We start from the raw sequence: 72,089 nt of genomic DNA on the forward strand, positions 1-72,089 counted from the left end.
CATCCACACGTGCAGGAAAAACATGCCTTGAATGGTTCAAGAAACTAATTTTAAGCGTAAGCCATGCACGGCGTTTAATTTGCGTCAGGTAGAGAAAGCAGTAACGCTTTCAGGTATTGCCCTTCTGGCTGTTAGATTAGCTCTGTTTCTCTGCTCGGCTGGCCAGCTCTCGCCACGAAGTCTGCAACTCTGTAGCGGTTATTGCAGCAAAAACGCAAGGAAGTAGTAGCTTGGCGGAGTGCCGTCAACAGCTTGGCTAACAAATTCGTAGTGATAAGATTTGATATTAGACGTTGTTTTCGTCTACGACTTCCTGCAAAACGAAAAGTGATCGACCGCAGCTGGAAATTTTCCGAAACAATTTCCCGTCGAAGTAAAACTATAGTACAATCGCAGTTTATGCCATTGCGCGAATAAATAATGGCTACACAGATAAGCAGCATTCCCCGTTCTAGAGCCGGGTGACTCAGTCCCTTAGGCTAGGACAAAAAGGAAATAATTAAACGTTCGCGCCGGCTCATGCTCAGGTACTGCGTCGCACGTATGCCGAAGTCCCTTCAAGTCCACCTCCTGTGCCCTATGCTTCGTCCCGTATGCGTTCGGCACCAACAGCTTTAGCTCCCCCCTTGTTTCAGCCACCGTCTCCTTGGCGCTTTTCAGACAACAGGCCTAATTGCTACCACTGTGGCATCCCTGGGCACACTACACGTTACTGCCGGCGCTGTTTAAATATGGCCGTTGCTGCGCGGCCTGCGCCACCTTATTTAGCCCCCCAGTTCCCAGTCCTATCGGGTCCACCAACAGCACCCCCTGATCCTCCGAACTTCCTCGCTCGTCGTTCACCATCACCACCTCCCCGCTCCATTTCGGCAATGCGCCGGCGATACGCTTCCCAGCCGGAAAGCTAACCGCGCAGTTAGCGAGGCACGAACTGCGCATTCGACAGAATTTCACAGTCCTCGTCTTAATCCCGCGAACGTTATTGCTGTCATCGTTGAAGGTGTTCATACTCTTACGCCCGTCGACACCGGTGCCGCTGTATCAGTTATCAGTCAACAACTCTGCCGCTCCCTCCGAAAGGTGACTACGCATCTCGAGGGACTATCGCTTCGTACCACATCCGCTTACAGTATACAGTCGACAGCTGTCTGCACTGTTCGCGTCGTCATTGCTGCAGCCTTGTACATAATCGAATTCGTCGTTCTCCCCAAATGTTCTCATGACGTCATTCACGGCTGGGATTGTCTGTCCCACTATTATGCTATCATTGACTGCGCCAGTCGTCAAGTAGAGCTCATTGAACCAAGGGATGCACCGTCTGATGCCCTGCTCCACGAACCGTGTCCTTGTTTTGCGGCCAAACTCCTATTAGCTTATGACACAACCATCCCACCTGTTAGCGCTGTTCTGGTTCCCCTCACTTCCACTTCTATTACCACCGCGACAGTCCACTTTGTGCCCTCTAACGTTGTCTGCCGCCGGCGCTGCCACTTACCGCTCCCGTTTGCCGTCCTTGACATAAACAACGGCGCTTGAACACTTCTGGTAGCCAATCCTCTTGCGTCTCCCACTATGTTGATCGAATGGGAGTGCCTCGGCCGCATCGAGCCCATGGACCTTCAGTTCGCCTTTGATGATGTGTCGTTCCCGGTTTGCCAAGTTGACGCCTTGACTCCAACTCGTGTGGCTTCAGATCCGCTACAGCGGGACCTTTTTACCATTCTGTGGACAGCGTTCTAGAGCCGCGCCACCGCGAGCAACTTCTTCACCTTCCACACCAATTCCGCTCCTCCTTCAACCTCCCGCAATCTTCCTTGGGCAGCACGACGACCGTTTCCCACCTCATCGACACTGGCGCTCACCCACCCCTCCATCAGCGGCCGTATCGTGTGTCCCCGACTGAGCGCCGTGTTATTGCCCAACAAGTCGACGACATGCTGCAACGCGGAGTAGTTAGAAAGTCCTGTTGTCCATATTGTCATCTTCTGTTGTCCTAGTTGAGAAGAAGGATGGATCAATACAGTTTTGTGTTGATTATCGTCGCCTCAGTAAAATTACTAGTCGTGATGTGTACCCCCTCCACGAAACGATGGTGGCCTAGACTGCTTGCAAGGAGCAGAATTCTTTTCCTCACTCGTTTTGCGCTCCAGGTATTGGCAGGTGCCTATGGCAGCGGCGGATATGCTATGACCGCCTTCATTTCCCCAGGCGGACTATACGAATTTAATGTTAGGCCATTCGGACTCTGTAACGCCCCAGCCACATTCGAAAGAATGATGGCAACCACACTGCGCGGCCTGAAATGAAATATCTGTTTATGCTACCTCGATGATATCATCGTCTTTTCAACAGACTTCCCGACCCACCTGACTCGACTTCGCCAGGTCTTGCCTGACAACCCGCGCCGGTCTTCGACTGAACCTAAAAAACTGCCGCTTCGAGGCCCGCCAGCTCACAACACTCGGACATGAGGTGTGCAAAGATGCAGTTCTGTCTGATCCTGAGAAGCTGCGTGCCGTTTATGACTTTCCGAAACCGACCATTTTGAAACAACTGCGAAGCATCGTGGGCCTCTGCTCGTACTTTCATTGTTTTGTTCGGATTTTCGCATCCATCATAGCTTCCCTTACAGAGCTCTTGAAATGTACACCTAACCCCTCCTCTTGGTCGCTAGCCAGCGATGATGCATTTGCAACGCTGCCCAATGTTCTGAAGTCGCCGCCAATTCTTCGCCATTACGACCCTACTGCATCTACAAAACTTCACATCAATGCGTGGTGTCGGCCTCGGCACCGTCCTCGCCCAGCGTAAGCCTGGCTTCTCCGAAAACGTTATCGCCTACGCAAGCCGTGCTCTTACCAAAGCAGAGTCCAATTACTCCGTTACCGAAAAGGAGTGGTTAGCAATCGTGGGGGTTATACCGAAGTTCCGCTCCTACTCATACGGCCACTCCTTCGAGGTAGTTACAGATCATCACACTCTCTGCTGGCTCGCGTCTCTCAAGGATCCGTCTGGCCGTGTCGGGGGCTAGGAGCTCAGTCTTCAGGAATGCGACATTCATGTAGCGTACCGCGCTGGCCTCAAATACTTTGACGCCGACGCTCTTTCAAGGTTACAGGTGCGCTCGCCTGACTCATCGTCTCCTCCTCAAGCATCCTTGACAGCACTCACCGTTGAGGATATGCCTTTCGAGCAACGACAAGATCCTTGGATTTCTAACCTGCTAGATATCCTTGGCACTACTTCCGCAGCTATACAGCCTCTGCACTACGCCGACAGGCCTCCCATTTCACCATTCTGGACGGCCTCCTCAACCAAAGGAACTGCAAATCAGATGGCAGAAAATGGCTTCTTGTCATTCCGCACCTCCCCCGCTACGAGGTTTGTGCCCACCATCATACTAACCCGCAAAGCGCTCATGCCGGCGTCCTGAAAACCTACAATCGAATTCGTCAGAGGAACTAATGGCGGGGATTGTACAATTTCGTACGTCGCTACGCTCGCTCTTGTACTGCCAGTCAACAACGGAAGATTTCTCACCACCCCGTTGGCCCTCTCTAACCTTTACCGTGTCACGCTCGGCCGTTTGATCACGTGGGAATCCACCTTTATGGTGCGCTACCATGTAGTGCCGCTGATAACCGATGGGTCATCGTCGCCGTCGACCGCCTGACTCGTTACGCGGAGAATGCTGCACTTCCCGCGGTGACAGCCCGATAGTTAGCCCATTTTCTTCCGCACTACTTCATTCTTCGACACGGCGCCCCTCGCGAGTTGCAGAGTGATATAGGTCGTCTCTTTCTTTCCGAAGTAGTCCAATGGTTCCTGTCGTCTTGTAAAGCGATACATCGGACTACAACCGCGCACCAGCCACAAACAAATGGCCTCACGCAGCGCTTCAGCGTACGCTTGGGGACATGCTCGCAGTGTATGTTACATCTGAATCTGGGAGCTCCAACTGGGAGCAGGTACTGCCATTCGTAACGTTTGCGTACAACACCGCCATCCAAGCAACAAATGGTTTTTCACCTTTCTTTATCTTATACGGCCGTGAATCATCTTGTTATTTGGACACAATTTTGCCATGCCAAGCCGATGCCTCTGAGGGCAATGTTTTGTCAGATATTGTACAGAAGGCCGAGGAATGTCGTCAGCTAGCTCGCACGTTTCCCTATAAAACTCAACGCTATCGCAAAGATAAGCAAGATAGCGATACCCCTGCTCAGACGTTCCTGGCTGACAGCCTCGTTTGGCTACGCGTTCCTGCCACCAGCAAAGTAGAAACCAAATACCACGGACCATATTGCATCTTGGAACGGACATCCCCTTTAAACTACGTCATCGAGTCAGTCACCCCTTCTTCCGACCACCGCCATCGCGGCCGCGAGGTTGTCCATGTTAGCCGCCTCAAACCGTATTACAACCCTCTGGCCGTCTCTTCCAAGTGAGTCGCCAGGATGGCAACTTCTTCATGCGGGGAAATGTAAAGAAGACAAAGAATAGACAACGCTGCGGCATCGCCACCACCATTGGTCGTCTCTGGCGTCCATCTCTCGTGCTGAAGCTGTGCCCTGTAGCTGGCAATTCGATCCTGCTGTGCCCAAAATACTGGCAGCGCTAGACGTTCGACCAAGCTATTAAATCCACATTTCAATATATATATATATATATATATATATATATATATATATATATATATATATATATATATATATATATATATATATATATATATATATATATATATATATATGTGTGTGTGTGTGTGGTGTGTGTGTGTGTGTGTGTGTGTGTGTGTGTGTGTGTGTGTGTGTGTGTGTGTGTGTGTGTGTGTGTGTGTGTGTGTGTGTGTGTGTGTGTGTGTGTGTGTGTGTGTGTGTGTGTGTGTGTGTGTGTGTGTGTGTGTGTGTGTGTGTGTGTGTGTGTGTGTGTGTGTGTGTGTGTGTGTGTGTGTGTGTGTGTGTGTGTGTGTGTGTGTGTGTGTGTGTGTGTGTGTGTGTGTGTGTGTGTGTGTGAGCGGCAAAGTCTTTGCGAAACAATAAAGGACAGAACTACGCTGCATTACACATGCGAGCAAAATTTCTCGTACACGAACTTAGCATATCTGTAAAATATTTCATCCTCATTTGCGCTTCGTTTGGCTTTTGCCGAAGGGAACGTTTTCCAAACGGATATGCCTTGTCCGCCTAGTAGGTACTTTGGTATGAGTATACTGTGTTTAGTCAGTTTACAGCATCTGATATGCTGTATAAAATGTAGTACCTAAGTATTTGTACGGCATTCTTTTTCCGTGAATTTGGTGAATTGTGAATACAAACCCCGAAACTCGTGTTCTATGGCGATCAGCATCAGTAACTTGACTACTACGCGCAACTAAAAATAGGCGATCGCTAATATCATTGACACCACAGGAAAACCTAGTGTTGGTCATATTATATCGAAGATGACAAGCAGAAAGCACAATTTAAGACACCCATTATATTAAAGGTTTGTCGCTGATAATCAACACAACATTGTGTTTTTACTTAGATTTTTAAATGACAGGCGAAAAAATATTTTTCGAAGATTTCGTACATAACATCCTCATATGTGCTGCAGTATTGTCAATAAAAGTATTGGAAAGGGTTTATTTTTATTTGTTTAATTTGCTTGTTTGCTCACAACATGCTCAGGAGCTGTAAATTGGTATTTGCTGTTTGAATGGAAGTGCTACTTCTGGGGCTCAATTGTATTCTTCCGAGTGTATAAATGCTTTGGGTGTTGTAGCCTTTGCAAGGAAAAACATAACCTTTTTGCCACAAGAGTCCTGTACGTCTTAAAGAAGTAATAAACAAAATTATATTTTGCTTGATGAATAGGTCGGCTAATGCGTGAGAATGTGAAGGCTTCACTTCTTGTGTGCCCGTAATTTTTCTGAAAATGTGCCGGAAGAAATATTGTTCGTTTTTATAATGTGCTTGCTATTCTGTTGCACACAATGCCTGTTATGTGTTGCGCACAAGGCGATAGAGACGAAAGTTTTCCTGTTTACAAATCCAGGTAGCATGACTTTGTTGAAGTGCATTCGAGGTTTTATCTGTGTTGGCGTTTAGTAAGAAATCAATGGCTGAAGGCCGGTGATCATCAATCACTGCTTTGGCTAGGCTGTCACGATCTTCATTAATACCGTTTTTTGGGCTAGTTGGTTCATATTTGTACTGTGAAAATCTGCGCCGAAATAAACACACCACAACAAAGAAGACCGGACAAAGGCGCTACTCACAACTGAATTTATTGAAACCCACGAGTGATCTTATATAGGCGAAGTTTCCAAAGGGAAAGAAGGATGGTGAGAAAGATAGGGAAAATCATCAAACTACCATCGAGAACGCAAGGAAAAAAAAACTCGGTTAATGGATAACAGAATCTAAAAACCTAATTTTCGATGCCAGAAGAGATAATGAGGGGATGCTGATACACCTGCTGTCAAACTTCCTAATGTAGAAAGCCTCCAAACTAACACGTGCCCTTTTAACCTTACTCTTTCCAAGAATCTTCGTCTCATCCAACCTGGCCCCGCATCCGTTGCAGTTGATTACGTGCGCAACCAAATGTGCGTACTTGTCTTTTAAATCTGACAAATTTCGTGCATGTTCCCCCAAACGCTCGTTGATGCATCGGCCAGTTTGGCCTACGTACAACTTTCCACACGTCAAGGGAATAGTATAGACCACTACAACAGAACACTTTGCAAACGGAGAGTCGTGCTTTATCTGGCAACCCCCTTTTCTCGGGTTGCAAATTCGGGGGCACAGCTTTCCCAACTTGTTAGGAGCCTTCTTCTTTCGGTCTTCTTTCTTGTGGTGTGTTTATTTCGGCGCAGTTTTTCACAGTCACGATCTTCACTTGGACATTTAAAATTTTAATACTGTAAGATCAGCATGCAATCCATGCGCAATTTTTAAAGTTATATCTACCGCTAGCTATACATAAAACGTTTTCGGCAACTTACCTTCGAGGCCTACGCGTTACGAGCACGCCGGTCCGCCACGCGGAGGGCATGGGATCGAACCCCAACACCAGGCAATTTATTTTATCGAACTGTTTCTGTTTTCGTTCTACTTCGAACTACTCGCCCACTTGCCGCCATTTCTGTGGGCACCATTGGATGTCGCCAGTGCCACAGAGAGCGCCAAGCGAGGTTTGCGTAATGAGGCTCGTAATTTGTTCGCAATAAATTAGCTCAATACATCGGCATATTCCACCGGATGCCAGAGTCGATGTTTTATCTCACGGAAGCGACATCGCCTAGCCATGCAACGCTAGCACTCTGAAAGTGCAGTGTTTGTCAAAGGAGGGGATCTAAGCAAGCAACGGTAGCAAAAGTAGCAACAACCGGCCGCCTCGTAGAGCACGTAGCAGCGTGCTGCGGCCGGATGCGAGAGACGATGAAGAGCGAGAAGCCGTACGTGCCGCGGTTTTGCACTGCTAGCCACTAGGGACACTCTTGCGGACGCGCGTCGATTATTTGCGCTGGTGTGATAGTACAGCATGTCTGGATAGGCGTTAATCATGCAGTAATCTGCAGTTCATTAGAGGTTAAACTTGTAGAAAAGAATGGCTTTTAAAGTTTTCCCGTAAAGGAGATACGATATTTCATTAACGTGCCCTGGAATCATGGGCGCAAATAAACATAGAAGTGATTGCAAATTCTTCTCAATGCACCTAATATTTATAAGGCTTAGATCATAACATAGTTTGTTTAGATTGCTTCATTGAAATCCAAAACAGAAGTAATATTTTCTTCCATGGACATTTAAAAAATATAGGTTTCTGCAGGTTAAGCCGCCTTCGCCAAATATTCATGGTTACCTTCATTGAGCGCTGGATTTGTCAGTGTGGGTATCATCAGACTTCATTCTGCCTTATACGGTGCAGTTGGCTATAGCAGTGATGGAAAACAGGACAAGAAACAACACGTCACTGATGACCTCGGTATAACACCAGCAGTGCAGCGCAGTGTTGTCACAAATTAGATCAGAAATGCTGGCTTTATTTTTGGCCTTGGCTTATCTTAAAAAAAAAAAAAAGACGAAACTCAACGACCAGCAACCAGGCAAAATAGCTTCGCTGAATCATGTGAGCAAAGGGAAGCAATATGTACAGCGTTCTGTGAAAAATTAGAAACATTTTAAACGCAAATTCTAGAAACTGTGATTATTCTGGGTGTTGGACGTAGCTTTTATAAAACTATTCAAACAAATCAAATAAGAGAACTTCATATTTTCGAATACAGGTATACATTGTGTCTATACATTTTGCCTTTAACAAAGTAAGGTGCTATGACCTAAGTATCAAGGTTGAAAATTTTACGTTGCGTTTAAAAACAGGCATGCCCAAATTTTAAGTTCACACAATCACACAAATATTTCAGTCGAGTGCTGGGCTCTCATATTCGGTGGTGCCACAAGTGGTTTCTTTAGTGCAGCTTTCAGCAAACCTTGCATTGTTTTATACATATATTGCAGAGCTGCACTTTTTAATAAAATTATTCGTACTCGACACCCTCTCATTATTAAATAAAAAGAAAGATTTTTTGTTTTCCGCATTAAAAGTGAGATTCTTACCCACCAATTTCGACGTACCAACCGTTCTTTAAGACGCACATCTGATCGCAGTAGGCCACATTACGAGATCCTAACTAATGTGGCTACCACACTGTCCTGCTCCTGTCAGCGCTTAGAATAGGGACGCAAGTTACTTAAAGCTTTAGGAACATAGAAAAAAATTGTTTTCTTATTATGTGTTGTTATTTGCCGGTGCTCCTAGGAGTGAAAGGGTATGAATTGCATTCACCATCATTTACATGAATTCCGTCGACGTGCTGCAAAACTTTCTTGCATTCGATGAAGAAGAACTAATCGCAAATAACATTGATCTCTTTAATTCAGCAATAAGGTTTTGTTAGAAACGTTTAGCGGCTGAGTATCTGGAGTTTTGATAAAAAATGCAGTGAAACAAAAGCAAAATAAAAACTGGAAATATGCTGGGAATTGCCGAGTTTCGATTAGTATCTCTCAGCTCTGTGGGACAGAGAAAGTGGGGCAAACACTAGACGCAGTAGAGACAGAAAAATTGTGGAGCTTCGCTTTCTATCCTTTGCGTAACAAAAAAAATGGGTTAAAATCAAAGTGGGACAAACAGAAAATAAGTGTCTATTGTAACTGGACACGCAAAGTGCTAACTGCTCTATCGGATCACCGCGTCTGAAGACTAGAACTGGGTGATATAAGAAAAAAAAGAACTGGAAACCTGGTGAGAGGGAAGCGAATCGATGGGTAAGGTGTGTGGACTGCGCCTAGTTTTCTTTGTGAAGGTATCTTTTCTCCACTCTAGCACTCTGGAGAAGAACGATAAATCAGGTCGAACCTGTCCAAGTTCCCCGCATTTCTCATCGACTTTTCTTGCACTGCTAAATTTCCATTCTTTCTCATCACAACATGTCCCTCTCGGTAATCTTCTGGAAACGGCGTTTCCGTTTTTTCTTGCTAATATTGGAAAGCTGATTGTTTTAGGAAAATATTTCAAAACAATAATTGTGTTGTAATGGCATTATTATATGCTCGACTGTTGCCATTTTGTGGCGGGTGGGTTGAACGAACGGCCATTGCATAGGAAACAGGTCTCATAACACCACGTGGAGAAGCCCATTATGAAGGATTATGACGATTTAATATAAAAATTAGGACGTATAGGGTGTATTGAATGCACCTGAGCCCGAACGAAATTTCTAATTTAAGGTCCTCGGTTTGCCCCTGCCGCCTTCTGGTAACACAATGCAACGTGTATTGGTGGTCCGCCGAATTCATCATTATCACCCTGACCATACGTACTGCAGGGCCAAGGCCTCTCCCATATTTCTCCAATTAGCTCGGTCCTGTGCTAGCTGTGTCCACGTGACCCGTGCGAACTTTTTAACTTCATCCGCCTACCTAACATTCTGCCGCCCTCTGCTACGCTTTCCTTCCCTTGGTATCCAGTTTGCTGCCCTAAGCGACCATCGGTTATCCTGTCTTCGCACTACATGTCCTGCCCATGCCCATTATTTCTTCTTGATTTCCATTAGAATGTCAGTAACGTGAGTTATTTCTCTGACCCACTCTGCACGCTTCCTATCTCTTAACGTTACCCCTACAATTTTTGTTCCATAGCCCTCTGCGTGATTCATTTAGGCCAAGGGAAAATCCCGTCGCTAAAAATTAACTCTTAGGGGTCGATTCCACAGATCGTTTCACTGCAGGACATTTTCGGACACTGAAAGGTTAAAAGTATGTGACGTATGCTGAATCACGGCTGGTTTTGGTAGACTCTTGTTATGTCGACATACTTGCTGTCTATACAATTGTCATGTGCTGATCAGGGCCAATTCGTTGTGAGACATATGTAAAAAGAATGTAGAAAGAAATTTCTGGGAATAGATTTGACTTCACTTTGCCCAGACTGCCCCAAGTTGGGCAACTTGCAAGAGGGTTCTGCAGCTCCTGTACCCAGTGGAATTTACATAGTCAGCTATGATATTATTGCTGTAATATTGTTGGCAGCAATAAAGAGGGCTGCTGGTTGGTGAATGAGAAAACGAAAGTTTATCATTTATGCAAATTAATATCGGGGAAAAAGAAAAGAGCGCTCGGGTGTTATATGTGCCGATAATTGCTTGGAGGGAGTAGTGCTGAAAGTGGAGTAGTCTATACAGCATCATAGCAGTTTTCTAGGGTGCTAAATGTATGGCACAGTGCTGATGAGTTACCGTAACTACTCATTTCTAATGGACAAAGCTTTTCGAAGAAATTACTTGAAAAACGGGTGTACTTTACGATCGATGGCAGGTTAGTAGCGAGTAAATACGAATGGTCGCTTTTTATAATGTGTATTAGTATTTGTTTTTCGCTTCAAATTAACTACCGTGAAGTCTTCAGAAGATTCAACTACGGTAAGACCCGCGGCGTCGCGAAAGTGCCTAAAGACGTCTATATGGAAGCAGCTCTTTGTAGACGGAGCCCGCTTTTGGTAGAAGTATCACCTTAGTTGCTCCCATGGGTAGGTTAGGTGGGTTCAAGGCCACTGATTTCTGTGCGACTCACCACCCAAGCGTTTTCGGGGAAACATGCACAAGGCAGAAAATCACCGCTCGAACACATTTTCTCGGTGCATTCGGAGCTCAAGGCTTACATTTCGTGGACAACCATAACGAGTATTCTGTTGAACATCTTTTTTCTTCAAAAATTCTTTGTAGCTTCACTAGAACTCGCTAAAAACATTTTACCAGCAATATCATTGCAGTATGAAGTGTTTATATATGTTTCGCGGCGTATTGCCAACGTTTGTTGTGACGTTTGTGGCTGATGTGTTTTCCTCGAGCTCATTTATTGCTTGCTTCTTCGAAAAGCTTATGGTAATATTGCAGCTACTTCGAAGTTCTACTTTAAGAAAGTATACAGTATTAGTCAGAGTTTATAGCACAAAGGGGCTTGCTCTGAGCCACACCCCACGAAGTGATGCATTCCCAGCGTTTCATAATTTCTGAGGCCGAATTATTTTTTTATCCTACGCTGTTTGATATAAAGCGGCTTCTATTATTGCTAAATAATAGTTAGAAGGCAGAGAAGCAAACCCCCGGGGCTCTGAACACTTGACAGGCTGTAAATATTTCGTAAATAGAGTTTTAATGTGTGTGCTTAAATTGCACCAATTACTGGACCATCTCTTCTCATGATTATTTAATCACGTACGGCCTTAGTCGCATGGACATCGTCGTCGTCATCATCATCATCATCATCAACCTGACTATACTCACTGCAGGCCGAAGGCCTTTCCCATATTTCTCCAATTCACACTGTTCTGTGCTAACTGCATACACTTAACCCCTGCGAAATTCTTAACCTCATCCCCCACCTAAATGTCTGTCGCCACCTGATGCGCTTTCCTTCCCTTAGAATAGAGTTTGTTACCCTAAGCGATCATCGGTTGCCATCTCTTCGCACTACATGTCCTGCCCATGCCCATTTCTTCTTCTTCATTTCCACTAGAATGTCAGTAACTTGAGTTATTTCTCTGACCCACTCTGCAAGCTTCCTATCTCTTAATGTTACCCCTACCATTTTTCGTTCCATAGCCCTCTGGGTTGTCCTCAACTTAAGTAGAACTCTCTTGATTAGCCTCCCCGTTTCAGCCCCATAGGTGAGTACAGGTAAGATGCAACTGTTGTATACTTTCCTCTTGAGCGATACCGGTAAGCTGCTAGTCATAATCTGCGAGTGCTTGCCAAATGCGCTCCACCCCAATCTTATTCTTTTTGTGATTTCCTTTTCGTGGTCCGGATCTGCGTTGCGTTGGATGCGTTGGCAAGATCCATCACCGCCGAGGTTTGAACTGAGTCAAATGATTTTTCGTAATCAATGAACGCCATTTATAAGGGCTGGCTATAATCCGAGCATTTTTCTATCACCTGGTTTAGTGTATGGATATAATCATTAGTAGAGTAACGTTTCCGAAAACCTGCTTCGGTCGCATGGTACTTGATGAGAAGTGAATGATTGTGTTCGGCCATATACGAAAGGAAGGCGAAAGTGCACGGTGTCGTGCCTGATATCTGAGCGGCATAAGGACATGAGTGGGGATAGAAAAAATAGAAGTGGCGAAAAAGACGAAGGAAAATAATTTTTGTTGTGAAGTAGTAAAAGTAGAGTTTCGCATACATGCACTTCTCAGTCATATAAACCGTTTTTGCGGCGAGGAGGAAAATAGCCTCAAACCGGAACGCGCTGCGCGGCTCCTTCTGTCTGGTATGTGGGCACGCGGGGATAGCAGCGGGGGCGGCAGGGCATTCTACGGAGAAAGGGCACACGTTGGAGTCTTTTGCACACAGAGTGTCTTGAATAGCAGCAAAGTATCTAACTCGATCAGCTGATGTAAGCGATAAGCTTTCTTTGCCTATGGTCTTTCTTCTTTCGCCCATTTTTTTCCCTCATTTCCCAGATCGTTTCATTTCCGCCGGCCGCAGTTTAGCTGCTAATAGCTGCCGCGGTTAGCACAAACTTTTTTTTACTCAGTTGCTTGCCTTAACAAAAAAATAACAACCAGAAGGAGATGATTAACAGAAGATAAAGGACTAACAGCGGTGGTATGCGCGTGTGTCGCTCTACACTGTTCCACTTTCAACTCACTCAATTGGGCTAAGACGAGCAGCTTCTGAACTTCAAGCCCCAACCGAAAATGTTTAGCTTTGGCAGCCTATCGTGCGAGTTCCGAACACTGTGTTTGTCGAATAGGTACCGGAAAAACTGAATACCCGTGAAACAACGGCAGTTTTTGGGCAACAAGCCGATGATATTCCTTGCGGCAAATATTTAGGAGATGTTGCCAGGTAAAGAAGCACTATTTAGATTCAGTTACCTGAGGTTAATGCAAGTATGAAAGAACCTGTCCCACTTGAAGACAACAATCGATATACTAACAAATTGGTTGTCAACTTATTTAGTGAAACAGCGCTACAATATTTATTTTTTTTTGAAAACCCACATCTTGTAAGATTTTGCTGTCGATAATAAAGGGGAATATGATCATAGGAATAGCAGCGATTGCCTGCAGTAAGCAACCCTTGCGACAAAACATGAACTGTATATTTGTTGACAAAAGCAACTTTTGATGAGGTCATATGGGACATAATTTAAGGTCATTATTTCATAGGTATCAATTGTCCATTTTATCTTGTATTTGGATGTCAGCATGACGGCAGCCTCAGACAAACGCAACTAACGCCCAGTAAGAGAAATTGCAGGATAGCAGCTCCCACCATTTATAAGGCATCTCCACTCCCCGCGCATACCGGCAAACAGGTGGTCGAGTCATGTAGGCAATGCTGAAATCCGATTGCCTGGTAGTGGACGCTTGAACACCCTTCCTGATTGTCACCCAACAAAAGTAGCCAGGGTAGTATAAATGGATCCGAAATGGATAATGGATACTTAAGAATAGAGCCCCAGTGGAGGCGTGGGAAAGTTCCGCTGTAGCATTTCAAGCAGTAAAGAGTATATGAATGATCGGTTGACCCAACAAATGTAGCGCGATTAGCATTGCTCCTAAACGTGACACGAAACGCCTACATTGGCTTGCTTTTTTTTCTCAAATTGTTACGGTAATCCGTTTTTAGAAATCATTTAAGAATAAAAAGTAGATCGAAAGCTGCCCTCGCGGCCAGTGATACGCCGCCGCCTCTCTGTGCCACATTAAAGGTACACACTAATTGTAATCAGGCTTGCAGCCTTCAGCCAATCTGATCAGGAGCATAAATTTTTGTCATTTCTGACCGAATAGTTTCGCTGCTACTGAAAATTTCTTTTTCTTTCAGCTAGGTATTTTCAGAAAGCAAAACATTGCACACGAAAGCTCCAAAATGCCGATTTGCGCTGGTTGTCGCCTGTTCCGCGGATGGGACCCCACATACCAGCATGGCGGTTGTTCACAACTCGGGCGCGAGATGACGCCACATACACAAAATGGCACTCGGAGAACTTCAGAAGGGCTTTAGAAATGGTAGGCGCTTAGATGATAGCCTGTTCGTGCTTACCCATTGCATCGAAATATCTAGAGTAGAAAATAGACCTTTGTATTTAGCCTTCCTGGGCAAAAACGGGGCGTACGACAACTTAAGCAGGGAACTCCTGTAGAACATATTAAAAGAAGAAGGTATCGGTTATGAGATAATAGAGTTCCTACAGGAAATATACCGAGATAACAAAGTAGAAGTTACGTGGGAAGGGATAAAAAGTACGGAGGATGTCAAAGTATGCAAATGATTAAGACAAGGCTGTCCTCTATCACCGGTGCTGTTCATGCTTTATATGATAAACCAGGAACGGAGGATACAAGACAGTAACCTAGGTTTTAACCTGTCATATAGATTAGGTGGAAAGGCGGTAGAGCAGTGCCTCCCCGGTTTGATGTATGCAGACGATATTGTGCTGCTAGCTGAGAGTCTGGAAGAATTGCAAACTCTAGTTAAGTATTGCGGAGACGAAGGGGACGCTCTAGGCTTCAGTTTCAGCGCAGTTAAGTCGGGTCTGACGATTTTCAACGGCTCAACGGATCAGGGTCTTAAAATACAAGGCCTTGAAATACCTAGAGTAGCAGAATATAAATATCTGGGGGTATGGGTAAACGAAGGATTGGCATACATTGAAATCATGAGCAATCACTTAAGGCCAAAGGGCGAAGGAATGCCGGGATAATGAAGCATAAGGCATTGTGGGGATACAATAAGTATGAGGTTTTGAGGGGTATTTGGAAAGGAATTATGGTGCCCGGACTTACTTTCGGAAATGCGGTTTTGTGCCTAAAATCAGAGGTACAGTCTACATTAGAAACAAATCAGAGATCCGTTGGACGATTAGCACTAGGTGCCCACGGCAAAACTACAAATGAGGCGGTACAGTGAGATATGGGCTGGGCATCTTTCGAAGTACGGGAAGCTGAAAGTAAAATATTATATGAGGAACGCCTCAGGAAATTGGACAGTAACAGATGGGCAGCTAAAGTATTTAAATACCTGTACTTAAAAAGCGTTGACTCACAATGGAGGAAAAGAACTAGGAAACGAACAAGTAAGTATGCTAGTAACAAGGACGGACAAATAAAGAGCATTAAGCAACAGAGGAAAGACACAGAAGGTAAAAATTGGATAAATTCGATGGAAAAGAAACAGACTCTGGAATTATACCGAAAGTGGGAAATGCAGCTGAGGAAAGAAGATTTATTTGATAACTCAAGAGGCAGTGCCCTACTTTTTGAAGCGAGATCAGGGTGCCTTAGAACACGCAGCTACAAAAAGAAATTTAACAAAGGAGATGACGCATGTGCTGTATGTGGAAACTCCAGTGAAACAATTGACCATATTATACTCGAATGTAATGGTATCCATCCGGAAGTTGGTGCAGGCGCAATCACTGTTCCTGAATATCTGGGGTTTAGAGATAATAGTGGCCGGGTGAATAAACCGGCAGTGGAAACTAGCAAAAAACGACTGGAAGATTGGTGGCTTAAAAGCAGAGAAGTGACATAATGTTAGTAATTTAGGAACAAAATTTAATAAATAGAATGATGGTTTAGGTAACCATTCTAAATCAATAATTAAGATATAGGGAGAAAAATGAGCATGATAGCTACTGCAACCACTCCGTTTCAAAGGGGACGCTCCTATATTCACTCCATCCATCCATCCGGCAGCGCCCATGATAAAATGGTCTATACCTGACAAGAAAGGGCAACGCCTTGAAGCTCTGAGGCCAGCAGGGTAAGTGAGCTCACCGAAAAATTTGTCAAGGTGAACAAAGGTTGATGTAGCTAAACGTATCTATGCCGGTCTGTTATCAAGTACATGTGGGTGGAGCAGGGGCAGTCCTTTGTAGGTGTAACGCCGTGCCTAATTCTGTTCAAGAGTGGCTGAAGTTGCCGGACAAGACGCTCGTGCCCCTATAAGAAAGTCCTGGTCGAGAGCCGGTGGTGGTAAGTTGCTTTCAGACAGTGACCATAGGGTCGGTATGCTCCAGTAGTAGGTGATACTCTTGAATGACATTGGCAACATCCATGCGAAAAACGGTGTTGCTGTTGCGAGCGCTGATCATTTGCTTTCGGCAGAGGATCCGCAGCAGAATCTCCAGGGGCGCTCACATTCCCGGCTCGGTATCCAGAAAAGCCGGATGTAGTATCCCCGCCAGGAGACTTGACTCAGGTTGATGGCAAGCTGGCCGGAAATGGCAAGGCGCACTGTGGGGAAAGAAGCGATTGCGAGGTCAGCCGAGATTTATTAAGGACAACAGTGAGTATAGCCGTACACTCAGCAAGGATGTTGCTCGCAGTTGGATGGCCGTCAGCTTCGCCATGATTGCGCTGCTAACGAAACCTACACTGGCCTGCCTGTTGTTCTGCGCGAATTGAGCGAGTCGACACATGCGCTTAGAACAAAATGTGGCATCCCGGATGCATACACATCAGCCGAGTGCAGGTGGCAACATGACTAGAACGCTTGAATCTTGTATACGACAAATGATTTTGAAGGGGGGTGGTGGCAGCGTGGAGCCAAGCCCCGCCTTGTTCTTCAATCTGAGAAAAGTGCTTTGATGAGGGGGAATTTTCCTCCGTTGCCCTCTAGCCCGCTGTTCGAAAGCCTTTGCAGTCGGACCCAGGCTTCAGTTGCTCTTCAAAGAGGCGCTTCAGCAGAAAACAATGAAGCTAAGCACTGGCACCGAATTCAGCGCGGGTTTACGCAGTCGTATCAGTATTTTCTGGTAACCTAAAATGTGAAATACTGATGTATAAAGGAGAGAGGTTTACTGCATTACATATCGAAAAAAGATTCTCCTACTGCAGCTCAGTTTGGCTCAATAAATATTGCATTGATGTTTTCGCTTTGTTTGCCATTTGTTAGAAGATAACACGTTCTTCTTTATATAACTAGTACAATAAGACACGTACACGGTTTTTTCTCTATGATTTAGGTGAACTGTGAATAGAAACTCGCAAAATCTTAATTTTTGTCGTTGAGTATATTGGGAGGAACAAAACAGCTATCATTGAGTTTATGCTACCGCATATGCTTTAATAAATACTAGCACTTCAATACATGTCCTGCACTCTTTCTCTATGAATTAGGCTAATCGTGAACGCAAACCCACACAATCGTCGACTTTGGCGACTGACCAACCAAAAAAAAGCAATTATAGCATATGCTCATTTTACAAGCAGGGAGAAAGAGCAAATTAAGCTCCCTGCTCTAATTAAAAGTTTGCAAGAGCAAACGAACAGAAAAAAATTACTTGACAACTAAGTCAACCAATTTGTGAGACTGCGAACTGTTGACTCCACGTGCAGCCACAATCTTGCTGAACATCAATTTAAAAGAAATACATTGTCGTTCATGATAGGCTAGCGTGTCTGTTGCACGCAAGACCTGAGATATTGGGGCTTTGTATTGACAGGAGACCAGAGTTTCAAAGTATACACGGGCCGGTTGCAAGACGTAGTCAAAATGCTTTCGAGGCTTCGTCTGTGTTTACTTCCCGCAAGGCATCAATCTGTCAAGGCCAGTCATCATCAATAACTGCTGGCACAGCCACTATCACCTTATTGTTACGGCGAAAGCCTTTTATGGTTCATGGCTCGCCAGCGTGTCCGTCTCTGTATCCGCGGCATGTGCCACCCTTCTTCTCGAGATTCCGCAGGAAACCGCAGGATTACGTTTGGCAATCACTCTAACGATGTGATTAGAAAAACAGAACCCTGTCTCCACCGGGAATCGAAACTGCATCCCTTGGATCCCCAGCAGAGCGCTTAAACCAACTGCTCCACGCGCTGGATCGTGACACGCACATCATAATTCTACTTGTGTACCGTGGGATGATAGCGGGATTTTATTACTGTAATAGCAGCAGGTAATCCAAACACACGTTTGTAAGTTACACATGCCATTAGTTATACGTAACACGTTTGTGTGCAACTAACCTCGGTTGCTTATGCATTGTTTACCTGATCCACCCCGCAGAGGTCCAAGGCTCGAATGCCAACACCCGGCAATATATATTTTCGAGTTACTCCATTTTCGTTTCGTCGCACTTGATGCCATTTCTATGGGCACTATCGGATGTTGCCAGCGCCAAAGAGAACTCTGAGCGTATTTTTGCGTAATGAGGCTTGTAATTCATTTGAACTAAATTCACTCGATATGTCGTAAAATTGCACCGGATGCGAGGCTCGATTTTTTATCCCATACGCCCACTGCATCACCCAGCCATGCAACGCTAACACACTGAAAGGACACCGTTTATTAAAGGCGAGGTGTTAAGCTAGTGGTGGCAGTAACAGTAGCAAAATCCAGCAGTCTGATAACACGCGTGCTGCGAAGGGATTCCAGAGAAGATGAAGAGCAAGACGCCGTACGTGCCGCGGTTCGCTGTGCTTGTCCCCAGGGACACTCGTACCGACTTGAGGTGACTACGTGCCTTGGAGCAATAATGCAGCATGTCTGGATTGACATTAATCATGCGGCAATCTGAAGTTTACAGTAGTGATTTGACAGCAGAGTTCCTTCTTTCTTGCGTGTTTTATAAAGTTTTTTTTTTTGTATTTTCTTCTGTCCTTGAATAAATCACTTATAAATGTCAAAAGTACTCAGCGCTCTAATGCAGGATATGTATGCATTGAGCACTGTCAAACGTATTTTACATTATGGTACTGCATTGCAAATATGAAAGCTTATTTTTATATCAGCGCCGATACTGGCAGTACATTGCTGCAAAACTTTGTTATAGCTAATTCCAGCTACAATCCTGGTAGAATATTCATTGCAGCATACGACTTTAAATCAGTTGTCCACATTATGTCATCTCTTTCCCGCCAATAATACTAGATTTTTGAAATATGCACCAGTATGTTCCGTTCTATTATCAATCAACACTCATACAGTAAGTAAAACTTGTGGAAATCAATAGCTTTTAAAGTTTTCTCCTAAAGCATATACAATATTTCAAAAACGTGTAAGTGGAATCACGGGTTCAATTACAAACACCACAAGTGATAGCAAAGTCTTATCAAGCACCTACCGTTTATAAGGCGCATCTCATAGCATTATTTGGATTGCTTTATCGACACCTAAACCCGAAAGAATATTTTACTGCCTTAACATGTAAAAAAAGATAAGTAGATGTGTTGTTAAAGGGCCACTGTCCAGGGAAGGCCCTTTTAAGCAAAGGAGCCCAGTGTTTCGGTCAGGTACCGAAGACAGTCTGTGCAAAATGCTACAGTGACACGCGCTCCACAAAGCATCGCAAATAGAATTCAAAGCTCTCTCATGCTCTCCTCCGGGAAGCCAGCTTCCTGTTTCCTGCGCTGGCCCGACGAGCCACAGTAATGACGTACGTACCGCGAACGACGTCCATTGGTCCGTCTCGCTGACTGACGGGAGAAGGATGGGTGTCTACCGCTCGCTGCGCGCTTTTCCCTCGCCACGGCCAGACTGAATCCAACGGCGCGCGCTCCCTCGGCCGTTTTTTTTTTCGCGCTCGCGGAGAGTCACGCCCCACCTCCCGCCAAACGCGGAGGAGGAAGGGCAATTTGTATTGCGGAGGCTAGACGACATCGGGCCGGAGAGTGAAAAACCTTTGCGAGGGAACGGAAGGAGAGAGGCATGGCAGAATCGGGTGATTGCGGTGGCTGTAACTGCGTTATTATGCGAAGCGTATTAACGTGGGTTTCGGGCCTTCGTGAGACGCCCGGCCGTGGCCACCACTTCCCTAAAGTGGGGTCCCGTGACATGACGTCACGTGATGACGTCACACCGGCTGCAGATGGAGCCTCATATCGCGCCGTCTGTCGCCTCCCGGCGGTGGCCACCATTGACCTTGAAGTGAGATCACATGATGTGACGTCACGTGATGACGTCACACCGGCTGCAGATGAGGCCTCATATCGCGCCGTCGGACGTCGCCCGGCGGAGGCCTCCACGCTTCGGTTCGCGCCGTCGCGCGCGACGCGGCGGCGGCGCCACCATCGCTGCATCACGTGATATGTGACGTCACACCAGGGATGAAGCGGCGCGCGCCCCGCCGTCGCGTCACTGTCTGTCCCCGCAACCACGCCAGCGGCTTTGCGCCGGGCGTGTATGCGGTCAAGATGCCTACGACGATTAACCTAAAATCACGTCTCCGTTACTTAGCCCCATCCACACTGAGGCAGCTGCTTAACATGCTTCGCGTCCACTGGGCATAACCTTGATAAGCCTCCAATTTTTAGTTACTCTTTTCAAAAACATTTTGCGGCCTTGCTTTCTAGGGACGAAGTCTCACAGTCACCGGGGAAGAAAATATTTTCGACCGGAGGGTGGACAGTGGGCCTTTAAGAAGTGTTCACTCAATTTCAATGTTTACAGTTACTGAGTCCTCGATATGTCACTGCAGGAATCACCAAACTTCATACCTCCTTGTAGGATGTAGTTGGCTGCTACGGGGTGAAACACAGGACAAGAGAAAAGAAGTCCTTGACAAACTAGGCTTAACACCAGCAGTACAATAAACTTTTGTCACAAATAGATAAAATATCCTTGTATAAATTTTGGCCTGCAACCAGCAGAAAACACTTCGCTGAATTATGTGAGAAATTTAAAATAAATTGCAGGAATATGTACGATATGAACTTTAGCACTCTAACCACCATGTCAACTCAATTTAAATACAACTGCTTGATAATGTAATCCAGTCGGGTGTTTGAAATAATTTTTTGAAAGTTATTCGAACAAACCAAGCGAGAAAACGTCACATCATCTGATACAATTATTACCTGAAATTTAAAAAACAAGCTTGTTTTGAATTAGGTTCTATAATGTAATAGTCAAGGTTGTGAATTTTACATCAGCTGTAAGAAATAGGTACGCTTCCATATTTTAGTTCAGACAACGGCACAAATGTTTTAGGAGAGTGGTGGGTGTTTATATTGTGTAGTGACAATTGTATCGCTAGCGGAGCTTCCAGGAAACCTTGCATTACAAATATTTGTTAATTATTAATTTCTTTGTGTCATTGTACATTTTAGTCAAACTATTTGAGCTCGGCGCACTGTCATTTTTAAAATATAGGAAAGATTGTTGTTTTTTCTGCAGAACCAGTGATATCCTTACGCAATGATTTCAATGTACGAACTGTATTTTAAGAGGCACACCTATTAACGTATCCGACCATATGGGGCTGCCCTACTGTCCTGTTCCTTGCAGCGCATGCAACAGCGGGAAAAGTTGTGTATCACTTTAAGAGCAGTGACAACTCATGTGATGATTTTTCCTTTGTATTTGATTGTGCCCTTCAGTGAGAAAGGGATCCTATACCATTGTCCATACCGTCTGTCGAAGTGCTGTAAAATTTTATTGGTCGGACTAAGCATTGCTCTCCTTAATTCGGCACGGACTAGGGCCTGAAGACTTGGAAAAAGACAGTAAAATAACAATGTAAAACAGAAAATATTGCTTGGAATTTCGGGGCTTGAATTGCCATCCCTAAGCTCTTTGTTACAAGAAGAATGGGGGAAATCAAAGCTGTAGAGACGGAAAAAGCAGGGCCATTGTAATTGGACAAGCTTAGCGCTAACCGCACTTTCGTACCACCGCGACTGCCCTAGAGCTGGACAACAGAAAAAGAGAAACTGGAAAACCTGTATATACAAATAAGAGTGAAATGAATCGGACGGGGAAGGCGTGTGGACTGCGCGTTGTGTTCTTTGAAAAAGGTATGCTTTACCAGCACCAGCAGTTTAGAGAAGAACGATAAATCAGGTCGAACCCACGCAACTGCCCCGCATTTGTCATCGCTTTTCTAGCTTTGTTGAATCTCCTTTCTTGCTCATCAAAACATTGCTCAAAAGCATTCTTTTACAAACTATGTTTTCTCACATTTTCTTTATAATGCTCATAGCTTGTTTCAGGAAAAAATGTCGGAACAGTAATGGTGCTGTGAGAGCGGCAATCTATGGTGGACAGTTGCCATTTTGCGGCGGGTTGGTTCAACGAAAGAATGGCCATAGCTAGGAACTTAGTTTTGACAGTTTCACATGAGTGAAGCCATACGAAAGGATTATGATGATTTATTATAAAAATATAACGTAAGTATCACTTAAAGCGCGCTGTAAATCGCGCGCGCTTGAGCCCGAAGAAAATGTTTCACTAAAAGGCCCAGGTTTGCCCACGCCGCTTTTTGGGAAATGAATGCAGCATCAATTGCTGGTCCGCCGAAATCATACAAGATCATAACTTGGGAAAACTCGCGTCGCTGAGAATGGGGAGTTAGTGCGCAGAGTGTACCACTTGTCCACTCAAAACATTTCTTCGCTGCAGTATAGATTCGGACCCTGAAGGGCTCATGCTATTGGACCTACGCTGAATCATGCCTAGTTTTCGAATCCATATTCTTGTTATGTCGACGCGTTTCCTGTAGATACAATTTACTCGTGCCGATGGCAGCAAAAGTTTGTGAGAATATGTAAAATAGAAAGTAAAGAGGGAGGTATATGCTTTGCGGACACAGATGCTTTTTCAGAGGGTCCAGACTGCCACAAGGTACAGAGCTTTCAGGAAGAGTAGTGCGCCCGCTGTACTCAGTTGTGGTTACATAGTCATCCACCGTAATATTGGTGTGATATTGCTGGCCGTAATAGGCTGCTCTTTAGAAAATGGGAAAGCGAACATTTCGGAGTTACGCAAATAATGAAGGGACTAAATAAAATGCAATCGGATGTTATCTAAAAAGGTAATTGCTCGGCGGGAGAAGTAATAAATGTCGGACAGTCGCCACATCATAGCAGTTTACTAAAAGGTTCTAACGCGAAACTGTTTTCGGGTAAATTCCTTGAAAAACCGGTGTACTGTACCATCGATGATGGGTTAAAGGAGAGTAAATACGGATTAGCGACCTTTTCGATATGTGTGAGTCAAGTTGACACGCTCGCAAGCGTTTTTACACGTCCGAGCAAACGGCGTATTGCGATTATAAATGATGCGGCTGCGTTAGAGGCGCGGGCTCGGAACAATTGCTCTAGATTGTTTAAAAAACAGAAAGTAGACTTAATAACCTCTTCATGGATCACTGCCTTGTCGTGGCGGAGGGGCTTGCGAAACTCGATGAAGTCGTGAGCTCTGCTGTGTAGGGCCACCCAAGATAGACAAGTCACGGCAGAGAGTTCTGACAAAATGTGATTCACTGGAGAAGGTAATGGCAACCCACTCCAGTATTTCCTGCCAAGAAAACCCTATGGCCAGTCACAATACGTGACATGGTCAATAGGGTCACGAAGAGTCGGACACGACTGAACTACTGAACTGAACTGAGACTTAATAAATCAGTGAGAGCAAGATAGACCGAGCCCCCTAGAGGGGCATATCACCGGTGTGTGGTGTAATTACAAGTGCGCAGCCAAAACAATGCAGATTATGTGGGTGAGACATTCACTTGAAGCACTGCCTTTCGAAATCAAGTGTCGTTTTGTGCTCATGACGGGATGTGTACATCTGCGTGCAATCTTTCAATTCCTTTACCGAGCTTTATTCAACCTCTTCAGGTGTATCGCACCTGTCTACCCCGTCATCGCCATCGCGTTCCCATAGCCCGTACTTGTGGCCTAGTGCTTACTTTGAAGTGTCAAATGGCTCATGCGGCCGGCGGCCTCAGAAAGACGCTGCAAAATGCAATATATCGTCTGTGGTTAAAATACACGGTTTTTACTAGATGTGCGACATGCTGCGCGCCCAAGCAATAGAAGCTCCCACAGCTGTAATGAAAGCCGGCAGCAGCCACTTTGCACATAGGTGGCGTGTCTTGAAGGTAATGCTTTCATCCGTTAATAAAATGTAAGGCTACGCAGTGTTTCGCAAAATGAAAGTGTTTCAGTAGAAGGGTATCGCAAACCTATACGAATACTTAGTGTTTCTTGAAGTCTGATGTGGTGGCATTAAGAGATGAATGTATTTATTGATAGGAAAGGAAGGGAGGTTGGCAGGAATGATTAAATTCTGGCCTGCTATTTTTTGCTGGGGCTGAGGAAGGGGAAGACAAAGTGGATCTTGATTGGTGACGATGTGGAAGAAGATATATGAAAATATATATAGGCACGGCGAATTGCGTTAGAAGAGCGAGTCAAGTCCAGTGGTGCACAAAAAACGGCAAAGAGCTCGCCCTGCCTGTACACCCTTCTTCTCTTGACAGGCGCTTAGCAGTAACTCCTCCGCAGAGGCTTCTTGTCAAAACGCTTCAAGGAAGCGACTAGCCATTTCATTCACACGCATACCAATAACATATGGTCCACAGTCTCTGTGATGCCGCAACTTAAAGATTCCGGGGAGTACGCTTGTCGAATTAAACGCAAGTATATGCGCGGGAAATCCACGTTTAAACAAAGCTTGTGTAGCGAGCATGCATGATGGCGCGGAAGTTTGCCCGGAACCTATGTTGAAAGTGTTTGATCGAGTCTTAGGCGGACGTTCCCAGCACCTGGCTGGGCACAGCAAGATCCCGTAGGATTTTTCATACAGTTCGTAAGAAAATACATGGTAACCGCTATTGAATACGGCACAGCTGTTTGGAGGCCACTGGTGAGGGCCATTCTTGCTTCTGTATCGGCCTTTTTATTTCGATGGAGCCCGTAGTGGGCGCAGGGATCCATTGAAACAATATAGCGTGGCCTTGAAGTCGGATAGATGTAAGGAGCTCCATGAACCTGAGAACCACAGAGTGGTAGGTGGTGTGGCGTAAGAAAGTTTCCAAAATTTGCAATGCAACATTCATTGAATTCGTGAATATGCACCAATTTTGAGGAGGTTCCTCACGTAAGTAGGGAATAGAGTTCCGAAGCGCAGAATTTCAGCAGTGGTTGATTTAGAATTATGCTCCAAAAGAAAATATAGAGCCGTTTTGTGAACTGGTATCACGAAAGCTGCAGAGGATTCCTGTGCTGACACAGATCTGTCAGTGTATACGTGAATATAATTATGACATTCTGACAAGATATGTGCCAGAATAAGTTGTCTGAGCCCACGAAGTGGCACCATGGATTTCTTTATTATACCGGGAACACGTAAGCGCACCGAAGGTTTACCCATCACCCATGAAGGTTGGGCTGGGCAATATGGAAGAGCATAGCCTGTTAATACTAGCGACTGATGGTAGCGTAGTACACTTGTAAAACTGCAGTACGGCCGCTCATTAACATCTTCATCAGTTGGTGATAACGATGTCGTGTAAGTGCTCATAACTACACACGGCAATCTATGGATATTAGGCGAGCATGTGCCCCTTCAATTGTGCCTCCTTTAGAGGTTCATCTGGGCAATGCAACGCATATATTCAGTGCCTGAGCTTGCACGCTCTCTACAATTCGCAAGCAGAAAATGCTCATATTAGATTGTACTGGGAGACTGTAACGAATGTATTCTACTAAAAGAGTCTAGTAAAGCGGTAGTAAGGAGCGCTCAGTAGAACCCATTAGATGCCTTCTGTGAAGCTAAGATTATGGCGAAAAATGATGTCTTTTCTTTGCCATATTGATAAGTTTCGACCACTGCGGTCTGCTGTTTGCAATTACTCCCAAGGATCTACGATTGGAGACATACAGTATTACAACTCCATCTGGTCATGGCTGACACATTTTCCTGTAAATGCGATCACTGCAACTTTTCTTCTGCTAAAATCAAACCTTGACGCCATAGATACACCGATATCGATGACACAACTCGCTTCAATCTCGCATGTAGTTTTTGGCAATTCGAACCAGAAGGCCAGATGCAGATAAGATCTCGACATCCTGTCTGTTCAACTTCGACAGATAGTGCGCGCAGTGACCGAACGCGTGTGCTATCTCGAACGATAACGGCCCATCGCCCCACATCAGCTGTCATTGTCTGTGTCAGTCCAATTTCGCCGCAGCGCTGACCACGACCAGTCTTCCCATGTTCCCTCGAAAGACTAGTTTTTGTGCCACGCTCTTCCTATCTCTTGTCGTTTCCTTCTCTCTTATGCGTGTCTTTTGGTTTCTCACGTCACCTTTCGAGAGAGGGGAGCAGACCAACACCAAAGCGACAGCAGGCCAATGCCGTCGCAGAATCTATTGTGTAGGCCAGCCCGCTAAGCGGAGGGGTTTAGTGAACTAAGACAATTTATGGCGGGCCTCAAGCATCCTACTGCTCCATGTAACATAGAGTTTATACATTTTGTATTTAAGTACTCTGACTGTTCTTCCTATAGCTCACATCTTTGATTTCCTCTCTCTGTTTACCACTTTTCCTTTAATTTCGCCACCCCGGTGCATGCGCTTCTGATGATTAGATAGCAGATACGGGAGCTGGCAAGCATCTTTTTCTTCTCTTTTTCGTTTATTGTATTAAAACTACTTATTACTGCTACTTGTGCATTCAATGCAGGGACTGATTTACAGCAATAACGATCAAACAGCAATGATTGCTGTTCAATTTTTGAACGCATTTGAGCCGCTTATGGTGGAACTACAATAATTTACAAAAGCGCAACTAACTAATACTGCTTCTGTGTCGATGCACATGCGCTGAAGTGTATAGTGATGCAATAGAATGTACGAGGTCTGAGTGCCTTCCAACAGAGGGTACAGAAGTACCGCTTTTCTATAATTGTCATCTGTGAGCCCAACATGTCGTCTACTGCAATAGAAGAGGCATCTGTGCAAGTTGGTACGGTGACATGATGACTAAACAGCGCTAAAGACGAGGTCGAAGAGCAAGATGCAGACAGGATGAGCGCTGACTCGTAACTGAAGTTTATTGAAAAAACAGAGAATAAAAACCGAAGCCAAGCCGCAATTAACCGCACACTAAACAAATACCAAGCCATGATGGCCGAGCACACATGCCACGTTCAAGAAACCTAACCTCATTATTTGTATAACAATTGATGGGTCCCTAATATATTTTCACCTAATCACATGATATGCCTAGCCTCTGATGTCCCGGTTAATCTACGAGAGATCGATAGGGATTTGTAGAGGCTCTAATCTGGTAGCGCATTGTAAGGGGTATGATGGCTGCCATCCTTTTCTACCACCAAATAGATGTTTTGGATGCCCATCTGGCACAGATTAACCAGGAAATCACTAAGGCCAGACATATGCGATTAGACGAAAAATCGCTTTAACTGATAATGAAGTTGGGTTTCTTGAATGTGGCATGTGTGCTGGGTCGTCATGACTTGGTATTTGTTTAGTGTGTGGTTTAGAGAAGCTTGGCTTGAGTTTTTGTTGTTGTATTCAATAAACTTCAGTTTAGAGTCAGCGCCCGTCGGAGGGGCGGGTGTTTCCGTCTCGCGTTTTGACCTAGTCTTTAGCGCTGTTTATTCACCATTCCGTCTACCTTCCGGTTTACGGATATGTTTTGCTATGGTATCGCCAAGCACACAATACAAGTGAAGTGTTGGTGTGTACGCCAAGCCATTAGGCACGTCCGCTATGTTTTACATCCCAACAACACGAATCATAACATTTGTTAGACATTAACCCTAAAAGGACGAATTTTTTCTGTAATTGGCGCCTATGTGCCACCGAGAGATGGCTTGTGCCAGTTAAATCTATTTTCAATGAACCAGTGCTGTGCAGCTCTTGATATTATTGTGGGTGACTTTAATGCTCACAACGCTCAGTGAGGTAGTTCAATATGGAGCAGTCGACGAAGAGGCCTGGCAGGCTTTATGCATACTCAAGATCTCGTCAACATAAACGCGGCTCACCGACGTTCCTACGTGGAACAACCTACAGAAGCTGCTTGAATGTGGCGTTTGACTCCAGGGACTCCCATCCTTTTGTTAATTGGTACAGCACTGGAAGTACACAGCTGCAGCTCGAAGTTTTGACGGACACCTTCAACGGCAGCACTGACACACTCACGCATACAATGTGGAACACAACACTCTGACAAACAATGGCTTTCCATCGTGTTCTTTTTCTGTACCCTGGCCTTGGTTTCTTTCTGTGCTTGTGGTACAGTGGTCGGTACTTTTTCATGCTTTTCGATAGTTCGTTTTCTTTCTTGATCTCCTTTGTGCACTGCATACTTTCTTGCGGTATTGCCCGAACTCATCCTTTCGTTTGTGCAATAACACTGGTGACAAGATTTTTGTTTGCCACCTAAGCCTCTCTCGCAAGCTCTACAGAAGTCGGCGTGTCTAATAGAATCATTGTCGAGGCGTCTTTCGTCCGCATGTATTTTCCAGAAGTTTCACCTGTGAGTTCTTCCAGGTAGGTTCTCTGCTGCTGGCTTTCTTTGCCTTGCACAGAGTCATTGAATGTCCTTTCATGTTTATCTATTATTTACTTCTGGATTACTTTCGTTGGTCGCTCCTTGTCTTCCTCTACTGCAGCCTTCATTTCCTTGATTATTTCAACTATGATATCAGTGTCCCTAATGATGTGAACATCTTTCCGTTTTCTACGCAGAGAATGCTCTTCTTTCTTCCTGGCCAATACAAGGTCAGTCAGACATGAAGTCAGAACCACCGCAAGAGCGACGGCTGTCTCGCTCGAGCTCATCGTCAGAGCTGGACACATGAGGAACATCTTCGCCAGCTGGAACCGGCGCTGGCTAGTTGTCGTCTACCTCGATGTTGTCGTTGCGGTCTGCGACAAGACAAGCGCCGAGCGCTTGTCTTGTCGTCTCTTCTTGTTTCTCGTCCCCCTGTCGCAGCGCCCCTAAAATATCCAAGATGAACCAACTAGCTCAAATCTCTGTGTTACTACCTCGAAGTCCGCTGGCTGAGCTGATGCCTACATGTCCTTGTCCTCATCTTCATCTGAGCCGGCCTCTACCTTCTCCTCTGCCTTCTCTTTAGTTTCATCCTCGTCACTCTCAGACAGCACTTTTCTTGTTGTCTTTTGTTGTCTTCTTTCTTCTTTGTTATTTCTAGATGTTTCCCAAATCTCTCGAATTCAGGCTTGTCATCACTTTCACCAAAGATGTTTGCAACATGCTCGCCAACATTTGATTCATTGTCACTATCATTATTGTCCTCCTTATCCGAGTCGTCCTTTTCATCTTCCTTGTCCTCCTTATCAGACCCAGCCTCCTTCGCGTCCTCCCTGTCTGAGTCTTTCTCATCGTCAGAGTTCTTCCTGATAGGTGACGATGGACCACGGTTTCTCTCCTCGGCTCCTTTGTTGGAAGGACTAGAACTTGCGGGTGAACTGTCGTAGTATGATGGTGCCTCCATGTGGCGGCGTAGGACACTCATTGTCCATATAGCAGTCACCTCGTACTCTTCCTCGTAGATGTCGACTTCAAAAACATACATTTTCTCGCTAAGTACACGTAGATCATCACTGCATGTTCCCAGCCTCGCCTGCAAACGCTTTACCGTAAGAATATCTACTGCGTTCGAACTCAAAAGTTCGCTTGCCTCGTGTAACAGCTGGGTCAGAAAAGCTTATTGGATATCTCGTTTCTTTCTGATGCGGTACATGGTGTCTCATTGAGGCCCTTTTTTTGCCTCTCCGGTAGGGTTCGCTGGCGGAGCTCCTGGTATCTTCCTGAAAGATCGTTGGTGTTCCTTCCGCAAACTACAGGAAGGATCGTTGGAATAGCTTACATTACATCGCGGGGTTTGGCACCATAAAATACAGAAGAAGGAGGGCGGACACCAGGACGTCTCTAACACTGCAATTTATCCCCGGCTGTTCTTGGCTATCAATGTGCTAACATGGCGCTCCCACGCGCTAGTCGCAAACCTCATCTTCGTCTTCTCCGCTGTTTGCAGATTTCCTCCGAATCTGCAACAAAGCTTGCTTTCACCTTTACAAGAAGGGCATCCTTTTAGTGTCCTGGCCTTTCATCAACGCCGCAAGCTGAAGATTTCCGTAAAATAAGAGTCGGCACAACCAAGGCACTGTCACTTATTTCAGAAGTTTTGGCGCCTCCTTCGCCGAATGACCATTACTTTCCTGTCGACATTCATCTGCACCTGGTCCTGAAGTGAATACTTATTCAACTTTATCAAACCTACGAGAACACAAATGCACTGCTTATTTACTTCGATGACATCTGAGGTTCAAGTACTGTTCCTGAACAATGGATGATTAGCCGTTTGGTTGCTCTTTTGAAACCTAGATAGCCTCCTTTCGAGTTTACCTGTAACCGGCCAGTTTCCCTAGCAAGCTGTGTTAGAAAAGTTATGGAATAAATAGTGGTTTCTAGAAACTAGTGATCTTTATTCGAATAGGATGACGGCATTTCTTCAGGGACACTGGTCCATCCACAGCGTCATCGACCTAGTGGCGACAATAGAACGAAACCCGTCACCATCAACTTGTGGCTGCGGCCTTTACTGATTAATAGGGGTCTTACGACAACGTCCCCCATGATAGTATTCTTGATGAACATGACATGGGAGTTGGTGGCCGGCTCTACCTGCGAATTGCGAGCTATGTCAACGGCTGCTCTGTTTACATGACTACGCCTGAAGGAGATACTAGCCACCATCACGTGGCTACAAGAGTGTGGCATATGGTGGCTATATGTTTATTAACAGCTTGTATTTCGGCTCGCGGAGAAGCTTCTTATCACCTCCGGCTCAAGGAAGCAACCTTCTTCCAAAGCGAAGTACAAAAACATTGGTGTACATAAAACTTCGAACCCATTCCTCCAAACCGCGTGGAGAAATTGAATCGTAAACAATACATTGTGTAGTAAGTAAAAGCATGCAGGGATAGCTTTGAACGACCTCTGAGCTTTGAATGCGACAGCAAGTCATACTCTGCTTAGAGAATTTATATAAAACCTTTTATGGCGGTAAGAAACAAGAAGTGCATGGGCTTCAAGGCTGTAAAGGTGCTCACCAACTAGTAGGTCAACAATGGCTGTTAGCTTTGCTCCCAGCCTGGCGGTGTAGGATATTCCTCATGTCCCTGTCGTGACAGCACCATACACGAACCACGAAGTTGTCTATATAGTAGCGGGATCAGAGGCAAACTACAGGCAGAAGTTCCTCTCGGCCCCGGCAGCTCATGCCAGAACTTTATAATGTATAGTTCCTCTAAATTCACACTGGAGATTATCACGCTACTCTGTATAATAAAACGAGAATGAGCGTTTATGGCGCTTCCCTACACTAGTGGAGCAGTAAAAAACTCAAGGGGGCACTTCGTACCACTAAACTGCGAGTAGGCGAAAGCGGTTATTGTGTGTTGGTTCAAAACCCTACACTACGTTACCGCTTTCTCCGTTTTTTTCCCTCCCACCTTCCTCTGTTTCCTCACGGCTTGGTTAAGGTGTTCACGGAGATTGTTACAGATAGTAGGCCTCATCATTCCTGCAAACCAATTTGAAACGCCGCTTATTCCTGCTATAGTGCATCTGCTTCTGTATACTGTGCTGAGCGGCGTTCGAGGAAGCCCAAAATGAAAGGCGCCGCGCGGACGCCCGGCTCGGTCAGCTTCGTATAAGCGTGAATCGCCTGGTGATGTCATGGCAGGATGTGAAGTCATCATGATGTCAATTCTAGTTATAAATCATGGCTGAGTGCAACGTCATTCTGACGTCACATCCTAGAATGACATCACGACTTGCCATGACATAACCGGGTTTTGACATTATAGTCATATCTTTCATTATTATCATCACTGTCACTATGACTAACTACTGATAATTATCCTTATAGGTCATTATGTGCCACTAACGGTGGTCTCCAAGGCAACCGTAATGGCATGACGCTAGACAAAAAGAACTAATACACGTTTTTCACGTGCCCGATGTGACTGTCAGGATGACTGACAGCTATAGTGGGATAGCACGAGCGCTGGTTAGTGTTAAGGCTTCGGCTTAAAAACACTAACGAGTTACCTAGATGGGACGCTGAGAAGCATAATGAAATTGCAGTCGAAAAAACTACAGAACTGTGTGAAAAATATGACAAAATATCCTGTAGTTCTGTCGTAAATGTCCGATTTTTCAGTAGTTCTCTCGTACTTTTCTGTAGTTTTTCTGTAGCATATTTCTGTTCTCTGTAGTTCTGCAGCACTTTTATGTTGCAACTATAGCAATTTCTGATCTTACTACAGAATGTTCTGCTGTCAAACAGGCTTCCCGTCAAAAACCGCACAGAAATTTTATTGTAACATCAGAAACTATTCTGTAGCTATTTCCGACTGGGATGGCATGCCACAAGCAACGATGTACAAGACAAGGTGCATTACGCAATCTGCAGTGCCAATAAGGACACCGCCAAGTGACGAATGTGTTGTGCGGCACCATAAGACTACATATCTGGCAAGCCGTGGATTATAAATGACGTAGGTTGCGTTTTTCCTGCAACCAGAAAATCTTCGCTGTTTCTTATAGTAGCAAATTCTGTTCTCACTGCCTGAAGCACACCGATTTGCTATTGCACCGGTTTAATGCACGCGAGTGTAGTACATTTGGAACGGCTTTTTTTTTTTGCACGAAACTAATCTAAGCTTCCAGGAGTTAAAAAAAAAATCAAATGGTTTTTATTTTAAGACGGTACACTTCTTACATATTGTCGCGTAGTGGCGACACGGCCTTTGACACCAAAAAAAAAAAAAAAAGACAGAGGCTTGTTGGTACTGAAATTACTCTTTATTGGGCTGACTTGTGCCTGCAAAAGAACTAAGCTACTCGGCGGCGGCGATAGCAGCAAACGTGCTCGTCGATCATCGAACAAAGAATGCCCGTCACATTCGTAAACGCTCAATTTAAAGGCTGCTCAGAACAATCTAGATAACGTCGCAAACTGCCACTAACACAACATGGAACATTGTACAAACATACGCAAGTAATCGAAATCTTCGAGACAGATCTCGGTGCATCATCTGTGACAAAGAAAATGATAACGCGTCGTATCGCGACAATGAGTATGAACAAACACGTGATACACAACTGATACGCGTGCCAGAATCAGTGATAAGGCGGCATGCCGGCTGTTTAAAAAACACCAAATACAGTTTTGAAGGTTTGTGGCCTTCATCATCAGCAGCCTGACTATATACCTAATGCAGGGCGAAGGTCTTTCCATATTTCTTCGCTTAACCCAGTTCTGTGCTAGCTGCATCCACTTCATCCCTGCGAACTTCTTAACCTCATCCGCCCTCCTAACTTTCTGCCGCTCCCTGCTACGCTTTCCTTCCCTTGGAATCCAGTTTGTTACCCTAAGCGACCATCGGTTACCCTCTCTTCTCATTACATGTTCTACCCATGCCCATTTCTTCTTCTTGATTTCCAATAGAATGTCAGTAACTTGAGTTATCTGACCCACACATTACTTCCCCCTCAAAAAAAACATCGCCTCGATGTTCCAAAATAAACAATGCAACCTAAATAGAATCATTAAAAAGTTTAAACACCACGGATGCAATAACGCACGTAATAAGGCTTCAGACGAACAACATGTAAGATTTTTGGGCGTGCGCATTGCCATTATGATGCTGACGTTCCGTAGGGAATGACTTCATAGTCCAGTGATCCGACGCGGCGAATGATTTTGTACGGCCCAAAGTATCGACGCAACAACTTTTCGCTTAGTCCGCGACAGCGAATTTGTGTCCAAACCCACACTTGGTCTCCTGGATTGTACTCTGCGTGGTGTCGTCGTAAGTTTTATAGTCGGCTGTCGGTGCGCTGTTGGTCTTTAATACGCAGCCATGCGAGTCGTCGGGCTTCCTCTGCACGCTGCAGCTAGGCGGCGACGTCAAGGTTGTCCTCGTTGGTTACGTGCGGCAGCATTGCGTCGAGCGTCGTCGTGGGCTCCCTGCCGTACACAAGCTTGAACGGGGTCGCTCTGGTCGTCTCCTAGACTGCCGTGTTATACGCGAAGATCACGTACGGCAAGATGGCGTCCCAGGTCTTGCGTTCAGCGTCGACGTACATGGCGATCATGTCCGCGATTGTTTTGTTCAGACGCTCCATAAGGCCATTGGTCTGGGGATGGTACGCAGTTGTTCGTCAGTGGCTTGTATGACTGTATTCCAGGATAACTTGCGTCAACTCTGCCGTAAACGCCGTTCCCCTATCCGTGATGAGCACTTCTGGGGCGCCGTGTCGCAAAAGAACTTTTTCGACAAAAAATTTGACGAATTCTGCCGCGGTACCATTTGGTAGTGCTGTTGCGTCAGCGTAACGGGTAAGGTAGTCAGTGGCCCCGATGATCCACTTGTTAACCGTAGACGAAGCCGGAAAGGGGCAGAGGAGATGCATCCCAATTTGTTGAAAGGGCAGGTCTGGGGGCGGAATCGGGTTTAGTAGTCCAGGCGGCGATAACAACAAACGTGCTTGTCGAACAAAGAATGCCCGTCGCACTCGTCAACCCTTACAATAAAGGCTACTCAGAACAATCTAGATATCGTCGAAAACTGCTACTAGCACAGCCTAGAACATTGTAGAAACATACGGAAGTAATCGGAATCTTCGAGACAGATCTCGGCGCATAATTCGTGACAAAGGTAATTATAACGCATCGTATCGCGACGAGTATGAACAAACACGGGATACAGAATTGATACGGGTGCCAGAATCACAGTGATAAGGCCGCATGCCGGTGGTTGTTAAAAAACAACAAATACAGTTTTGAAGGTTTCGCGACATTATGGTAGCATTGATGAGGCGCTTTTTGTCAACCTTTTTAAAATTTTGTTTTTGCACTGCAGCGGGATATTTTTGCTGTATTCCATCCACTACGCACTTGTCAAATAGGTGTAAAAATCACGCTGTTCTGAGGCCCTTTAAGACGTTGTCTGGGCTCTGCGTACTTAGCCAATGTATGATGAAGAAAATATTTTTAATGAAAGAAAAGGCAAATATATGAAGGTTGGTGGGAGCTTCAACACGCGATAGCGTTGGCTAAGACGGCTGCCTTCACTCTTTCCGCGAAGGATCTCTGGTCCTCGATGTCCTAGCTGGAAAAGGCTTCATCCTTCGGCTGCCTGCTTTCCTTCCCACATGAGCTGTTTTATAGTGATCAAGACATTATAAGCCTGTAAGTCCCTGATTCTATGTGGACAAGTCCGCTTTCTGCCCGCAAAATTTACATTCAGATGAAAATAATTTTAGATAGAGAGCTTTAGTAGAATATTGAATGGCATAGCTTGTAATCGGTGTATTTACCCCTTTCTGCTTTTTCTTGGCTGGGCATGCTAACGTTTACGCTAAATATTTAACTGCTGTATTACGTATGCGTGGCTTAAAAATGTTGATGAGAAAATCGAGTCTTGAAAGAGGAAGGACAGACTCCTAATTACACAATTCTTGGAAGAAGGACTGCATATGCATTGCCGCATAGTATATGTGGCATTGGGAAACCTTTAGCAACGCTTTTTCGGGTTGCCTACTAGATGGAAATTCGTATTGTTAGAATGCCTTGCGCGGAATGCGCTTACGAACTCCGGAATCAGTGAATGGTTTCAGGCCAAGTTACTGTTTATTTGTTTGCACCCCAAATTATTTCTCGCGATGTGGAAAAACCAGTATTAGCTCAAAGATGTGTGTGTGTGTGTAATGTTTCTCGCTTTCTTTGTTTGTCTTCATAAAACGGCAGATCAGCGGGAAAATAAAGAGCGGTCCCATTGCTAGAGTCAGGGATCATAACAACGAAGCTTTTTTACTTTGGGTTGGACAGTTGCAGATTATGTCTCAGGGATTTGGTTCTTAAGGACCTAAGAAGAGCACTGTTGTTAGACGCCTCAGACTGGTAGCCTCTAAATTGTCAGCCACAAGAACGCAAATTTCACGCAGATATAAATATTATTGTTTAATTGCCCTTATGATAAGCGTCGCCAGCTTCAGTCCGCTTGCTAGAGCCCCTAGCACGCGATAGGTGCGGCGAACACGTTCCTCATATGCCCAGATAACCCGAAGACGGAACTCCTGCTTGAACTGCGCCGAAGTCGCCATCTTGTTGGCCTACCACCCTTTGTGCATACGATGCGTCACAAAGGCTGCGATCTGAGGACCAGACCTAGCAATACATGAAAACTTCATCGGGGGCCTCGTTCGTTCACAGGCTCATTCGACGAAGATGTGGATGAATGGCTTACCCACTGCCAGCGGGTGACCCAGTATAATAAGTGGGACTCTACCGCCCAGTTGGCCAACACGACCTTCGCGCTCACTGACACAAACTTAACTTGGTACGACAACCACGAGCACAATTTCACGACATGGGACCACTTTGTCGAAGATATTAGGAAGTGCTTCGGCGACTCTGATGCCAAGTAGAAGCGGGCTGAACAAATACCTTCTCAGAGTGCTCCGCTTCACGGTGAGTCTTACACAAAGTGTTGGTTAAAGTTCTCAGAACTATACTCCCCATTGCTTCATTGATCGTCATTAGACATTGATGCTATCACCGATGCTCATGTAAACATTGTACGATCGCGTCAGCAACACTTACCGATGCCTGTGAAATAAGCTGCTTTCAAAGGGCACATGAAACGCAACACGTGCAGTGGGGTGGCTGTACGCGCTCGTTTTGCACGTGAGGGCTTGGGATGATGGTAGCCACGGCGACTTTGATGGAAGGCCACCACCGACGTCGTGATATAAATATATGTAGAAAATAGGTTCTACTTCTACAAAGGTTTCCGGCAGAGCCATCGGTGGAGCCTTTCACAACGCCAAAAACATGCGGAAAAATAATACGATCGTGTATTGAGAGGCGTAGGAAATACGCACTTCCACATGACAAACTATGCCGAGAATAAGCCACTACAGTTAGGTACTTTCAAACAAAAACTATCCAAACAGATCCCTGAGCACAAGATATAGCGAACACAATACAAAAGCGAATGTGTCTGGTGCGGAGGCACTGCCACACTATGCCACTTAACATGGGGATGTAGGGAAGCCCCATAATGCCTAAAATAAATAGCCCTAGTCCTGAGCAGTAGGAGTACCTTCTAGCCGACTCGGACGCAAAGCATCAGCTCATGCTGGTGCAGCGGGCCAGAGCCGCTGCTGAGGCCAGAGGAATTCCAACTACTGCCCTTTCCTAACCCACTACCCCTAAGCCAATTTTCCCTAATAAAGTTTATTAATCAATCTCACAAGTGCTGGCATGCAAGCTGGAAACAGTATGGTAGGCTGACGTTTGAATAAACCACGCGAATGTTACTAATCATGTGGGCGCACATTGCTTTTATATGCACTTTTTCTTAAGCCTTTTTATCACTTTTATCAGCCTTTTTTCTTAAGTTGTGGCGTCCTCTAGCAGTGGTTGAAAATTTGTCTGGGACTGGATGAAAACGTCCTCGGGAGAAGTAACACCTTCGATGAAAGTCCCCTGGACAGAAACGTGTACGAATATAAAATGCGGAGTGGCGAGAATGTATTTTATATTCGAAGGCACATATTATCCACAATAGAAAAGGTTTTCGGTTTTTTATAATTTATGTAGAGCACCATAAGAACAATTTTCAAAACAGAAATGTGATTGCCATTTTTCACTATATTCGCTCATTGATGGATTTAGCAGTGCATTATTTCTTTTCCTTGTTAGCTGTTGCAAGCACAATTATTTTTTTGCTGCGCTACGGTGTGCTATTTGCATTGCTTTGTTTGAACCTGAAAAGCTTCTTGTGATTTTTCTCAGCCCATTTTACCGCCCAGCTTAAGTTCTCAAGACTTATAGCGGAACTGTTTTCAGTGCTGTGCCCCTGAAATGGTCCTTCGAATTTTCCAAGAAGTTTCAAACATGCAAAAACCCAGCAACAGAGTTTTCTCTAAGCATCGAAATAAAAACGAGCACGTCTAAACAAAGTTAGAAAAGAAACAAACTGCTCAGAAGAAATAATTTTGCACGCCCTTTCGATCCCTCCAAAACACGTGTACCTAATGCGGCTACAGTACTCGGCGAAAAAAATTTGCGCTCGTGCATAATGCACACTGCAAAGCCTCACTGAAAAGCGGTGTCATGTTCGCTAAACGATGCATTGCGAGCGAAAAAAGAGCAAATAGAAATATTTTAGTGGTAGCGCCCCCCCCCCCCTTTTTTTTTTATAAGCAGATGCTTTCTGATGCGATTTCCTTACCTGCCTAATATCCCATTGGGGCTATTTTCGTCTCAGCCTCGACACCGTGGCCGCGACACATGGTGCTGCGAGAAGTAGCGGTATCTCCACGACATGCCCCTTTAACGACCTGGCAGCACTTCCCAAGAATAAATAGCCTTTCTCTTTTCAAGTGAACTACTCCCGTTTTTTTGCAACCGCTAGTAAGTATCCTGCAATAATAAGCGTTTTCTTTCCAACAGAAACTTTAATGAACTTTCATCATTTGCAATCAAAAGGGTTCCTTTATATGCAATTTTAATTATTGCGTCACACTGTTTTCTTAAAAATGACGAATCAGTCAACTTGCGTTTATTCTTCCTTAAGTACCATACATCTATGTCAATATACAGTATGAACCATACAGCATTGCAACCTTAAATTAGCACTCACTGTGACAAAAACCATGAAACATGCTTGAAAACAGATTATTTTTCACAATATATATTATTGAACTTTCCTTAGTCCAACTTCACAAGCTCAGTGTCGGACAACATTATAATGATTAAAAGATGAAGGTAACGGCTGCTGCGCATTATTGTAGTTTATAAACAAGGCACCAAATATTTAGAAGCTCGATATCACCTAAAAGTGCACTGCTCTTTTTATGTAATAGCAAAAAAAAATCATGCGCTCATTTTTTATACTTACTGAGCCGCACATTCCGGCGGCACGGTAACTTGCCTTCTCTAAATCGGATTTACCTCGCAAATAACAGAACGCAGCGCCAGTTGCAACAAAAAGATTCGATGGTTTTATGGATGCTGCCGCAAGTCGTGATATACGAATCACAACTGCCCGTCTCTCGTCACACAAATGCGCATTTGATGGCCCTGTTTATTGTATTTTAGTCTCGCAGACAAAACAACACGTTTCTGCTTTTGCAACTCATAACGCACTCTACATTTCTTATTTCTGGTCAAGAAAATAATTACGCAATACATAAGGCGGAAATTTTTATCCATTTAACCCATCGATGACCATGAATGTCCTCATGGACAATCGCATCACTGCGCATTTAGAAATCACCTGAACTCCGGACGCTTTCTGAGCGAAGATCATACTATGGCAGTTGAAGTAATATAATGATATATAACAATCGTGATAGTTGCGAGGAGCAAATTATAAGTTCTGGTTGCAGCATGCGCCTCTTTACAGAATAGAAGAACCACGGAGAAGTCATTAACAAAGGAGCAAGTGGAGAAATACAAATAAACAACATTGCTTTTTTAACTCACGAATTGGTTTCCAGTCACCTAGGAATCGAATATCCTTGCTGCCCAAAGGAAAAATATATACTAAAATGTTGGTTGGTTGGTTGGTTTGTGGGGTTTAACGTCCCAAAGCGACTCAGGCTATGAGAGACGCCGTAGTGGAGGACTCCGGAAATTTCGACCACCTGGGGTTCTTTAACGTGCACTGACATCGCACAGCACACGGGCGCCTTGCTTTTCGCCTCCATCGAAAAGCGGCCGCCGAGGCCGGGATTCGATCCCGCATCCTTGGGAACAGTAGTCGAACGCCGTAACCACTGCGCCACCCCGGCGGGGCATATACTAAAATATGTTGACCCGGTTTCTTATGGCCCTGAGAATTCTTGTTCTCGGGAGGGAAAAACAAAGCCTTCCTGATGCTCTTTTCTCCAACTGAAGTGCTGGATACAAAAAGAAACTCTCTACTCTCAAGTCATCCTCGGTCGTCCATCGTGAACAAGCACTATTGCGCACAGCAGGGGCGGTGGATATGATTGCGATGCATTATGCATACGAAACTCCTCAGTTAGACTCATTAAGAGCATATCCGTTATGGCCCTTCGTACTTGCTCAAGATTGCGTTCGTTTTATTTTATTGTTTTCCATTTTGGTTTTAAATAAACTTTAGTATACCCCCTCCTCTGAAACTCTTCTACACTACTCGCAGCAGGACTGGGCGTGAAAACGGTTGCAGCAATTTATAGGAGCTGCTACTGATTCTCAACTTTCGTCCACCAGCCACACGTGAGCTCCCTGTTTCCATTTGAAAATGCATACGGCGGACAACGAACTTTTTTCTTTCATCATTCAGCTCTGTGTTATCGCGTTACTTCAAGAGGACGGCAAAGTGGACGAGTTTGGAACATAGTAGAGAGCATGAAATTGAGACGTATTTTAATAGCGCGCAGGTCGCAAAGAAAAGGTAAGAGAACACAGGAATCACCACCAACTGAATTGCTATTCTCAATGTACTTTTTTGTACACACAAAGCACCAAAAGAAGCGCCTAATAGTCAATACAGAGAGGAGAAAAATACCAATGTGTTAGGCTGTTAAACAGTGAAGGCATGACATGAGCTGTCAAATCAAGAAAAGTATTTTACGACGTTCGTTTGATGTTATTCAGCTAAAGCGATTCCAATATAATGAGTTCTCATTCGAGAACAAATATACTCTTCTAGCTAATTATCAAGATGGTAACCGTGCACTGATTATATGAAATTGTAGCCGAAGGGTAACACGACTGCATTTTATGGCAATCGATGTCCAGTGAATGCGTTGCTTGTAGTGTAAAATTGCATCCGTAATGAGACGCACATCGGCAGTCGGAACATCATTATTCATTTATACTAGCTCTTCAGTACATAGTAAAACCGCCATACTGCGGCAACGCGCGCAAGGTCGATTTTATGGGATTAGTATGGTGCGTTATTCAAAAAGAAGCGGATTTCATTGACGTTGATAACAGAGACCGATATTTCACATTTTAACGTGCAGAATAAGGGCTTTTTATATCATCAACATTCTCTTTCCTGGAACCAAGGATGGTGACAAAAACATTTCTGAACATGGCCGCGGCGGCCACTTATTGACGCAGGCGAAAAGCAAGGCTCCCATGTGCTGTGCGGGGCCAGTGCACGTTAAAGAACCCCACTTGTAGAAACCGTACGGAGCCTTTTACTATGGCGTCTCTCATAGTCTGGGTTGCTTTGGGACGTAAAACCAGAGAAATTAATGGAAACCAAACCTATTAGCCTCAAAGCTGGCCGAAAAATAGAACTCTCAAGTTACGGAGGACAATGATGGTTTAGTGTAATACGGTCCGATGATTGGTTTAAAGATGTTGACTGAAGAAGTTTTATCTAGTAGAGGAATACCTGCGTGTATTTTCACAGTCTGGCAATCAAATATAGAGAAGTCAAATATAAAGAAATGAAAAACAAGAGAAATGTTACAATTATTTGGAAACCCTACCCCTATTTTGTTTCACTGGCCAGAAATCTCGAGATGTCGTCATTGCCTCTTTTACCTAAAATACGCTTCTATTAGCTCCCGCTCGACTGTCTTGCTACTCTGCCTAGAAATAATGTCGATGAAGGTGGCATTTGCAAGCCCAAAAACGTGGTCAGAAAAAAGCACGTGCGTAGAGCTGCCGTCGAAAATAAATAGAAATAATATTTGCGGAAAAATTGTCATCGCCACCATGCAGGCTTTAGTGTATAGAATGAAACAAATGATGATTTTAAAAGTTAGAAGGTTCGTCCATAAATTTTTAGGATTGTTACTAGCTTCAGAGAAGGCAAATATAGAAAAGAATGGGGACACCTATAAACGATGGATATAGTTTTTTTGAATATTTCTACCAGAAGATGTCAGCTTGTATGACAGGAAATTTAAAAGATGCGGCATAAAATGTTGCTCTTACAAGTAACGGAAATACATATTGTTACGTGGTGGCAACCCGATTAAAACAGGAGAACAGACAGATGATGCTCGATGGTCGTGAGATGACGTTTAATGAATATTTAGTGGGCCTAGCGCGAGTGCTCCTGCCCGCGCCATTACCCGCATCTTCTTCGTTGCTCGTCCTTAACAATATCTTACTTCTCCCGTTCAGCAAGCGGGCCACGTGTTGAGCACATTCCGGACGCCATCAGCATTTTCGCCACCTCTCAACTCTGCTGTCAGCCGTCCCAAGAGACGGGCGCACAACCTGTCAGCACAAAGAAAGAATTCAAAAACTGCGATAACTTTTCAATCAGAGGAAGTTACGCGTGACGGAAAAACGATTCATCAAGTGGGGAGAGGAGCCGTTGTTTTAGTTCGCCCGGAGAAACGGAGCGTAATAGGCCATGTCACCCATTGCAGCGTATGGCGACCGGCTATGCATGGTAGAGGACTGTAGGTTAGTTGGCTTTTCATACTCTGGCTCCAATTTCTTAACGCTTACATTTCTCTCATTGTAGAAATTATCAGCCGCATTTGATTTCTGCTTTCAGCATCAACATTACTTTCCGCGTTAGTTACTTGCTAAAGTATCACTTTTTTTTTCTGTATATATGTACTTGACGGACAGTAACAATCTAGGCAGCACAGTGTCGATCATACCCGAATGTTTGTTGGAAAACTGTCTGGCAATGCCAAAACATGGTAGAAAAAAAGACAAGCAAAATAGTAAATCGGAACAGGAAAAACATTGCAAGGTGTGAAACGAGCTCCGAAAAGTTGATGTTTCTACTTTTTCTTTTTTATTATTTTGGCAAGTGTTTGTTTTCTGCTTTATTTTCAGGCCTTCCTTCACAAGCTCACATATTTCCATTTTGTTGCTTTTTACCTTGTGCAAAAGAATTCTGTTAATCCTGAGCGCCTGGGTGTTTTGGAATCCCTGCGAAGAAGCTCTCCATTCTTCCTACTCTAATTGCTAAATATATAGCCTTCATCACGATCATTGCTTCTAACATTCAGCTAAGGGTGAAAATGGTTTGTTGCTTGCCGTTTTCAGTAACATAGCCCATTTTTATAGATATGGTTGAAACAGTGTTGACACAGGGCGTCATAGGTTCTCTCTGAGAATACTTTGCTCTCTTGGAATGCTTTCTTTCAGGGAAACAGAGCAAGGTGCATGCGCTCGTGCTTCTCGCTAGGTACTTCATAATATTGCGGCCAGAAAAGAGAGACTAGTTTATGAATTCCACCCGAAAGGCTTCTGAAAAGCCGCACTGAAGAAAGTTGTTCTTACTCAGATATTTAAACTGCTGAAGCCCAAGAAGGCGACTCATGGATGCTGTATATATATGTATGACGTATCCTGTCCAATAAGCAACAGAAACGCATAAGTAGTACTGAATGAAAAGATACTGACAGGCCCATGTAAATAGTTTTTCAAAGTAAACGTTATTTATCTTGGTTTCTCTTCGTACGGTTACGCTAATCTATCAAACACACGTTTATCTGCGACAGCAATGGACTTATAAGGCCTTCTCGTCGGCCAATTTGACGTTATCACCCAAAAAACGAGTTTAAAACATAATACAGCGATTAGGAGTGTAGCGCCGTTTCTGAGAGCCGCGCAGAGAAATCGCCTCGATGCGTTCATTCTACCAATGGTAACACAGGACGCTGAGCGGACGCCGTGAAGAAAAGTTCGCTTCAAGCATGAAGTGTGGTCTTTCCATTGAGGCCGAAGAAAACCGACAAATTTGATTACAGCGAAGTTTGCTGGGACGAATTCTTGTTTACCCTACTCCTTGATTTCAGTAAAGAGATTGTGAAGAAATTTAACTCTGTAGAAAACACAAATAACTAACATATTCAAAAACAACACCAAAGACGTCTGAGTAAGCGTAAAATGATTATAAATAAAATGAAGCCAAAAGAGATAAACGAGAAGGCAGGCTAGATAAGAGGGCAGCAGCTCAAGCCGGGTTTTAAAGTAAGCAGAACCGAGCGCTCCGTCGCGCTCTCGAGCACGGAGAAATGAAGGTCTGAGACAAACGGCGAAAAGTAATTTAAAAATAAATTAATTTGTCTCTCGGATGCTGTCCACAAAGGAACGCCAGCGTGCTCTCGAGAGATGAAATTGGATGTCTCTGGCGGTAGTCGCGGGATGCGTTATCCGAATCCCGATCCCATTTCTTCAGATATCACCGTTTGTTTCAAGTCCCCCCCCCCCCCCCCCCCCCCCCCCCCCGGGAGCAGTGTTTTTCTGAACAACTGCGAACTAAGCAAGGAGAGGGAACGAATCATTGGCCATTATACTGATGTCTGAAATACCTGACCTGCGGCTAGCATCCAGGCTGGTGCGCCCTGGTTCTTATTCGACATCTAACTAACGTAACATCGCCAAGATGAAATTGTTCCTGTGCATAAACTGTGGTAGCATTAGGGGTTTGCTCAGTTATTTAACACGAGTACAAATTTCACAAGAAATTGTATATAAGACGTTATTTTTGTTTTAGTAAAATATTAATCAGGCTATATTGTTTTGTGCGCTTTATTTTAAATATTTGTGTGAAAAAGATTCGGCGAAAAATCACGCTTCTACCGTGGCAACTGATCATCCTAACGATCTGCGCGATCGCGACAGTATAGATTAAACGCGCTAGTTTAACGAATAATGTTCCGCAGTGAGCGCAAACAAAAATAAAATTGTCTAGGTAATTCTTTCCTATGATCTAGATTTTGTTTTTATGTTCCGCTCCTGAGCACTCCCTGTCGGCCAAGCGCCGTATCCTGTATATGCGCACAGCATGCGTGCTGGAAGCTCAATATGGCTGTCTCCATTTTCTAGTTTCTAGTTGTCATATCCAAAGCAGAAGCCGTACGAGGTACAGCGGCATCTATTAGAGTTTATAATTCACGAAATGGCACCATGATAAGGCCTAGAAGAATGACGCTTATGAAAGGCGAAACAACTACATCTTCATGCCATTTCTTGACCAGTGTAAGCTGAATAGACGCTGCTCTGTTCAGTCTCTAAAAGAATGGCATTTTATTTTCTAATTTATACAGGAACTCAAATATTGTAACTATAACATATATATATATTGTGTCCTTGTGAGCAGCCATTCCTTGTGCCTTCCACAGACACGCTCATTACGGCATTCCGACTCGGAACTGAGTTCCGAGCCCCGTGCAAACACGGTAGCTTGAACCGCCTTTCAAAGCGTCAGTGTATGAAACTAGTGCGCAGCGGAGTTAGCGAAGCCTCTTCTAAGCGCGCCCCCGAGCTACGTTCGCATGAGACGAACAAAGAGACAGGAGGATGAAGGGTCGTGATATAGTTAATGACCGTTCGCATGGCACCGGCAGTCTATCCTAATGTCCTGTTTGCTTTGTTTACGTTTAGCTTATAACAATGTCTGCACGCAACTTTAACTTTGTTACAAGTTGAACTACCTTAAAAAATAGGCATTCAGGCAGTTCTGTTTCACGTAAATTCTGCCTAATCGAGATTAATTAGCGATAGTTGAAGTTCCTAGTCAATTCAATGAAATGACAATTCAATAAGCTGTCTGCAGTTAGGAGAGCTGTAATCTCGTCGATTATTACTAAACGGGTTTTCACACGCGCGACTAGACTTTATTGGCCTTATGCGCGTGTTGGTTCAGACTGGATGGCTAATGAAGTCATCACTTCATTTCCGCATTACGTCTGTGCTCCTAGCAAGGTCGAAGCAGGAAACGTGAGGAACGCACTCGTGTTTAGATAAGCGACATTGGAAAAATATGTTGGAAAACGCGTCAGAATTCGGACACAATAACAGTTTTGTAAAGGGTTGCTAAATGGAAGCGAGACGCGACTACCATGTGTTAATCGACGTAATGGATGCAATTCCTAGGTGCATAATAAAAACAGCGCATCAGTACCCTACTGAAAATATTGTGCGAGGCTCTGCGTGATTATCTGTGCGTGGTTATCGACCCGCACAGCGCGAGTTTGTGCGTGCGAGGATGTGCGAGCGAGAATGTGCGAGCGAGAATGTGCGAGCGAGAATGTGCGAGCGAGAATGTGCGAGCGAGAATGTGCGAGCGAGAATATGCGAGCGAGAATGTGCGAGCGAGAATGTGCGAGCGAGAATGTGCGAGCGAGAATGTGCGAGCGAGAATGTGCGAGCGAGAATGTGCGAGCGAGAATGTGCGAGCGAGAATGTGCGAGCGAGGATGTGCGATGTGTGCACGGTGGGAGAACGTGCAACGTGTTCACGGCGCGAAGGCGTGCACACTGTGAAGATTTTTGTACCCGTGTGTGTGTGGCAAAATTTGTGCATAGCTATCAACATTCAGAGTGCATGGATGTGGGCACTCACTTAAGGCCCCAATATAGTCCGACGTAACGCGCGCGCGCACGTCGCCCTCCGCGACGTTACGTCGGCGAAAAACCGAGGTCTATAGTCCAACGTCACGGCGTGATGGACGTAGCGAGCGCGAGCCGACGCGGCCCAACGTCGCTGACGCGCAAACAGAATCTCGCCTATTTCTCGCCGACCGCCTCAGCCGCGTCGGCCATCCATCCCAGCATTCCTCACGCGCAGTGAAGATGGCGGCTTGCATGTAGACAGAGACTGCGCTATAACCACGCGCGCATTTCAGACACTGTTGCGGAAAAGCTGCTAGAAGGAATTCGAGGGCAGCCCTGCGTTAATGATACCAAGCGGATTGACTATACACAGACGTTCAAAGGAAAGAAAAATGCCTGGGATGCAAACTGTCAGTAGTGCGGCTGGGCACAGCTGTGAGTTCTTCGCTGCGGTGTGTGTACCATGCTCGTTTTAATGCATTGCTCTAGAAGGTGTAACGATGGGGTTGTTTCACTTATCTGCAGTACATTCATTGGAAGAATACCAAAAACTGCGGAAGCGGCTTCGCATAGAGTTGTGACCGGTACACGCCGGAATCGAAGGCCGTACTCGATTTGTCCTCACGGAACGTCAGCGGCTCAACAACCAGGGAATTCGCGAAATTTATGGAATTCTACAGGAGCTGCAGCCAGCCGAGAATGTGATCCTCATTACTGTGTAATCTCTAACTCCTCTGTAATCGTACATACACTTAAATTTTGATTAGTTTTCAGTAAAACACGCACGTACACAATCATCGTTCCGTCTGTAGCCGTCGTCGACGCGGGCTCAGGCCGTTGCTGGGCTGGACGTCTCCACGGCTGCCTGTAAATGCTTTGTGCCATTTGAACATTCGCAGTAAACACATCGCGTCATTGCCTTCATCACAATAGTAATTAGTGCCTTGATAGGCTGCAGCCAGGTCCCTGTAGGTGCCCTATGCCCATTTTTGGGGTGCTCGAAAATGCACCCCAAAAATGTACCAGCCCTCGAGGGCGTCTTGTGCGCATGCGCGCCGCGGCATCGGGCACGCCAGCTGCGCCATCCTGTAGAAGCGGCAGTTTTTGACGCGCCCGTCATGGCCGACGTGCCGTGGCTGACGTCGCAGACTTAGCCAGTTGCGTCGAAAACGTCGGGCTATATTACGGCCTTTAGTGCAAGGAATGAGTGCACTCTGAAGGTGCAAGACATTAGTCTGATCTCAAACGATGAGACATTCGGCATGGGAATGCTACCATGCTATGGTGATACTCTGCATGGTTGCAAGGCTCCTACATCACACCTCATGTTTGTGTTGTGCATAATACTAATATGCCAGCTTTAGGCCTTGTGCAAGGCCTCAATCAGTTTCTGCTACAGTTATGACACAAAATGTTTTGCAGAAATGATGCTCTCCATGAGATGAGTCTCAAGTGCAAAGGATGCAAGCTTCCAAAAGATACATGTGGTCACCTGGATTGGCTTTATTGGCTGATACAGTGTGGTCACAAAACATCTGCTTTCGGTCCACCAGGTTCGAGCTTGGATGCAGGTTTCCTTCTTCAGCTGCTCTTGGCCTGTTGGATTCGAGCTTGGATACAGGTTTTCGCTGTGCGACATCTGCAAAATGCAAAAAAAAAAGCAGGACTATATTCCAAAATCCGAAAATTCAGCTGTCTTTACAAAACATTCTGAGAAAGGGGTAATTAGGTGCTCTATTTTTAATTGATAACAATTCAAAAAGTTTCGATTCTGAACTACAGAAATATGACGAACTGACACAAGAATACAGGCGTTCAGCATCAGTCCATCACAAAATCTAATACCTTAGTCGAACAGATATTTCAAGGGTCTTTGAACCATATCCTATCAATCAAAGACATCTGAGCACTGCTTCATGGAAAGCTACAATAACTAGAGTGAACAGAGCAGTCCAGAACTGGAGACTGGACTTTGAGAAATAGAAGTGTGCATTCTAGATATGGCTTAGCACATAGAGCTAGGAATAAAACCAAACCTGAAATGAAAGATTATGCAATTCTACATATATGGTCATAGAAGAAAAACAAAATTGCACACAGAACAGTACGAAAAGTATATCATCATTGCAACTTGTACAAAAACAGTTGATAACACATCTTCAAAAGTGCACGAGTATTACTTGAGCCCAGCAGCGAATTATCAATGGCAATAGCGGGGTACAAGAGCTTAGTGAGATGATGGAATCTTTCAATGGTGATCGAGAATGCCATGTAGAAGTGGCACAACTCTCCCCAAGTTTACTAAAAGCTTGGTTAGGATTCATGACGGCCCCTCTGCCTTCCTTCCAATAAGGGCGAGAAATACCCTAACCACCCGAGGCAGTGGAAACAGTGCATAGGGATCAGGTTAACTGATATTCACAAACATGCCTTGACTAACACCTTTACTCCAAGCGGTCCTCGAGGCCCTTTTTTTTTTTTTGAAATGAAGCTCCACTTGAATTGCTCCTCGAGTGCATGAGAAAACAGAGCATCTATAAGTGGCAATGACACTACTATGGGGACACCTAGACTTCCACTTGCAAACATGGGGCATCGCAGCTTTCACACACTGTGCAGACTTCGTTCTACTGCATACCAAGCCTTTCATAAAAGTGGATACAATAAGGATTCACAGACCCACTCTCTGAAGCACTGGCTCCGAGAACCTCAATCTGACGCGAAAATACTGAAACATCGTTTCAAGTACGACCAAGAAAAGCCTCCTAAGTTTCTGCGGCTGACGTTGAGCATGGATAACTATCGTCAGTTGCAGATTTCAATGCTGTAGTTGATCATCGCATTATGCTACTGTGGTGTAAACACATTTCAAGTCATCACCAGATACCTTAGCAACATTTCAGAGCACGCCGAGTGCCAAGTTGCAGAAAGCATTTGATGGCTAACAGCAAATGAAACATGTGCAGTGGTTTCTGTGAACCACTGTGGACAGTGGTGCAATCGTGGGGAATGTCATATTGTAAATAGGAAGACAGCGAGGTACCGGAGGTGCAGTTGTGCCATGGAACACCTGTGCTGCACACATCAATGGCTTTCTGATTGCCTCAAATATACTTGTATGTCTAGATGCAGTGCTGAAGGGGGGGGGGGGGGGTCAATTCTGTCTTTTTAGCTGTGGAGAGATATTTGTAGTTGGTGGAAGGCATGGCTTTTCAAGTGCGCTTAAAATTAAAGCTCCTAGCTTGCTTGGAAACAGAAGCGGCATTTGCTTCTGGAAAGACAAATTTGTTGGCTTGGGTGCATGCGCTATAACATGCTTCTTTGAACCTCACATGTGCTCAACGCTCGCCGCTGAGCACTCAGAGGGCAAATATGCAACTAGGTCACTAGAGTTCACAGCAGTTCGAGCAGTTCTCAATGCCTAAATCCTGTTCTACATCAGCCATATGTCACTGGCAGTGAATGTTGATAGATGTGAATTGTTTTCAGCCATTTTTCACAGCTGACTTGCTCATGCAGTCTGCAAAACATATTTTACTAGGCTGTGACTTTTTTTTTAACATCTAAAAGCGACTCAGGCTATGAGAAATGCTGTAGTGGAGGACTGCAGAAATTTCAACCACCTGGAGTTCTTTAACGTGCGCTGATGTCGCACCGCACATGGGCGCCTTGCTTTTAGTCTCCATCGAAAAGCGGCCGCCACAGCCTACTAGCCTGTGACTCTTGAGGCAGATTGTCGATGCTGTTCACAAGGACTTGGCATTAGAAAATGAGCATGTTACACGTAGTGGCATGCACTTTCCGGGCCAAATTTTGGCCTTATGGCCCATTCGGTTGGGGGGACGAGAGCAGAGGTGCCGAGCAGTACAGAGAAGTACAGGAGCACGCCGAGCGAGGGTGTAATTTTCCTCCCACGGGAACGCTCTCTGCGTGTCGAGAGCAGTACGCCACGACCATTGTGACCGCACTTCCCTCCCCAGCATTCTCCGCCTACCCGCAGTAGCAGCAGTTGCAACCCGAGAAGCAAACACTCCATGTAGAACTGCTTTGCATGCCTTTGTTCTCACAGCGCGGCGATCTGCCTCCTTTGGCCCTTTCGATGCCAGCAGTGACTCTCAAACCTGAGCAATGCTTTGCAGCCACCATTTAGAGCGTCACCGACTTGAGAAAAGAAAAAAGATGGTGCGGATACACCGCTTTATGTCATGTGACTTCCTCTACACTCGCTTTAGATGAGGGAGCAGCCGGGAGTGCATTCAGGTGCTCTCAGCAAAGGAAAAGACCTCCTCCTCTACCATTGGAAGCCAGTGATTCTACTCCTGCTCTACCACTGGAGGGCACCCACTTGTCTGAGAGCACTTTCGAAGTGCTCTCGAGGGCGCCTGCTCTCCCGCTCGAATTCGCCATTAGTCTTGCCCCGTATGCCACTTGTGCTGTCTGGAGTGGAGAAATATTTCTGAAGGGTAAGTCGGAAGAAATGCTGAAAAGCATTCAAGAATCTGAACTGAACCTTAAGTAGAGAAAAGACTGTTTTCTGCACTTTATGGAGCTGAGGTAGCGTCGAGTGGAGACATGTTTTTGAATTTGGCCACAAGGGTAAAATTTGAACTAACTATTCCACACGCAAAACACTCATGTCCTAATGTCAAGTCCTCTGAACATTCAGAAGCAAACTCGATATTCACAGGCTAACAGAACGTTTCCCAGGCTGCATGAAAAGGCAGCTGTGAAAAACAGCTGAAAACGCTTAATGTTAGGCAAAATGTCGCTGCTGCTGTGATATTGTTCATGTAGAGCATGACATATGCATTGAGAAATGCTGTGAAATTTAGTGACCAAATTTGTTTATTAAGATTTGATTTGAAGTTGCTGCTACACTTGATCTTTAAGCTTGCAGGGCTCAGGGGAGAGGGAAGAAAATATGCGTGCTTCTTCGCTACATATACACCCAAACCAACAAATTCAACTCGCTGATTTCAGTTTCCAAACAAAGCTTGGAGCCACAATGGTCACTGCACTTGAAAAGCCATGCCTTCTGCCTACCGTGAATATGTCTCCACAGAACAAGTGAACCAACCGCTTTGACAGCACCGTGTGTCCGTAGAGTACATAGTACCCTGATGTGACAAGCAAGCCATTGATGCCTGTAGCACAGATGTTGACATTGTTCACAAGGCTCAATCACGCTACTAGTGGCCCCAGCTTCCTTTACACGTACTTCTTCATCATCATCATCAGCCTGATTATATCCACTGCAGGGCGAAGGCCTCTCCCATATTTCTCCACTTAACCCGGTTCTGTGCTAGCTGCGTCCACTTGACCCCTGCGAACTTTTTAATCTCATCCGCCCACCTAACTTTCTGCCGCCCCCTGCTACGCTTTCCTTCCCTTGGAATCCAGTTTGTTACCCTCAGCGACCATCAGTTATCCTCTCTTCGCACTACATGTCCTGCCCATGTCCATTTCTTCTTCTTAATTTCTACTAGAATGTCGGTAACTTGAGTTATTTCTCTGACCCACTCTGCACGCTTTCTATCTCTTGATGTTACCCCTACCATTTTTCGTTCCATAGCCCTCTGGGTTGTCCTCAACTTAAGTAGAACTCTCTTGGTTAGCCTCCACATTTCAGCCCCATAGGTGAGTACAGGCAAGATGCAACTGTTGTATACTTTCCTCTTGAGCGATACCGGTAAGCTGCTAGTCATAATCTGAGAGTGCTTGTCAAATGCGCTCCATCCCAATCTTATTCTTCTTATTATTTCCTTTTCGTGGTCCGGATCTGCGGTTACTACCTGTCCTAAGTAAACATATTCGCCTACTACTTCCAGTATTTCGCTACCTAATGTAAACTGCTGTTCCTTCCTGAGGGTGTTGAACATTACCTTAGTCTTCTGCATACTGATTTTCAACACGTACTTGCTAAGACCAAAAATGGGAAGACTGCAAAAATGGGGGGGAGGGGGGAGGAGGCAGCATTTCTGTACAAAAGGGGGAGGCGGCTGCTACTTTCAGGCAGTGTCTGATGCGTCCTAATCTAAACATCCTAAGCATAAAAACATGCAGCAGCAAGCATGCAATGCATGTCTAAAGGTGTGCGTCCGTCGAGATATCTGCAGGCCGCCACCAAATGTTCTCACTACGTCTCTATAGCCAGCGCAAAACTGATCTGCATGCCCACCACCAGTTTTCTCTCAGTACCATCGGAGCGCTGTTTAAATTTTTTAATGCAAAACCATAACTAGCCCATTTACACGTAATTTCATCCGTGACCGTCGTTGGCTGCGTTGGTTCCGAAAAAAAAAGAGCAATCACGCCATTGCTGAGCATAGAGCAGCTTAGTAACATAAGGCATGCGGCTGAGCTCAATAAGAAGGATCAGATAACATGACATTTGGGCAAAGCCTTTAACCTCAAGTACACTGAGTGGCTGCCCTTAGCTCAGATCGAAAGCAAAGCCAGCACAGCATCTATATCTACTGTGGCTGCATTAGCTGTGCATCCCTGCCTACAAGAAGCGCAGTACACCAACTGTTTTCGCAGCCAGCGACACCTACTCTTGCTCGGCTAAAGTCTGTTTTGATTGATTTCCTGCTTAGCCAATGATGCCGATGGTGCTAGTGTGGCCTCTGATGGAGATGCTTGAAATTATAATGCGGCTGCTGATTCCTCGGTGCTGGTTCCGCAAAAGCCATTCTTTGCAGGCAGAAGCCCCTTATCGGAAGATTTAGGGCAGTGATCGTGCAATCAGAAAGTTTGGTCAAACATCTGAAGTCTTCTAAAAAGTCGGAAGGGTTGGCTGCAGGTATGTATGCAACATGCCTTCCCCACAAGTGTGTCCTTGTCTGTGGAAGCCACCAAGCAGAGCAAACTTACTATTAGTCCTCAAATTTGTACCGTAGCTCTGCACTAAGTAGGTTCTGAAACACTGCTCATATACAGCGACAACTTAAAATGCCCAGCACCACAGAAGTATGTGATGATCAACTACAGCACTGGAGTTAGTGATAGACCATGATTATGCCTACTTGGTGTCAGAAGCTGGGATGTCAGGAGGAATACCAAAGCCATACCCAGAAAAAATAATGTGCTAGAAGTTCTAAGTTAACCAGGTTTGACCTGGGCTGTCACTCAGCCAATGCTTCAGAGAACAGATCTGTGCATACTCACTGTATCCACTTTAGTAAAAAGCTTGTAAACCCGCAGAACAAAGCCCTCAGAAAGAACAAATGATAAGATGTCAAGTGTTTACAAGTTGAGTGCCAGTCTATGAGCCCTCAAGGTCACATAACTGCCAATAAATGAAAAGCAGGCATTCAGGGCTACGTGGAGTTGAAGTCAATGTATTCTTATGAAGTCAAGATTTCCTGTCACTATACTCAATCTCACAAGCTGTCTGCTGCATCTGGCCCATTCGAGATCATACAGATTATAGTAGGTAATTGTGCTCTTAGGTGCCTCTCACCCCTTGAATTGGCCAGGGAGAAAGTAGGAGCACAATGACCTACTTGGACCCTTTGCAAAACTCAATGCGTCACCTATATTATATAGCAAAATCTTTGTGGGAGAATATTTTTGCACATCTTGGGTGCACAGTCACGTGATACATGGGTGATGTAGCCTATATGTCACATACACATATCTCCTAGATTTTTTTTTTTACAGAGGCATGCTGCTTAGTCAAAAGATGCGATGCGCGGGAGTGTAGTGCGCACCGATTCTGTGCGTTTGCAATTTTTTGTTTTCGTTCTGTTTCTTCCGATAGTTTGGTGGAACGGCTGGTATGCAATGCGATGCGGGATTCTGAAGTCGTGAGTCTGTTTTTTCACAGCATGTCACCGGGATGGTGCGTTTGCTTTCTGCAGTCTAAAAAAATGTGCAAGAGTACTTGCCGTGTGCGGGGCTGAATATATATTGAGTACCAGAGTGAGAGTTATTTGCACACACGCATGCCCATACGTGCCCATACACATGCAGTTTTGTAGTGGCGCAAAAAAAAGCAATTCTGTCAAGACAGAGCATCTTCTAAAGGGCACGTAAACTTTGACGTTTGGATTAAGCAATGGAATTATACAAGATGTTTCACATAAGGTTTGCTTTATGGGGTTTAACGCCCCAAAGCGACTCAGGCTTGTATCACATGGGGGGCTTAACTCAAGGTACAAAACCAGCCCATGTGCGGACACAGAAGCAGTCAAACCTTCGGTGCTACAAAAAAAAAAAAGCAAGCATGCACACTGCTCTGTGCTTTGCCGAGGCAGCTCCAAGCCATCACTCACTTGAAACCGTGCTGCCTGCGTTGGCCAGCCTGCCCCCCCCCCCCTCGATTCATTCATTTTTTCCGCACTGCTAAATAAAAAAAAAGAAAGCATGCATACTGCTGTGCGTTTAGCTCGCAGGACAGCTAGACTCCCCTCCCATTACCTCCACTCCCCCTTCCCACCCGCCACTCATTTTAAAGGACCAACATCCCAGCACCCTTGCGTCCTTCCCGCACAGACCAGGCAACCCTTTTCTCACTCTCTCCCAGTAGAATGAAAAAAAAAAAAAGCCCATGCAGGACATGCAGGAGTGACATAGCCACGTCACTTTTGTTTCAACGAGGTTTGGGTTGCTTTGACCTGAGCAGCAGTATAGGGAGCGCTCAAGATTTGATTGCTTCTGTGCGCAGCACGTTAGAGCACAGGGCTCGATCGGCCACCCTTGTACCTTAAGTTAAACCCGTTGTGTGAAACGATAGTGCCGGAAAATTGTTGGTTCATAAGCTAAGCCACATCTTTTATGAATTTACAACTTAACTTCAAACACCAACGTTTATGTGCCCTTTGAAGATGCTCTCAGTCTTGACAGTTATTTCTTTTCTGCCACTGCAAAACAGCATGTGTGTGGCGTGCGTGTGTGCAAGTAACTCATGCACTAGCCTTGCATGTTTTCATTACAATGAGGAAAACAAATGCACAATCCCTGCAGCGCACTGTGAAGAAGAACACTCTTGACTCCGTGTCCTTGCATTGCTCGAATACCACCAACGCCACTAAACCACCGGGAGAAAAAGAATGAAAGCTAAGCAAAAGATAGCAAATGCACAGAATCGGCGCTCACTCTAAATTCCCTTGCATCATGCTTTTTGACTGAGCAGCGCTTCTCTCTCAAGGAAAAAAAGAATACAAACTCCACAAGATATGTGTACGTAACACATAGGCTATGTCACTGATGTATCACATGATTGTGCACTGAAGACATGCAAAAATATCCTCCCAATTCCCTTTGGGGCAGAAGTTGGGTGCAATGCTGAATATTTCTGTATCAAACCTCATGTTATGCACGAATCTGACGAGAAGCATGCCTTCACTATTGAAAACCAGAAGGGCGGAAGTGGGGGGGGGGGTTATGAATTTTGTTACTGAGTGGAGCAGGTAATGGATGTGGTCATTGTCACAAGAAATGTCTCCTGGCAGCCACCTATTTCTGCCCCCAAAACAGGTTTGGCCGCCACAGTGAAGGGGTTTGCGCTGAGCAGAGAAGCATTGCAGAAATATTCTGCCAGAAAAACCCCATACTTCATTCATGGTCTATGATTACATATGGCATAGTATTATCAATAACACTCCCCTGTTTTCTCTTTTCACTTTACATACAAATTATATTCGCACTCAGTTTAGCTACCAAAAAAGTGCAGGGGGGCCTTTTAGAGAGGAAATTTGTCAGAGCTGATTTATAAGAAAGCAGCCATCAACGGGTCTAGTTGAAGACAGGAAGACCAGAAAAATAACCCTCCAGAAAGGTCTTCAAGGAGTTCCAATTTGAGAAAAATTTATTCACAGTAGTTTTGCATAAATGTGTGAAATTTAGGAAAACAAAGACAAACATGCTGAAAAAAAGAAAAATTAAATAGGGACAAGAGAGGTGGCAACTGCGAAAAAGAAAGCCACCTGTAACCATGGTCTAGACGCATGCCAGGCTGTCACTTTGGGTTTATATTATATAGGCTCATGCTCTCTTCGATTGTTCCCTCTGAAGTGCACTTTTAGTTTTCATGTAGGCTTGCTTTTAGAGAAAAACCATGCAATTTTATTGAGAATTTTAAGCAGCAAATAATTTCAGGAGTTCCAAAGCTCCTTGAAATAGTTCCTGAAAACCAAGCGTACTCAATAATATCAAAGACCTGTGTAAACCACACTCCATGATCATCATATTGAAGGGAATGGCTTACCAGCCCAGCCTCTGGGGCCTGTGCCCAATAAAGTATGGATGCATCATGTAGAACTTATGAAATCAGCTGGTAATGACATCTGTTTCAAAACTTCTGGCTTTTCCTATCTTAAAGTAAGCTCGCATTTTCAGTAAGTAGCACTTTAGTGGATAGAATGCAGTAATTTATAATAAAAGACAGCTTCAGCTTGTCCTCAATGTCCTTTTATTGCTCTAAAGCTGAACATGAGATATGAGAGACATCAAGAAGGAGGGCTCTGGGTTAATTTCCAGAGCCCTCTTCCACAAAAGTTCTTCAAGCTATGCAGTGGCACCAAATGTGGGCAGGCAAATTTGCATTTTGCCTATATCAACAGGCCACAGGCACCATTCCACTCCGCATTCTCAAACTCAACAGCCAAATGTCATAGCCAATAAGTAACGGCAGCAAGCAAAGAAAACACTGAAGAAACCTAAATGTCAAAATAAACATGAGGGGTCACAAATGCAGTAGTGGGTTAGGCAAATAAAAAACTACACATACTGAAAGATGTCTTCAGTACTTACATCAATGTCCTGCTTCTTGCCCACCACAGCACAGCACAATTCCGGCAAAGGGTATAGAGCTTGAAGGAGCCATTGCTTACGAAGCCACATGGAACTTGCTGCAAGGTAAAAAGTACCATGACCCAAGAAATTAGTGAAAACGTAATATGGTGCAACACGTACATGCAGAGGCTTTGTGAGCAAGAAATAAAGGCACAGAGTAGGAACACCACAATACTGTTTTTTTTTTTTTTCTTGAAATGATGCACGACATGCTGGTGCAGGTCACTGCATGAAATTTGCCTCTGCCTGCTAAATAATCTTAAATTATTATTTTTTTAATTCAAAATTTCACTTTGGGATTCAATTAGTTGAAGGGCGATTGCCTACAATGCCAGAGAAGAAACAATGTTGACATCACCCGAGACATACCAACAGTGAAATAAAATAACTCCTTTCACTCCATCTCGTCGCCAGCCTGGCAAAAGAGCAAGTCAGGCATCACAGTGCCCCTAGTTACAAATAAAAAGCATTTACTTGACCTTAACTGCAAGTGCATTTTAACAGCCTATTCATAATCCACCAGTTCCCACTAAGTTCGAGATCAGACAAGCCCTCCCTTTCTTTATGCTTTACATCGAGCGAGCACCTTAATTGGTACTGCAGGGCCTAATACATGCCTGCAACTACAATACTACTTTTCTAAGAGATGTGGAACTTCATTAAAATTCATTTTATGACCGAAGTAGCAAAGATTGTATTTTATCTTGAAAGAAGCAGCAAGAAAAAACAAGGGTATGAAAGGAGACAATACGGGCACTAGCTTACAACTAATGTTTATTGAAGCACACATGAAATATATAGAGAAGACGAGCAACAACGCAAACCACTCAATCACTGATAAGCAAAAAGCAAGACATGAATCACTAAAATTTAAGAACAGTTCCCTATCTAGATAACCCAACTCACTGCATGGTAACATGATGGATGGCTCACTAACACATTCATTGTGTTGTGTTGGGTTTAATGGCGCATAAGCAGCTCAGGCTATCATGCGCCAAGCACAAGGTTGTAAATGGCGTACACTATTTATTCTACAGTTTCCGTAAAACATTTGCTTCCTTTAAAAAGCTAAAAACACATGATAGATCGACAAGTCCGCTTTCACCTAAAATCAAAGCTGGATGGAAAGGAATGTGTTCATCATAAAATCGAGTAAAATACTTTTTCCTTAGCATTTCAAATCTTGTGCATGAAAGTAAAACGTGGTTTATGGTGAGTTGCTGTCCGCATTCTTCACACAAAGGTTTGTTTTCTTTTCTCAACAAAAAATTGTGCGTCATATGCGTGTGGCCAATGCGGAGACGGCATAAAATCACTTCTATAAAACGTTCTTGATTGCGACATGATTTCCATTCCCCTAAAGTGGGCTTCACCAACTGCAGTTTATTATTTACCTCCTTACTCCATGATGACTGCCATTCGTCCTTTAGCTTGTTGTGCACCAGCATCATACAGTCTCTGTATGGCATGTCTATGTTCTTTATTCGTTTTCCATGGGCCTGGGCAGCGCAAAAGTCTGCTCTCTCATTGCCTCCAATGCCGACATGACTCGGGACCCAACAAAACGTTATTTTATGTCCTCGAGCAGAAGCTGTTGATATGTTGTGTATGATTTCTCCGAGTAGTGGTACAACTGCATTTTTGTGGTGAAGGGCTGTGAGAACACTTAAGGAGTCTGTGTATATAATACTGTTTGTAATGTTCTCGTTTACTATTTTGCTTACAGCCACTGCCAGAGCATAACATTCAGCTGTAAAAATACTTGCACACTGAGGTAATCTCACAGTTTTTTCCCATTTTCCATGCACTATTGCACTTCCTACGTGTTTTGTTGTCTTGGATCCATCCGTGTAAAATTGTGTGCAATTGTCATACTTTCCTTTAAGAGCTAGAAATTCTTGCAGGATGTGTTCAGGTGGTGTTTTATGTTTAGAAAACTGAGTTAGTGTGAAATCGCACACAACAGGAAGGCTGTACCATGGTGGCAGTGAATTTTGCCTTGATGCAATATTGGGGAGGGCGTTTAGTATTCCTAATTCTTTGCATTTATCCTCAAATCGAAGTAACAAGGGTTTGATTGACTGAGGCCTATTTTTGGACAATATTCTGGAGGCACATTTAGTGACAATGGGGTAGCATATATGTTTTGGTAGGGAGCGTATTTTCAGGATATATGAAAATGTGAGCATGGTCCTTCTAAGTTCTAGGGATGGTTCGTTGGTGTCTACATAAAGGCTTGCGATAGGTGATGTCCTATAAGCACCAGTAGAAAGACGCAAGCCTGAATTTTGTACAGGGTCCAAGCGCTTCAAATATGAAGGTCTTGCTGATCCGTATACAATGCAGCCATAGTCTAGGCAAGAGCGAATGACTGTGCGGTAGATGTGTAAAAGGCACGTCCGGTCAGACCCCCAGTGTTTGCGTGAGAGGACTTTGAGTATATTCAGAGATTTGGAAGCTTTCTTTTTCAGGACGTTTATGTGAGGAAGAAAAGAGAGCTTCCTATCAAATGTTAAACCTAAAAATTTGTGTTCGTGTTTTACTGGTAGTGTGATTTCATTTAGGTAGATGGTGGGGTCAGTGTGCAGTCCTCGTCTAAGAGAAAAGAGAACAGCCACAGACTTTTGCGTGGAAAACTTGAAACCATTTTTATCTGCCCATGATGCCAGCTTATTTACAGTTAGCTAATCTGCCTCTCACATGTAGTTACGTTTGATGATGTGCACGCAATTTGCAAATCGTCTACGTAAACTGAATACATAATGGATTTCGGTATTACTTTAGCTATAGAGTTCATTTTTACTATGAAAAGCGTGGTACTTAAAATGCACCCTTGGGGCACTCCAGTTTCTTGTGTGAAGTTTTTAGAAAGTACGGAACCGAGACGTACTTGGAAGGATCGATTATGTAGAAAGTCAGCTAGACATTTTAGCATCCTGCCGCGAATTCCAAGCTCTCCCAAATCTCGCAGGATCCCAAACCTCCATGTGGTGTCGTAGGCTTTTTCAAGGTCAAAAAAGACGGCAAGGCAGTGTTGCTTATGTAGAAACGCTTCTCGAACTGTATTTTCGAGGCGGACAAGGTGGTCAGTAGTGGAACATGTTTTCCTGAAGCCACACTGGTGAGTGTCAAGCAGTTTTTGGGATTCGAGGACAAACATCAATCTTATATTTAGAATACTTTCAAAGCACTTTGCAAGACAGCTCGTCAGGGCTATTGGCCTGTAACTACCTGGAGAATTTGGAGACTTTCCAGGCTTCAAAAGTGGCACTACAATGGCCTTCTTCCAGGACTTCGGAATTTTTCCGGATATCCAGATTTTGTTAAACAGTTTTAACAATGCTTCTACAGAGGTTTCTGATAAATGGGCTAACATTTCGTAGTGCACATCATCAGGTCCTGGTGCAGTGTGTTTGCCAGCTGACAGTACTCTATGTATTTCTTCTAGTGTAATTAAAGCATTAAAAGGTTCATTCATGCTACCAGTCATTGCGAGTTTTTGTTTTTCAACTGTTGATTTATACTTTAAAAAAGATTGTGTATAGTGCGTAGAGCTTGAAACTGCAGCAAAATATTCTCCCAATATGTCTGCTTGTTCTTCTATACTGGTTTGTGCACCAGAGGTTTTGAAAAATGGAACTGTGAAGGGGGAGTACTTTCCATCTAGTTTATGTACTTTTTCCCACATGTCCTTGGATGTAACTGAGCTGTTGATAGAAGATACATACCTCTGCCATGATTGCTTTTCAGCTGTGCGGCGGATATACCGAGCTTTAGATTTTGCCTTCTTGAAATTTATCAGGTTTTCATGTGTTGGGTAGCGGCGTAAAATTCCCCATGCTTTATTTTGTTCCTTTTTTGCTTTTCTACATTCTTGCGTATACCATGCTTTACGATTTTGTCGCACCACACCGGAAGTCCGTGGAATGGCTAGGTAAGCGGCGGCAATAATACGTGCTGTGAAAGTTTCATTTAATTTATCCACATCAGAACTGTCCGAAAAGATTTCTTCTAGGGCAGCTTCCTCGCGGAAGAGCGCCCAGTCGGCCAAATTTAGCTTCCAGCGCCGTGGTTTTGTTAGGGTGATTGATGGTGATGATGCTAGGCTGATAATGACTGGAAGATGATCGCTTCCATAGGGGTTGTCAAGGACGTCCCATTTAAAATCGGTAAAAACACTTGGTGAACAAAAAGACAAATCTAGGCAGCTGAATTTGCCAGTGCTTGGAGAGCAGTATGTGTGTTTCCCCGTATTTAACAAACAGACATTGTTGCACAGAATAAAACTTTCTAAAACCTGACCTCTGACGTCAGTTTGTCTGCTTCCCCAAAAATAGGAGTGAGCATTAAAATCCCCAACTAAAAGATATGGCTCTGGTAGTTGTATTAAAAGAGTTTCTAAGTCATGAAGTGTAACGGTTAGATGAGGGTCAATGTAAATGGAGCATATTGTTATGGCTTTAAAATGGAGCACTGTGACTGCAACTGCTTCGTATGTGGTATTAAGGTCGATTTTTCGGGTTGGAAAAGCACCTTGGACCACAATAGCAGTGCCGCCTGAGAGTCTGCTTGGGTTCTGTCGATCGCAACGAAAGACTTGATGCTTTTTAAGGATGTTTTTATTCTGTGGTCCAAGGTTTGTCTCCTGGAGACACAATGCGACTGGGGAAAAAGATCCTAATATATCTGTTATGTCAGTGTAATTGTTTAAAAGTCCACGACAGTTCCAGTGAACTAAAAATGCCATAATAAAATATTAGTTGAGGATGGTTTTAAAAACCTAGGCAGTTGGGTCCTTTGGACCTGTTATTGGGACTTTGTCCCTTCGTTTTCGCTCGAGAGAGCTTTGCCGCCGCTGACGCGGCGGCGAGGAGGGAGATGTGTCCATCACATCCTCAGATGTGTTGGACGTTCGTGCAGAAGGCACGGGTGCACTTGTTTTAGGCCTTGCCCCTTGGGACAAGGCCTTCGGGCCTGCTGACCTGGGGGTCAGCGCAGCCTGTTTTGGGGGTAGTGGAGCAGCACCAGCTACTTCCACCAGGGGCGCGGATGGCACCACCCCAGACTCATTTTTAGTTGCCTGGGTAGGTGCTGAAGACTCCTGTGGTGCCGCGCCCTGCTGCGCCACAGAGGAATAGGAAGGGTGTTGGATTGAATATCGTTTGCGTGCTTCGGTGAACGTGATGTTTTCTGTTACCTTTAGAGTGATTATGTCCTTTTCAGTCTTCCACACCGGACAGTTACGCGAATAAGCAGGATGGTTGCCCTGACAGTTTGCACAGAGATGGGGTTGAGCTTGACAGTCATCGGTTTGGTGCTCATGTGCAGCACACTTTGCACAAGTGAGTCGGCCTCGGCAGCTCTGAGCACCGTGACCGTACTTCTGGCAGTTAAAGCAACGGCGTGGGTTCGGAATGTATGGTCTCAGGTTGAGTTTTGTGTACCCTACCTCCACAGACTCGGGGAGTACGCTCAGTGCAAAGGTAAGGACAAAGTGTTTAGTCTCGATTTCTTTGTTGTCACGTCTTATTTTTATTCGGTATACATTTGTCACGTGTTGCTCTTTCAGCCCTTCCAGCAACTCCTCCTCTGTCATGTACTTTAAATCTTGGTCAGAAAGAACACCGCGAACAGTATTCAAAGAACGATGTGGGCTAATCACAACAGGAATGTCACCAAAAGCGCTGACTCCTGAGAGTTTTTCATACTGATGATGATATAAAAGTTCCAACAGCAGGTCTCCATTTGCAAGCTTCTTGATTTTGTAACCCTTGCCTATAGCTTCAGTCAGTGTCTTTGCAACAATGAACGGTGAGGCTTGTCTTGCTGTCTTTTCTGAGTGCTCACTATGAACTACATGAAAGTGTGGGAAGGTGCTCTTCGTTTTCAAAAAGAACTGGGCAGTTTGGTCGGTGCGCCCTCGTTTCGAAGGAGGGCGATCAGTTGAAGAAGAAGAGGAAGCCATAAAAAAAGTATATTGTTCGGCTGCGGTGCCAGCCACCCACCATGGAGCCCAACGAGGGGACGGGACAGGAGTTGGCAATCAAGTCCTGCCCACGCCAGCTGTACACCGTAACTATAACCCAATATGGCGTAACTCAGGGTGGTTAGCCACACAAGGTTAACCCTCGCCGCCTGGAAGTAGGAAGAAACGAAGAAAGGTAAGAGAAGACAGGAAAGTTGTAAGAGAGGGGATAGGAAAGTGAAAGATGGAGGGGAGGACAGGAAAAGGCGACTGCCGATTTCCCCCGGGTGGGTCAGCCCGGAGGTGCCGTCTGTGGGAAGCGTGGGCCAAAGTGGTGTGTTGCCTCCGCCGAGGGGCCTTAAAGGTCCAAAACACTCGGCATCGGCTCAACCACCAGGATCCCCTTTTCCCCAGACACGGCGATGCCACGCACGGCTAAGCGTGGGTGCTCGGGGTCCGTGGTGTCGCACAGCACACGCAAACATCTGCTTTAACAGATGCCCCCTGCGGGGTAACACATTCATTACCTAGTTGTAAAATATGTCTAGCTTCAATGATTTCTCAGCTGATTTGCAATGGATGACAGCCAGAATGTGCACAGCAGAAAGAAACTGAAAGCATCCAGTGCATTCTTACAATGCACAGCCAAGTTGACCTCTACCTATATCTACTCAAATGGAACCGTTCGGAAGTTTTAGTGATTCATGTTTTGCTGTCTGCTCATTGGTGACTGAGCGGTTTGCAGTGTTGCTTGGCATTATATATTTATTTGCATCAATAAACATTAGTTGCGAGTTAGCATCTGCTTGCTTCTTTTCACGTCCTTGTTTTTTCGTGCTGCTACTTTCAAGATGACACCTTACCAACTCACCCAAATTACATCCTTATGATTGTATTTTAGTCAGTGAAATTTTACTTCATGTGACACTAATCAACACACATGACCACGTTTCATGGAACTTAAAGCCAATCAATGAGAGCCTCATCATAAAGCATGAAAGTTGGCTCAGATATGCAGCTCTCCATGCCAACACAGCTTGCACAGACATGATTTTCTGTGGTAAACAAAACACTGGGCTGCTGCAAGGGCGGTACAGAGCAAGCAGAGGGTGCTCTGACACTGAGAAGAAATGTGGCATTGAATCTTGCTGTACATGGAGGCAATGTTTTGGGGCTATGCAGCCGAGTCTAGGTACGAAAGAAAAGGAGAAAAGTTTCTGTCCCCTTGCCGTGAAGAGTGGTTTGCTCACTATTTGGGCTAGGAGTGTACTGGGCTGAAGTGAAGGGAGGAAGTTTGAGAGTTAATGCAAGGTCACTAGGGCTGAAGTAACCCACTCTACATGGCAAGGGGAAAGAGGTATGTTGCCTCTTCCTTTCTGCCTAACTTCAGCTGCATAGCCACAGTTATCCCCGAGTATAGTGATGAGCTACCGTGATCAAGACTTGTAGAACTGAAAACTGAAAGTAACAAAGGGGTATGGCATGATTAAAATATCTATGGTGTCCAGGTGAATAGCACGCTGCACTGCAGGGTTGCTGACTGCGCATTTACTTATTTTATATTTAAAAAAAACAGTAGTTAGTGAACCATAAATATAATACTTCTGCTATTATCAAGATTCCACAGCTCTGTAAACTGCATGAAGAAAGTGAAACTCAATAGCTTGCACTGACAACTCACCAGGCACCCACTGGTGAAATAAAAGCGGAGCAAAATGTCATCTGCATTCACCACATTCATCATGAAGGTATTGCAGACACTAAGCATAGCTCACCATCATAGCACTTCTGATATCATATCCAAGCCATCTATAAAGCTACCTAGCTTGTTGCATGAACATATCAACAGATGACTTTTCAATGGTCATATGACTGACCAAATTCTCATGAAAAAAAAATGTTTATGACTAAATCAGCACTTTTCTCAGAGTTAACTGCAAGGGAGTGAGTTCGTCAACTGCTAGTGTTTCTGAAAAAGGGGTCATCAAACTGTAAGTAACCTGAGTTGAGTTGCAAACAACAAAATTTCGGAGAGTGGTGAGGAGCAGACTTTGTGGCATTACGAAGGTCATCTACTAACGCTAACAGTAGGCAACCTTGATTTGATGACAGGGTTCGACATGCCAAAGAAACTTAGACAATGAGGGTCAGCAATAGTAGGTAGCTCTGGATAATTTTGACTATCTGCACTTCTTCAATGTGCACTGACACTGTACAGCACATGGGGACTTAGCGTTTTGCTACCACCGAAATGTAACCACCCCGGCTCAGACAGAGCCCGCGTCACCCAGCTCACTAGTCAAATGCCCTAAACACTGAAACCACCACAGTAGGGTGCAGGCAGCCTTGAAGAGGGTTACATTTGCAGGCATGTTTTGTACAAGCCAAGCTTATATAAGCTGGGTATGGCCAAGCTGCGGCTAATGAGTAGCATGAGGCTCCTTGCAAAGTGCAGATACCGACAGCTTGGCACCTGTCCACCACCCACCATTTGCAGTATTTCTGCCTCTACAGCCAGCTTCTCTGTTCTTTCTCCTTTAAGTTCCAAACCACCTATTGTTTAGAATTCTTTTGAACAATGAAACAATATGCCACCCTTATGGACATACATCTAACAGAGCTGCTCACGACTGTAACCATGCTCATTCGAGAATTTCAATATGCTTGCTTTACAAATAGGGCAGTAGAGGCATATTAACAATCGTGGCATGAGTTCTTCACTGTGACCACCAGCTTTGTTAAATGAAAAAAAAAAGTCATTATCATTTACTTTGCTCTTTGTAAAATGTTGCCTTTTTAGTCAAGAGTTCTCATTAAAGGTATGGCAGCAGTTGCGTAGGCCCATAGCTAAAGAGCTCTCTGACATATGCCCGCATTGTATTAGCTTGCTCGTACATTGAACTGAGCCTTAGCAAGCTTTTCGGTGATGCAAAGAGATGTTTGCCCATGCTAACATCTCGGCATTTCCATAATGGCGCAGATCAGTGTCTTCACTCTACTTGTGCTATGAGCATTCCTGTCATTAGCACATATTGAAAGTAAAAGGGATGACAGCAGGCAATGCGACATATGCCAGCAGAGACACGTTCACCTGCTTTTCCTCTGCACATACAGTGAATTACAATCCCAGAAGTGAAGTGGTCTGCCTGCTCCGCAAAAGAGCACCTGCATCCAGTACAGATTGTGTCCCCATTGCGTTTGGAACTCATGCCAGCGCAAGTAGGTGGTGCCCATGAACTGATAGAAGAATTGCCTGTTATTCTGTGTGCTAGCCCGTGCTTCGTCTACACGTGTCAGCTGTTTTTAAACCTGTAATAGGTCTGCATTTCTCCCGCTGCTTCTTGGGATGGCATTGACATCAACAGTTTATGCCATTCTTTCGTATAGCCGAGTTACATAGCTTTTTTACAAAGATGTTCTCTGCGCCACCACTAAAAGTCAACTTATCGGAGGACCGGGCACGAGGTCTTGAGACCACCATGAGTCGAGGATTAGCATCGTAATATTATGCAGTCTGTTTTCCACATCAGTCATTCCAATAATTGTGATTAAAAATGTATTGCTTGGTAATATGCGCACTTATTTAAAAAAAAGCCTGCAGGGACCGTATGCCTCCTGAAAGAAGTTATTATAATCTATATTTCTCGTACGATCTATGCAATTACGCAAGTCTTCGCGAACAAATGTCCGCGGTGTGTCTCATCTTAGGATAAATGCGACAGCATGCACGCTTACAATAGCAGCGGCGGGTATTATAGGAAAGGCAAAACGCGCTGTGTCCCGCATTTATAAATTACGCTTTGGTTCTTGACTGCTTGTCGCATCCGTCGTCAACCTCATTTCCGTTGGCGATGCGTTCTCCCGTTTCACCCATTCACACGAACTCCGAGATGTAGCCAATGCCGACTCGAATGCGAAATCCTATCCTGCTGAATGTATAGCCGTTACTTGCTGAATTCCCGTTCATCGAGTCATTATTGGTTCACCTGTACGACCTCCCAGTAGAGAAACTCTGAGAGTAAAAATGCCAGTTATCGAGCATGACTGATGTCGTCTGTGCCGTCTTTGTGATAGTTTTACATATTATATAAAGTGGTAATGGAATTTTCGCTTTTAGCAGCCACCATCACATAACCCGACAGAAAGATTGCATCTATAGGTTGCTGTCTGGTGACGTGAGTCAATTATCATTCAGAGGGTTTTATGACATACGACCTTCAATACCTGTTTCTCTTGTAGAACTTTCTGAATCCTGATTGTACTGTCGTATTGTGATGGTTAGGTTCCTTCGAAGTAAGCATATTGCTGAATAGAAAGGTATATACATATCTGCCAAGCAGAATGGAACTTCAGTGCAAAAGCGTTAAACGTATAATGTCCAGAAAAATTATCGCTTGACGTCCAAGAAAACATGCGCCCGGTAACCTCAATTTGGTCAGCCGGAACTGCGACGTCAGTACATAGAAGGCCAACCAGCACCCGCCATCCAACTTGAAATGGTGAGGGCGACTCGAGAAAATTGAGGGTCTTATCTTAATCACATTGGTAAGCTCCTGCCCTAAAATTAAATTCCGCAATGATCCTCCCTCCCCCCCCCCCCCCAAAAAAAAAAACAACAAAAAAGTCGTTCTCCACCCGAACAACTTTCTGTTGACGTTGGTTCAACCGCGAATTTGTTTTGCAGTCTCCGGAATTAGTGTAAATCCGGACCAACCCTTCAGAAACCTTTTGTGTAAAGACAAGTACGAAAACAACCTTGGCCCACCATATAACTTTGTTATGCCTCTTTTGAAGCTGTGTATTGCACATAAAAATTATTAATACTGTTTTTCAGTGTGCACAAGTAAATACCTCAAGTTCCCCGAACATTATTGCTTCTCATACCGCCAGCGAATGCGGCGAAATCTCGTCCGATATTTTCCAGGTTTTCAGCACGATGTGCAATTGCTGACGAACAAGTGCTCAATATGCACGGTCATTAGAAAAATGTTTCAGATTTCTCTAGATTTAATTTTCGTTTCGCCACTTCAGAAGACAGCAGGACCAACCAATTGGAAGCAATTAATTTTGTGATGAAACTCTCCTGAATACAGAAAACTAAGGAACAACATATCTCTGTGTTCCGAACTTTTCGATAATAATAAGCAATTTACCACGGCATGACGCCTCAGTGATACACTAGCTTAAGCAGAGAAAACGATGACTACTCAGTAATGAAAACCTGATGGATTTTTCACAAACATGCACTTTCTGAATAATGTAGTCCCAGAGAATGCGCGTTCGTGGTTTTGCTAATTAAAAATCCCAAAGTTTGGATATCAGTTAAAAACAAAGAGTAGGAAACAATGCGACAGTGAGTTGCCTTCTCGCAAAAATAATATAGAGCATTGGCAGCCATAAAGGAAAGTGAAAATTGAAATCAATGCACGTTCTGGCTAGCTGCCGGCAAAGTAAATGTCCTAACGGCCACTGTTGAAACCAATGCGATCGAAGGGACGTATTACATGAAATTATAGTTGTAGTTTGGGATAACATATATTAACACAAGACACAAAGAGAATGGAGGAGACATGTTGGAGCAGTGGCCAGCAGCAATACCAAAACGATAGGATGCCTTAACTGTGCTTGTTCATCAATGCAGCATATATTTGGAACCATAAGGTGTTCCAAACAGCGCAAAACGTTACGACAACTCCTTTAACTTGGCTACACAATCAGCCACACTCAAATGGCAGCACTTTTGCAAATAACAAATTGCAGAAAATAGTTTGATTCTTGGGTTTGACTGAAAGGAAGATAATGTAGAGGCTCTAGAGTAGCTTTAGATTGCATGATTGGCATTTTGCGACGTAGCAGACCCCCTCCCCCATCACAAATAAAATAAAATATTTCCACTCTCATTCGTTAAGTTCTGTCACCGTTATTTTTACCTTCAGCGGTGGCCTTACCACTACAAATCCTACGACCTTTAAAGAATCGAGTTAGACAATTTTTCCATTTCACTTACATGAAAATTAAAGGTCAAAGTGTCATCAAACGATATCTCCCCACAGAATTGGTACCCACAGATTGTTAGTCCACCTGAGAGTAATTTTTAGATTGGTAGATGCTCTTGAGGAAACGAACAATAGCAGACTGCATACATGCAAAATAATATGTACAAAATAAATAGAGCTTCGGTGATGTGCACCAAGTATTTTTTTAAGTGTTTCAGTAAACATTCTCAGAATCCGGAGGGTCAAAACTATTGTTTGCTTAGTAAGCGCTTTTAATTGAAAAGGGTCCCTTCACAAATAAATGATATCCCATATCCTATTTTTATTGTGCACTTACAGTGTGAGCTGAACATTCTAAACGCTGCTCCTCTTCAGTCTTAAAGGAATCTAAGTGGGTATTTTCAGGTCTGCGAGCCGGACTCTAGATGCTTATGCTGTAAGAACGCTGTCTTTGGGCGTCCGCTATTTGCGTAAGACACATGTAGCGGGAAAATAAAGTTTCTGAACTTAAGCCAATCAAAATGAAAGAACAAAAACGCGAAAGAATGAAAAGTAAAGGTAGCATAGGCGTTTGTACAAGAAGGCATGCGCATGAAGTAAAAGCTCATAGCGTTGCAAATGAACGTCAGAAAACGTATAATGACCGGAAGTTGTATTCCGTCTTTAAATGAGCCTCACTTCCTTGGCGAAACAAAGGTCGTCTCGTTAGTCTCAGATAGCCATAAAGGCCCGGCCATTAAGAGCGTACATAAAAAGTGGATACTGGATTAAGATAAAGCGGGTCTAATTGCTCGTGCGCAACAACTCTGGTAGCATGTAGTCGTCCAAGAAACGTAATGGCTTACCGAGTAGCACCCGCTGTGTGATGCGAGGTAGTTTTAAGATGCGGTTGAAGGATTTCTCCTTAATTAGGTGCGGCGTCTCTGGCATATCTTGAAGACTAGAATAACAAGACCTGATATATGGTGGTTCATTAGAGGTATGTTCTACCCTTAATATTCAGGGAAGCTTTAGGGCATAATTCCAAACAACTCTAAATTAGTCGTTTTTGTTACAATGATGTTTGAGATCAAAGAATACGCCACACGCACGAAAGCCTGTGGTGCGCATATGTTACTGTGATGTTAAACCATATTTATCGTATGACGAATAGCCAAGAACAATGGCGCGACTGGATGTACAGGCACTTACGAAACAATTGTGTTCATCAGGCCTGTATTGTTCTCTTACAGGCAAGCTTCTACACAAAACTGCGTTCATTTTGAAAGTGGTGGTCTGTGCTTCTGTAGGATATCTTCACAAATTCAAAACACCACACAATACCTGTTTTATAAACAGTGCTAATGCTCGAAACTCAGAATCCTGCATTACGTTTCATTACCCAAGCTATCTCATATACTCCCCGAGGCATCCTTTCTGGCTTTCGCTCCGTTCAAGCGTCCACCTCGTTCATCACGCCGTCTTGCGTGGACAAGAAATGAAGAGAACTAGCAAGTGATCACGGAAGAGTGCTCTACGCATAGACCTTGCATGCAGCCTCTCCATAATTTCATTGCCATACGAATGACCAAGTGATCGCAGAAACTCATCGCCAAACCTTAATATATATCTTAAAGAGAATCACCTGTGCAATGGATGATGCTATATTTTACGCGCAGGTGCTTTGGTGGGAATCGCAGTTAGGACAAAATCCCAAGCAGTAATGTGGTGCTAAATTATTTATGTTGCTAAACTTCTATCAGTGCAACCACTTGCAATACACTTGCCAAAGTAAGAACCAGAGTCTTCGTGAAGAAAATAATTTTCAGTGTATGGGTATTTCTTTTATTGCGCAAGTATATATGGGTATATATGGGTATGAGCAGTCTTTTTCATGTACGTATGGGCATAGGAACGATACTGAGTGACATTGGTTCACTTGAGCTCTGCTCCGCAACCTAGTAAAGCGTATGCTATGACAACGCTGAGTTCTAAATGAACGCATGCAATTTTGCTGCGAATTTTATATGCAGTATTAGAGACGCGGAAAAAGGAAAGATGCCTCTGATATCAATCCTGTTCATAGCTTAGTATCTTCTCTGTACCTCAAGTATCAATTTCTAGCTGAAATAATTACGCACCTGCATTTATTTATTTTTCCAGGTGGCTTATTTTATTAAATAGCATAAGCTAAAAAAGAAATATAGGATCGCATTTTATGTCACCTTAGCGTTCTAGTAGAATCAGGACAACCTTAGACTGCAGTCAGGCAAAGGATCAAGCAGGTTTTCGGAAACGGTACTCTACTATTTATCATACCCATACCTTCAACCAGGAGATAGACGAGTCGTGTGTTAAAGTTAAGGAAGATATATATATATATATATATATATATATATATATATGAAGAAAAGAAGCCAACAGTCGGCGAGGCCAAGGAAAGCGTTGGGGATGGTACTTTTATGTCTTTTTTTTATGTTTGCTTAGATAATCACAGAAATTAGTAATGTAATCTGTTTAGGGGAGAGATAATTAAACACAAAGTAGATCCCACCATCGGCACGTTGTTTTTTCTTCTACTTTGTGTTTAATTATCTCTCCCCTAAACAGATTACATTACTAATTTCTGTGATTATCTAAGCAAACATTAAAAAAAAAAAGACATAAAAGTACCATC

General features: G+C 44.4%; 1 long non-coding RNA gene across 1 annotated transcript; it reads right to left on the reverse strand.

Annotated features, from left to right (window-relative positions):
* Nucleotides 1-48,154: 48,154 nt before the first annotated feature.
* Nucleotides 48,155-57,920, reverse strand: LOC146181183 (uncharacterized). Its single transcript, XR_014700423.1, has 2 exons — nucleotides 57,431-57,920; nucleotides 48,155-48,314 (listed from the first exon to the last, which is right to left on the reverse strand). It is a non-coding gene; the product is annotated as an uncharacterized LOC146181183 (long non-coding RNA).
* Nucleotides 57,921-72,089: the final 14,169 nt, after the last annotated feature.

The sequence above is a fragment of the Amblyomma maculatum genome, chromosome 8 (assembly GCF_055883805.1).
Source record: "Amblyomma maculatum isolate TAMU_Amacu chromosome 8, ASM5588380v1, whole genome shotgun sequence".
NCBI lineage: Eukaryota > Metazoa > Arthropoda > Arachnida > Ixodida > Ixodidae > Amblyomma > Amblyomma maculatum.